This window comes from Camellia sinensis, unplaced genomic scaffold (assembly GCF_055761805.1).
Source record: "Camellia sinensis isolate YWXY unplaced genomic scaffold, ASM5576180v1 Unanchor12, whole genome shotgun sequence".
Lineage (NCBI taxonomy): Eukaryota > Viridiplantae > Streptophyta > Magnoliopsida > Ericales > Theaceae > Camellia > Camellia sinensis.
The window spans coordinates 6364964-6437052 of NW_028128998.1; the positions used below are offsets into that span (position 1 = coordinate 6364964).

Genomic DNA, 72089 nt, shown 5'->3' on the forward strand with positions numbered 1-72089 from the left:
TTGCACTACATATATATACATATATACCTATTTCTGATGAAGCTCTGCTCATTGGCTGCCAATCACGAGATGTCACCGGATTAGCATTTGTCGTTGACATTGAGAAGAGAGTGAATGAACGATTACAGAAGAGGTGAGAACAGAGATGAGTGAGTTGTTGAGCTAAACAGTAATTAAAAATATTTACTTTTTCATCCGTTAATAGTACTCTGTTAGGCAAAATGAGGTATTTTTTCCAAAACGACACCGTTCCATTTAATGCCCTTCCTTCTAGAATGAATGGATGGCAATTTAAAACCGGCCCGACGGGGATCCCCGACCCCGACCCCGATTTGAGCAGTTTTTCCACGAAAAATACCCCCGACGAGACGGGGATGGTATTTAAAAATGAATCCCCGATGACTTTCGGGCCGGGGACGGGGATACGTTTCCCAGGCCCGTCCCCGGCCCCGATCCCCCGTCCCGATCCTCTCCAAAATAAAATTACAATTTAGCCCCTGTATATATATATAATATATGCGTGTCTTTATGTTGCTCACAGTCACTTTGCTCCTGTTGGCAGAAAAATTGAGAGAGAGGGAGGGAGGCTGTTGGCGTGAGAAAAATGGAGAGAGGGAGGGAGGGTCCTCCGCCGCCCGAGGGAGGGAGAGAAAGCCGATCCTCCGCCGTCGTCTCCTCCTCCTCGTTCTCCTCTTTTGATCGTCTTCCTCCGTCGTCACACTCACAGCCACCCATCGCCTGCGAATCTCCGATCGTCCTCCGTCGTCCATCGCCACTGTCGGCGACGCCGACCGTCCTCCTTCATCCACCATCGCCTCCTCCGTTGTCCATTTCCGTCGATAGTCCACTCTCTCTCTCTCTGTGACAGATCTCAGATCTGTTTGTATTTATTTATTTTTTTTTTATGATCTGTTGATGAATCTGAGATGTTGTTGATAGGGGATGATGATAAATGATGTTATTGTTGATTGTGTTGTTGTTGAAACAGATGGAGGGCGGGGAATCTTCGGGGTCGGGGAAACCCGATCCCCGTTGGGGCCGGGGATGGGGATGGTGGTAGGTTCCCCGTCGGGGATCAGGGCCGGGGCCGGGAAGATTTTCCAAATCGGGGATCGGGGACGGGGAGTGCGATCCCCGGCCTCGCCCTGCCCCGTTGCCATTCCTAAGAATGATATGGACTCATTCATGCACTTAGGCCTCATTTGGGAACCCTCATTTTTAGTCAAAAAGTCAAAAAGTTACTAAATTAGCCAAAAAGCCAACAACCCATACCAAAAAGTTAAAGATTATCTTTTCTCTCTACTTTTTGCACATCTTTTCGTAAAAAGCCAAAAAAATTATCCCAAACATACTAGTTTTTTTTAACTCATATTTTAGCCAAATAGTTAAAAAGTTACTAAATTAGCTTGTTCCCAACCGAGACCTTAGATTGTCTTGCCTACCATGTGCCTCAATCTCCTTCATATTGTTGGATAAAAGCTGGACAGGAGAAAGCTGGAGAGGAGCTTGATCCAAAACCGCCAAGAGGGTACAATGTAATTTTTAAAAGGGTAAGGGGCATCTATATTAAAACCAAACCTCAAGTCGTATCAGTGTAATTTACCATTTAAACTATTTTTATTAAATTGAATCTTAAAATTAATTTCTCACTTTTATTGTGGTTGATTTTTTTATTTTATTTTTTGTTTGTTTGTTTGTTTATTTATAAAAGTTCAAAAATTTGTTGTGGAAAAAAATGGAGTCAAGAAATTGCATTTGTATTTTGAAAAAGTTATGCAAAATAAATAATAATTTCATATATATATATATATATATATATTTAATATAGTAAATTAAATTTAATGTATTTAAGGTTAAGACACTATAACATTTTCTTAGTTTAGTGACATTTGAAAGTGCCACAAAACTATTCTTCTAATGACATTTTTTTAGTCTTGTGGCATTTTAAACAAGTGTCATTTATACCCGTGTTACGGTAGATACTAGTGGCACCTCAATGACACTTGCAAGTGCCACTACACTATCATAGCCAAAGACTTTCAATAACACTTTGATGTCATGATAGACACTATTTGTCACACTATCAAGCGCCATTAAAAAAAGATTTAGTGGCACTTCAATGACACTTGTAAGTGCCATTATACCATCAAGACTAAAGACTTTCAGTGACACTTTAATGTCATGATAGACACTATTCGTGACGCTATCAAGTGCCATTAAATAAGACTTACAATTTAAAAAATGCGACCATATAGATTTTTAATAGCGCTTGTTATGCCACAATTAATATTTTTAACAACTTCATAAATGCCACTAAATCCAATTCATTTGTGCCATTAAATGGATATAAGTATCATTGGAGCTTCTTCTAGTGACACTTTGCAAAGCTACCACCACTATTACGAAATGCCACTTATATTTTCTTTTCATTGACACTTTTAAAAGCCTTATAAAAAATTGAATATTAATTGTCATATCCTATATTAATTTGACATTCATTCATCCTATAATATTTTCATAACAATAAATAAATATTACCACCATAGCATCATCACATCAAAAAATAAATAAATAAATAAAATTCAAACCACAATCATTTTTTTATCTAAAAATATAAATTTATTTATATACAAATCATAATCAAATTATAAAATATTCTACCACACTAACAAAGTTAAAGCAAAAAAAAAAAAAATTAAAAGAAAATTATTCTAACCATAAGTTCAGAAAAGCCATAGTGATATTTATCTTCTGAAGAGACAAATTATCAAAACAAATTTAGTTCCCAAATTCTCAACCTCACTTATATAAATATTCTCGACTAATATCCATAACTTGCGAAATCTGCATCCAAAAGATAGACATATAAAGGTAATTGAAACTATATTAAGTTAATATAAATTTGTTAATGAAATTAGAATTTACGAAAGAAATATACTACAAATAGAGCAGGCAAAGTAACATGAGCTCCAATAGCTTGTCCAATTGTTTTGACAAATTCATATGATCGAATCAAGCTCTTATTAGGTTTGACTGGCACTTGAACATGTACCTCTCAATAGTTATATCTTAGTTCTTCCCCTTCTACTTCTTTAGATAGGTTTGTACTTTTAAGTACTCCGATTGCAACTGTTTCTGTTGGCCTAATGATACTTTTTAAAACAACTATATCTCTCACCTATAAATCAAGATTTAACGATTTAAGTAATTATATATTTACAATTAATAAATAATATTTAAAAAATAAACTAGTACAAAGTGTCAAAGTGAAGATGATCGCAACTAAAAGTGATATGCATTTCTCTAATAGATAAGCAAGCTACATGATTTAATTATTTAATTGAGACTTTTAGAAATACCAATTGTGTTTGGTTTGCTTTTGAGAGAGTAATTTTCAAAAAAAAAAAAAAAAAATTAGGGAGAGAGTTTAGAATTTTTTTTGGTTTGTTTGGTTGTATATTTTGAAAGTAGTTTTGAAGTTTGGGAGTTTGGAATGATTTGATATTTCATTATAATTGAGTAGATGTGTGTGAGAGAAAAAGTGATTGAGAAGGAGAGATGAGAGATAAAAAGTGATTGATTGATGTGTAAAAGAGAGTGATTTTGGAAATTTTTTGAGAAAAACTACAAACCAAACAAAATTTTGAAAAAAAAATAAAAAACAACTCTCCCAAAAGCAAACCAAACAAGCCCACCATATTTATGAATGCACAAAAAAAAAAAAAAAAAAAAAAAAAAAAAAAAAAAAAAAACATAGATGGGGCTTTGGAATCTTTATTGAAGTGATGATTTGAAAAGAGATTAGTATTATTTTGTCATCTTATTCATCCTTACAAATAGAAAAAAAGGTTAAAAAAAAATTAAAATAAAAATAGAGCAAAATAATGTAAAATCCCACTGAAGCATTTAAACAAACATTTGCAAGACATTATATAAAATCACAACATAAATACAATAATAGTAAATCACAACTAACCTTTTATATTAAAAGATGAAAATTAATAAATTCATGAGTTAAAAGATTAGATTTTCCAGATTGTATCAAGTTTTATGCCTAAAACAAGAAGATCATAAATAAGTGACAAAGATAGAGGTATTTTGTGTGTTTGATGAGAGTGAGAAAGAGAGAAAGAATACTGTCACGACCCAAACCCGTCCCTATGGGTTTAGCATCGCAACCGGCCAGTAATCCGTGATTACCGAAGGCCTGCTTAACAGTTATGACAGTAATATAGAGTAAAGGGGCTGGCGGAAGCCAAAACAGTAAATAAAGAGATGTCCAATGAGCTGTGAAAACCTGAATGCAAAAAGACTTTATGCACAAGCCACATTAATAAACAAAACATATATACAAACATCCAAGTTAGGGACCAAATCCCTAACTATAACTGTACAGTCAAGTCTTATTCAGCTATTACAAAACAGAGACAAAAGGGTGATCCTGAACACTCTAAAACAGCCTTGGCTTGAACGTACTCGGAACCTCGAAGTGAGGCACAATGGTTGGCCTGACAAAACGAGAGCTTAACTTGACGCATCTAGCATTGGTCCGGTGCTTGGACACCTGCATATAAATATAAGCAGTGAGCTAAAGCCCAGTAAATAACATATGTGTAAAGGGGTTAAGAATGAATGTCCTTTCATTAATTAAAACAGTCATTTGCATCAGTAAATCAGTTATTCAATCAGTGGCTCATATTTCATACCATATCAGTCATTTAGAATTCATAACAGTCATACGTGGTACGTCCAATAGCAAAACAGTACAGTAGGTCTTAACAGACCGAACAGTCAGTTGATGCCATCATAATAGTAAACAGTAGTAGTTCCAAACATGGGAACTGACAGAGATCTCTGTGACAGTAGCAGGAACAGTACAATAACAGTAAATTGCTATGGATGCCACGAATACAGTTTACAAATAGGACAAACATTCATTCAGTAAGTAATGTCATTTCAGAAAGCAGTATAATCAGTCGTTCAGAAATAGTTGTAATTGAACATTTCTTTACAACATTGTTACTCAGAGAGTACTGGGCTAAAGACAGGTTAGTCAGCGTCCTCGGGTGTCAACCCTACACAGTTGCAGAACGAACACACACTAAGTTACACACTTGGGATTAATGACTTAGCCCCTTAACTTGACTTGGTGTGGTTCTATAACATTATCCTCATTAAGATGCCTTAAACTTGGTCTAGGAATGCCTAGGATGGAATGAGGATGCAAAAATGCACTTTAAAACACTTTTCAAAATTTGCTGAAAACAGAGGTCTCGCTCGAGTGTGGCTTTCTACGCTCGAGTGAGCTTACCAAAACAGAGGGGTCGCTCGAGCGTGGACTTTCTCGCTCGAGCGGTCTGTAAAAATATAAAAAGTGCTAGATGTTGAAAATCCCCGCTCGATGCTCGCTCGAGCGTGAGACACAGCTCTTCGTTCAAGCGTGGGTCTCGTTGCTCGAGCGTGCGTCTGCGTGTACAAAAACCTGAGAGCTTGCAATCTACGCTCGAGCCAGTATTCCGTCGCTCGAGTGAAGCTCTGAACAAAACGATGGTCGCTCGAGCGTGAAATCCTTTGCTCGAGCGTGAAAACCAAAATTTGGAATTTTCAGATTTGCCTCCAAAGCTCAAACCAATTATTCAACACATCAAAACTCAATCTTTTGGGCTAATTTTCTGGAAAACACTTGAAAACTCTTAACACAACATGTTTTGAAGATCAATTTTATAAAATTAAGCCCACAGGTGAGACACTTGAACGCAATTTCAAAGAAACCTCCGTGAACAATACAAGAGCATCACATGCATGAGTTTATGAACTCTAATGCTCTAAAACATGATCAAATGTAAGATTGAGTTCAAAATCAAGGTGAATTCATGGGCTACAACCAAAACATGGACATGCATGTAAGGATTTCATGAAAAACAACTTCAAAATACTAGAATATGTACATGCATGCATGAATTAGCTCTCAATTCAACTCTTCAAATTAATTCTTGACTTTAAACTCCAAATTTCTATGAACTAAGCATGAAACAACTCAAATTCATAATCAAGAGGGTGAATTCCCTACCTTAGGTCTTGAACTCCAAGTATGTTAGCTCAAATTTTGCAATCTTCTTTAATTCCTCTAATTTTCCTAGCCAAATTCTTGTTGAATCAATTTTCTCCTATCTCCCTCTCTCTCTCACGGTTTTGGTCTTCAAAAGTGATGAAGAATGATAATGTTAACATATATGAATCAAATAAATGGCCTAGCATTAACCACTTAATGGCAATAAGGTAATAAATGCAAACTAATGTAATTTAACTTTATTTAATCTAATTTAATCATTCCAGATCAAATTTTAATTAAACCTATCATAAAATCGCATAAAATCCTAATTAGCATAAAATACTAATCAATTTCTGAATCGATCACCGATAAGGCTTTCGATTTGCAATTCGAAGTCAAAATATGATCAGATCATTAAATGGCAAACAGATAGAAATGAAACTAAGGCGACACACTCGTACAAACAGATCAGGATTTCATTCTAATCAGTTACTTATCATGCTCAATCCCAGTTTAGCACTAATCAGAGGTGAGGGTTGTCACAAATACCTAATGAACTCTGATCGTAGAAAATGAAAATACAGCAAATTTGTTGAATCGTTCAATCAAACAACCCTAGTTCTCTTCACTTTTCTCTTCTCAGATGCACGACTTTTGGAATTGAAACTGGTAAGCAAGTTTCGATATATATATATATATATATATATATATGGGCAAATTGGTCTTTTTATGTCTGTCATTCACGGTGTTGACGGTGCACATTACTCCAATCACAGCGGGATTATGTAATGATATTTAAAAGTCAAAGAGATAAACCGCACATAATCTAAACCATCTATACTATATATTAAGCAAAAGGGGATTTTTAACCCCAAGCCTTGTGAGAGCTCCAATCTTTCAATCTAAATTTTTTGATTTTTTGATTTAAAAAAAAAAAAAAACCTTAGCATTTATTAACTTCTCCCAACCCCCAAGTCTTACCCTCATAATAACACTTTAATGCATCAAGAACAAGCATAAAAAAAATTCTTTGAAGTTCAACACATATGAATTCCTTGAAAAATCTCAACACATATGATTATTATCTCTCATAATAACATTTTAATGTATTAAGAACAAGCATAAAAAAAATTCTTGAAAAATCAATCACATATGATTATTATCAAAATATTAAACTTTAATATAATATAATAAAAAAGAAGACATTTAATTTCTTGAAAAGTCCAACACATATAATTATTATCAAAATATTAAATTTTAATATAATATAAAAAAGGAAAAAAAAGACATTTAAAAAAAAAGACATTTTAAAAAAAAAGACATTTAAAAATCGCAATTCATATATATTGATAATTGTAAATATATTAAGTAAAATGAGGTTTCTAAACCTCAAACCTTGTCGGAGCTCCAATCTTTCAATCTTAATTTTCTAAATTTTTGATTTAAAAAAAAAAATCTTGGCATTTATTGATTTGGTCAAAATCTCCTGATCAGTATTTATTAACTTTTTCTAATCCATATGCCTGCATTTATTGATTTGGTCAAAATCCCTAATTAGCATTTAAAATCCCTTCATATAAATGATTATAGATACAATTCGCGCATAATTACTACAGTAACCTTTTTAATTTTTCCTGTATATTATGATTAATGATAAAATTATTAAATTATTTTTATAAAAAATCTTAAAAAATATAATTTATATATTAAAAACAATTAAAATAAATATAAATATTTATAATTATTCTGTAGATACCACGGCTGATAGACTGATCGGAGGTAAAGTGAAATTTGCCTCGAATAAAAAAATAAAACCTGACGGTGGAGATTATAATAGACCAGGAAAATAATGAGGAATTCTAGAATCTTCTTCTGTCGATATCTTCGCAAACTAAACTAATCTCCACCGTCCAAATTCTTGTACGATAAAACCCACTTCTGACTCCAAAAGCAAGCAACCTCTGTTCGAGCACGAATTCGTCTCCACGCACCCTTTCTCTGACCCGTTCTCGCTCTCTAGGGTTCCATCGTTGGTGCGTTTTGTCTCTCTAAAATCTCTCTATATTCGTATATCTATGTGTATCGATCTCTATGGATCTTGATTTTTGAGGGTATGATCGATCCTTTTTGTGCTTTGTTTTGTGTTTTGTGTAGATCGATTGATCATCGAAGATGTTTGGGAGAGCACCGAAGAAGAGCGACAACACAAAGTACTATGAAGTTCTTGGTGTTTCGAAGACCGCATCGCAGGATGATCTGAAGAAGGCGTATCGAAAAGCTGCTATCAAGAACCACCCTGATAAGGGTGGGGATCCTGAGAAGGTACGATTACCTTTCTTATATGTCATTTCAATGAATCAATATGTATGTAGATCTATCTATATCTGTTTATTGAAGAAAAGGTACCTTATTTTGTAGATTAATGATGTTAAAATTGGTTCTTTAGATGTTTTGTGGACTATCGATGTTAAAAGATAGATCTATAGATGATGATCTGTGGATCTGGGTTTTGGTTTGTGAGTTGTCTTTTTTTTTTTTTCACCTGAAAATCTCGTTGCTGTGAATGTTACTATTACTGGGTGGGTAATTATGTCTCTGTGATGCTTGCGAATTATATGAGTCTCTATTTGGTGGTTGATTTGGCCAACTTAAACAAAGAAAAATTTAATTTTTTGTTTTGCACTTTGAATTCTTTTTCTTCAATGGAAGGGAATTTATAATGTCCTGTTTATTTCTGCTTATGCCCAATTGTTTTTCCTTTAAATTCTCAAACTACTACAGCTACAAGTTAGTATAGAATGAGTATGCATCTTTCTAGTCTAGAAAGAGGTTTAAAAATTTCAATGCATAATTTGTTGTACTCATTTCTAAAGTTATTTGGTTTTTTTTTTTTTTTTTGTGGCAAACTAGTACTTATTATTTACCTAAGTAGTTTAGAAATTCTAACTCTGAATAGTTTCTCCAGCCCTAGTTGGTTATTTGTATTTTTTACACTGTTTGGATTGAGTGATTTGGAGAGAAAAGAAAAGAAATGAAGAGAGATGGATTTCTCCTACTTGTTTGGACAACTTAAGGGGAGAGAAATGGTAAGAAACAGAGAGAAATCCATTTCTCTTATAACCCTCAGAGTGGAGAGAGTGGAGAGATTGAGAGAAAAGAAATCAACAAATTCTTATATTTTTAAAATACTAATTTTGTCCCTGTAAAAATTAAAGAAATAAAATGTTTGACAAAATATAAAAAGGTTATTTTGGTAATATAACATAAAATAAATTTTTTTCTTATGAAATTTAACTAAACAAGAAGGAAAGAAATTACAATCATTTCTTTTCTTTTATTTTTTATCCGAAAAAGAAAAATCAGAATCATTTATTTTATTTTATTTTCTCTTATATAACTTAAGTAATATTTTTTTTATTTTCTCTGTTAGGTTCCCAAACATAGTGTTAAACTTTCAATGTAATTTTGGTTTATTGTGTTGCCTAGCATGATAAACATGGTGCATTTGTTTGGCATTGGCTTTTGACGTATGTAATGTATTGTCTATCGTAAGAGAGGAAGTATTCTGTGTGTTAAATTGTGAACTTTGTTTTTGTTTTTGTTTTTGTTTTAGTTTAAAGAGCTGGCCCAGGCTTATGAGGTTCTGAGTGACCCAGAGAAGCGTGAGATTTATGATCAATATGGTGAAGATGCTCTCAAGGAAGGAATGGGTGGAGGAGGAGGTGGACATGACCCGTTTGATATCTTCCAATCCTTCTTTGGGGGCAGCCCATTTGGTGGTGGTAAGGGTGTCTCACTATATACACTTTTGAAATTGAAACTGCCATCAATGTAAAAGAGAGAACATTTTTTATACATTTGGGTGTAATTCTTAATTTTTTTTTTCCCAGGTGGTGGAAGCAGCAGAGGCCGTAGGCAAAGAAGGGGAGAGGATGTGATTCATCCCCTCAAGGTTTCCCTGGAGGATCTGTACAATGGAACAGCCAAGAAGCTATCCCTGTCACGCAATGTAATATGCTCTAAGTGCAAGGGGTGAGTACTTGAATGGGCCTAGTTTAATATTCCATCTTCATTCATCCTATATTTTGTTGGTCTAACATGGTTACCTATTGATCATTTGCAGTAAAGGATCCAAGTCAGGTGCTTCCATGAAATGTGCTGGGTGTCAAGGGTCTGGAATGAAAGTTTCTATTAGACATCTTGGCCCATCTATGATTCAGCAGATGCAGCATCCTTGTAATGAGTGTAAAGGTACTGGTGAAACCATCAATGACAAGGATCGTTGCCCACAGTGCAAGGGTGACAAGGTTGTTGGAGAGAAGAAAGTGTTGGAAGTAGTTGTGGAGAAGGGAATGCAAAATGGACAGAGAATCACATTCCCGGGAGAAGCTGATGAAGCGGTAAGCTGAAGCACTTACATATATACATAGATTTTTCCCCCTGCGTAATGTACCCTTCCCTGTCTCCATTCAATGTCGTCTAGTCTGGGATTTTTTTATTTGTTGCACGTGAAAGAATGTTTCATCACCGGTTATACCCAATTTGTGTTTTTTGCAGCCTGACACGGTTACAGGGGATATAGTCTTTGTTCTACAACAGAAAGAGCACCCTAAGTTCAAGCGCAAGGGTGATGATATATTTGTTGAACACACCTTGACACTAACCGAGGCACTCTGTGGCTTCCAGTTTATTATAACCCATCTTGATAACAGGCAGCTCCTAATTAAATCCCAACCTGGAGAAGTAGTCAAGCCTGGTAAGTTCAACAATTTTGTTTCCTCCTACACACAGACATAATTCTCTAAAATGTACAAGACATGATTTCACTTGTGCACTGCCTAGGAAGCATAGATACGGATACGAGATACGGATATGACATGATACGGATACGGCGATACGACAAAATTTAAAAAAATAGGATATCGGTACGGTTAGGATACGTTTGTGAAAAATATATTTTTTAAAATTATTAATAGTGAGTCACACTTAAGCTAAAGAACCTTGAGAAATCACAATGTAATTTTATAATGCAGAATATTAATTTTTAAGAATTTTGTATTAATTTAAGCTAGTAACTTGTTTACTTCTTAAATTTTTAATAGGTCTTGCAAATATTTCATTTCAATATCAAGTTTAATATATTTATATTACAATAATAGAACAATTCACAACTTGTCCCTATACTTTTTCCTTTGACACTAGTGAAAAATATTGTATTCAAGTTTACTTACTTATTTATTTATTGATGTTTAATTTTACCATTGTTATATTATCTTGTTAATTCTTACTTTCTATGTAGTTATAGGGGACATGCATGAAATAACTAGGATACATCCATTTGATAAATTTTATTATTTAACTCACTATGTTCTTCTTATCGAAGAACTTAACAAAGTATTAGAAAAATATTATTATATTTATACTTGCAATTATATTATATTATTTTATTATGCAAGAAATGCTACAATTCTAGTTTTCATAAAACAAAGAAACATGACTTGGAGTATCCGATATTTCAAAATTAATGAAAAAATAATTAAGAAGTATCCGATACGTATCCGCGAGTATCCAAGGAGTATCGGTATCCGATACGGATATGTCACCCTATTTGAAGTATCCGTGTTTCATAGCGCACTGCAAAGTTTGAATTTTAAGTAATTGCTTATGCTAGAAATCATCACCTTGTAACTTGTTAGGGTATAGAAATTTCACCCTATTTGAAGTATCCGTGCTTCATAGCGCACTGCAAAGTTTGAATTTTAAGTAATTGCTTATGCTAGAAATCATCACCTTGTAACTTGTTAGGGTATAGAAATTTCCCGCTGATCCGTGCTCCATATTTATTTGACTCTGTCTTTTTCAATATGCCCCCTTCCCCTGTTTTGTCTGCCAGCTCTACTCCTTTTCGTTTCTGTTTTTCATTTTCCCCCTAGTGGTCTATGCCATTAATTTTATGTTATGGGTTTTGCATTACTAATGATTTTTGAATTTTGAGTTTGCTGACACTTGTCTTCTTGTCGGTAAAACTTGCAGACCAATTCAAGGCAATAAATGATGAGGGAATGCCAATTTACCAGAGGCCCTTCATGAAAGGGAAGTTCTATATTCACTTCACTGTGGATTTCCCAGAGTCCCTCGCACCGGAGCAGTGCAAGGCTCTTGAAGCTGTGCTGCCCCCAAGGCCTTCAATGCAGGTGAGTGAGATGGAGTTGGATGAATGTGAGGAGACTACACTGCATGATGTTAACATTGAGGATGAGATGCGTCGGAAGCAGCAACAGGCCCAAGAGGCGTACGATGAGGATGATGATATGCATGGTGGTGGTGCCCAGAGGGTGCAGTGTGCGCAGCAATGATTGCTTCATGACAAATGATTGTTTGGGGATTAGTGGTCCTTCATTATTACATATCAAAAATGAAAAAAAGAAAGAAAACCTGCATCAGGGAAGAGGTTGGAGGTCAGAGTTCTGCTTGTTTCATACGTTTCTCATGACAGTAACATTATTTGGAATTGTCTGTTATAGGTTTTAGAATGTTTAGTTATTGTTTTTGAAAATTTTCTTATGTGACAACTAGATCAGTTGCAGTACAACATTGAAAAAATTATTGTTATTGGCTGCGGGTAGCGCTGTTGTGCGTTCACATGAATTATATATCAGTCCCTTTCTTCACTTTTGAGGCTGCCGCACAAATCCCTTGTGATTTTAGCCAAAACGGCATATCACAGTTACTATCTTATCATTTTTGTGATTGGCAATTTCATTCCAAGATTGAGTTTGTACTAGTTAAATGTAGTTGTGTCCCATTGGTATTTCAAGTTTCTGACATTCTTGCAAGACTTACTGAAGCACACTCTTGAGGATGAAATTGAAAATCAACACACACAATAGGTAAAATATATTCATGCATTGCATGTACACTCGATAGGGTTGAGGGTTATAACTGTCTAATGTTCAAGGAGGTGGAGTGTTTTTTTCTTGGATTATGTACCTTAGTTTGGTTGGCTAATAGGTTAAAATTGTATTGAGATTTTAATTATTTTGACATTAAGCAGTGGTCCATAGGGCTATTAGAGAAATTTTATTTTGACAGACTTAATTCTGTGTATATATTTAATGAAATAGTATATATTTAATGAAATATTATTTTAATAAAATCTATACTATATATTAAGTAAAATTAAATATATATATATAGAATTAAACAAAAGGGAGTTTTTAAGCCTTGTGGGAGTTCTAATCTCTTAATTTAAATTTTTTGATTTTTTGATTTTAAAAAAAAAAAAAATCTTAGCATTTATTAATTTATCCTAATTTTCAAGTCTTATCTTCATAATAACATTTTAATGTATTAATAACAAGTATAAAAAAAATTCTTTAAAGTATAACACATGAATTTCTTAAAAAGTTCCAACACATATGATTATTATCCTTCATAATAACACTTTAATGTATTAAAAACAAGCAAAAAAAAAATTTCTTGAAAAGGCTAACACATATAATTATTATCAAAATATTAAATTTTAATATAATATAATAAAAAAAAGAAGACATTTAATTATTTAAAAAGTCTAACATATATGATTATTATCAAAATATTAAATTTTAATATAATATAAAAAAAGAAAAAAATAGACATTTAAAAAAAAAAGATATTTAAAAATTACAATTCACATATATAGATAATTGTAAATATATTAAAAAAAAAGGGGTTTCTAAACCCACGATTTGTGGGAGCTCCAATATCTCAATTTTAATTTTTTAAATTTTTTATTTAAAAAAAAAACTCAGCATTTATTAATTTGGTCAAAATTTCCTAATCAGTATTTATTAATATTAACTTTTTCCAATTCACATTTATTGATTTGGTCAAAATCCCTGATTAGCATTTAAAATCCTCTCATACAAATAATTATAGATACAGTCCGTGTATAGTTACTACAATAATCTTTTTAATTTCTCTTGTACACTATGATTAGTGATAAGATTATTAAATTATTTTTATAAAAAACTTAAAGAATATAATTTATATATTAAAAAATATTAAAACAAATATAAATATATATAATTATCCTGTGCATAGCACCTTAACTAAAATGGCTATAATGAACATATCAGTACCCATATCAAACAATAGCACCACATTGCAGAATACACTGTTCTTGCTCTGACTATGCACTACTACCCAATGCACAGCTCCATTGACAAAAGCTTTAAAACTCAACCATGTTATGCAAAACATTGGAAGCATTCACAGTTTTCCATTTCCCAGTACTGAGAGCATAAACCTCCACTTTAGGAGGAACAATGTAATTCTCTCTCCCAGTCCCGGACAAATACATAGCCCTCACTACCTTGGGGTCATAAGTCTGAGGATTGACACCGAACCCAAGAGCGAACATGTAAGGACTGTAAGGACCATATTGATAGCAACATAACTTGGGTTTTGGAAGGGTTAGAGACTCGCGAATCACAGGGTTTCAGAGGATGATAGATTAGGTGTAGCCAAAGCAATCGTCGTAGAGACAAATTAAGCTGTGAAAGCCGTTAAGCCGTGAAAGCTATCGACGACTCTAAAGTGGTTCTTCGAATGAGGCTTGAAAGGGCAATAGAGGTCAATGAGCTCGGTGAATGGTTCGTCATCGAGACAGAAAGCGTAGTACTTCCATGATGGTTTGGGAACCACTATATCATCGCAATCGATTTCATCATTGGCACTTCCTCTCCAATTTCTTTATCAAATTCTTCTTCAATAGAGTTGTCTTTAATGGAGAGGGTTGAGGTTTAATGGAGAGGGTTGAGGTGGTGAGTCTTCACTTTGTGGAACCGAAATAAGGGTCAACCGTTGGTCTACAATTTTGAACGTGTGTGGAAAGATGATTGAAATAGTGTGTGTACCTGGATATGAGTCAAGGGTATGATTTGGATATGAGTTAAAAAGTATGATTGGAATATTTAATAACTAATAATCAAATTATTGAGTGTGTGGACTTCAAGGGTATGATTTGGATATGAGTCAAAGAGTATGATTGGAATATTTAATAACTAATAATCAAATTATTGAGTGTGTGGACTGAGAAATATTGTATATAGGTAAGTAGGTGTGGAAATAAAATTTCCACTATTATTACCACGATCCATAGTGAGAGGGAGATATGTTGAGAAGTTAAATTTGAAACTTTTTATGAGGGTGTTTGGGAAGAGAGTTAGGATAAAATAGCCTACTAAAAGATAAAATAGGCTAATATGAGGATGTTTGGAAAGAGGATTATTAAAATTGTCTGCTAAAAGATAAAATAGATTAAAATAGTTAATTAGACAAAATGTTGCATGCAGTCCACAATCATATCACTTTTTTCTCTTACAATTATCAAATTAACTAAAAAAAAAAGTCAATTAACTTTTCAAATATAATTATTTTAATCAAGTTAAAATAATAAAAAAATTAAATACCTAACTAAAATCGTCAACTTTCCAAACAAGGCTCGTGTGGTCTCATAAAATTCTTGGTGATATTTGTGAAAGAGTTTTTGGTGATCAGAAATTGGTCATCAACCTGTTGGCGTTGACAAGTAAGACGGTAAGTATAGTGAAATTCTAGTATCTGCAATTATTTATTTGTTATTATTAATTTTTCAAATTTGGGTTTTCTATGTAAATCATTGTCTCTATGGTTATGTTTGTTTGGCAGATTAGGTTGAATCAGATTATGAGTGTGGTAGAAATGAATGAGGAGATTAATAATGTAGTGATATTAATTTGGAGATAGAGGATAAAAAATATTTATTTGTATGTAATGTTATGATATGGAATTAATATATGAAATTACATAAATGCCTTCGAATTAGCCAATGTTAGAATAATTATAAAAAATATATATATAATAAAAAAATAAATATGAGAGACAATCCGCGTGGGGGTGCTTACATAAAGGCCCTCAAACTTTTTTTTTTTTTTTTTTTTTGGGGCCATTTCATGCTGACAAAGGATTAAGAGGGGGGGCATTTATGTAATTTCATACCCTCTCCATCAACCATCCGTGGATTAATCCGGGAGCTTCTGTTTACACACACTAAACCCCTTTTATATACACATTTAATGAAGGAAGTGTGTAAAAAATGTAGTGAGGGGAAATGTGTAGTGAGGGGAAATGTGTAGAAAGTGTATATTGTGTGTGTAAATAGAAGCTCCTGACTAATCCTTCAATCCCATACCCTGTGCAGATATTGTAATCCTGTGCAGATATTGTAATCCGACTGTCGTACAGGATTATGCATCCTTCAATCAAGACTATTAATCCGGCCCATTATTTGCCATTCAAACATCTTTTTATGGGTATACTTCACTAACAGTCCAATCCTGTCCCATAGTTAGCGAAACAAATATGCCCTATATGCTTGTGCTTGATTGATTGATTTATTCTTGCGTAGTTATCTTCTAACTAATATTTTGGAAACACAGTTTTTAGTTAGTTTATTAATTTTTTTAATTTTTTTAAGTCATATTATTTCTTTATTTTTTTTAAAAAGTTAAAAAAAAAATCAAAAAATTAACTTTTAACTTTCTTCTCAAAATAAGCCTAAGGTACTATTTGGCATTCCTTACAAAAATGTACTTTTTTTTTATTTTTTATTTTTTTATCTTTTTTAGGTGATATAATTTTTTTAACTTTCTTTTTTTTAGGTGATTTTTGAGTAATGTCTAATTTCTTTATTTTTTTTGAGTAATGTCTAAATCTTATATAACACCTCATCTCTTTTCTTTATAGGAGACATATTATACCATTACCATTAAGATCCCTTCGATGTCATTGACCAGTTGAACTAAAGTTTCCCTACACGCTTTTTTGATCCACCACTAGTAACACGGATACAAATGTGTGATTTTTATTTATTTATTTATTTATTTTAAGAATCTACTGATTTTCTTATGATAGAAAAAAATATACAACCTACTTTACAGTTTTGACATAATTACATTGACTTTTTTTTTTATTTACTCTTTAACTTTTTTTTTGGATAGCTACTAATTTTCTTATGATAAAAGAAAGAATATATAACATGCTTTATAGTTTTAACATAATCACACTAACTTCTCTTCTATTAAGTCTAAAAAGACTAGAACTAAATTAGACAACGTGAAGACATAGAGCATGACAAGTTATAAGATATTTTGGTATAAAACATATGATATTGTGGGTGTTGATTTTTGACAACACAACCAAACAGGGAACTGAGCTGGAGAGCACGTGACAGAATAGATTAAGCCAACAATCTGCCAACAAGAAGATGAGAATACCGCGGTGGCTTGTCCACCTAGGGGCAATTTGACGATCAAGTCAGTCAAACAATCTCTCAAAGATACCAAATAAGTACTAAACTCATAGAATAAAGCGTATCTTAGACACATAAGGGTGCCTCATTTCTATAGCCAGCAATGCCCTAGTCCCCTAGAAGTCTCACTTCATACGACTTAAGCACAATGCTTATCTCGGAGCCTTAGCTAGACAGGGATAAACTCCCCAAGAGCCTTGTCCTTATCTAGACTAATGTCTTCTCTTATCTAGGATTCTTGTCCCTTATCAAATTATCTCGGATTCTAGCATTACCACACCGAACCTCAGCAACATTACGATTACCTTGGCAAACATGACCTGCCCACGTGGCACATCGGCCGACATTTTGAAGGCACCTTGTAATGCTCTCCAAATAGTACAATAAATATAACCCCAAGCATGCATAATTGATAACATAAATTAGAGTAAATAGTCTTTTCATTTCATGAAGTTGATGATAGAAAAAACTTTAACAAAATACATGCCCTATTGGCTTACATTTTTCCAAGCCTTGACTTGATTACAACAAAAGAGAGACTAGTTCTTACAAATAAGCCCTTGACTATATAAAAAGAATATATAATCAAAACAAGAAGCTCGTGCTTCCAAAAGTTCCTCCCAGCTATTGCCTTGGTAGAGGCATGCCCTCAATACCCGAAAATGTTATCTCCAAATAGGGTGTGCCACATCCCAGTAGGAATCATCTATAGCAGAGATATAAGTGTACTATGCATACACAACGTTAGTGATAGAACATCCACACTTTATATAATCATAAGATACAAAATTCAATTCTTAATTAATTTCCATTCAATTCATTTCATTACATGAACCTATGTCATCATTTCTTTAACAATCCAAATGAGACTACAACTCATTAGTTCTACAATCACATCATCAACATATAAACACATCAAATTTTCCTTTCACGGATATTTCGTCCGTGGGAAACCATCAAACGGGACCCATGTAAACGTAGGCTATACAAGCACAACAATTGCCATTTTATGGATATTTCATCCGCGGGTTCGGTATCCATGTATAATTTCGGGACTTTCATCCAGGACACTCCAACTAACTTAATTATAATGGAGTACATCCCCTTTCTCCTCCCAAATATCATTCATACATATGCAATGTATTTAAACACATAATCATACGTGGAGCACATTCCCTTTCCACTCCCAAATAACCATATATATACAATGTATATAAACATAATCATGTTCAATGACAACCACAAATGATTAGTTTCAATTCACCCAATTCGCGTGTAATTTCTACAACAATCATAGCTATCTTCCTCCGATAGCCCAATATAGATATTTGTAGACAGATATACAATCTCATGATAGATAATTTGTCCACAATTTCCAAAGATGTGAAGTATTACATACTCGATTCCACTATCCATTCCAACACTTGCTCAATTTCATGTTTTTTCCACCAATTTCAATTGTTTATATGAAATAATTATGATAGTCATTTTAATGCAAAAATGCCCCCTTTCCAAATATCAACCCAAGTATCAAACCCAACCATATTGACCCAACATATTCTCATTTTCACAACCCACATTCATTTATTTCATATTCAACACAATCCCTCTTTCCATGACATACCCAAACCCTAAGTTTGCTTGAAATACCCTTAAATCACATCATTGTTATACAAGAGACAAATAACTGAGCTAAATATCATATGAAGGCATAGAAAAGATCCTTATTTCAAAGGAAGAAGATGAGCCACACAAGAGAGAAACTCCAAGGACATCGAAACCCACTTCTATTCGGATCAAAATGTAGATCTTGAGATGCTCTAGCTTTTTCTCAAAGGCACTAGGGTGATGAAATCTAAGAGAGAATGTGAGTTTTAGAGAGAGGATGTGTAGATCTAGGTTTTTGGAAGGTTAGAGAGAGAGAGAGATGAAAAAGTAATTCAAAACATCATCTTCACAGACTGTTATACACGCAGTCCGCTCGAGCGTGGAAAGTGACGCTCGAGCGTCAGACACAAATATTCGCTCGAGCGTAAAAAGTGGCGCTCAAGCGTGGAATACACATTTTCAGAAGTTTTGCAGACGAAGAGCCCCGCTCGAACATAAGATTGGACGCTTGAGCATCCAATGCACTCTTCCAGCATTTGCAAATCTGCAAAAATACTAAGAGTTGAAAAATCCTGCTTGAGTGCAAGAATGACCGCTCGAGCGGAGGAGCAAAATTTGTGAAGCCCGCTCGAGCGCAAGAATTCCTGCTTCAGCGGAGGAGCCAAAATCTAGGCATCACATGTTTGGAAAAATAAGTAACCAACTTGTTCCAAACACATAACTACAACTTGATAACCAAGATAAGGGGAGACAAGGGAACAAGACATGAATAACCGTTCTAAGCCATACCAACCCGAGTCCGGAATGCAAAAGGTAATGGGTCAAAACCGGAATCGCTATACACCTTGGCCAGGTGGCTTCATTTCCAAAATATTTCCCTACATATATTATCTTTTGTCTGCGTGTATGACTAACAAGTTATTGACAAAAAGATGGGTTACGTGTTATATGAATTAAAATTTTGAGAGAATTTAATATAATTATGTCAAACATGTAATGTTTATTGTATATTTTACAAATTTTAAAGAGGTTAGTATGGTAAGCAATATTAAGGATTTGCAATCTTAGTCTTGATTCAAATTGAGTTAATAACAAAAGAGTGAATAATTGTAAAAGGTATAGGCTTTGGTTTTTTGTCAAAAAATAAATTTTAGCCACCCTTGGAGTGATAATATTGTAATATATGTTGGTACACTAATTGATATATTAATTGGTGCATGTAACACTATTGTAAATCGGTAGTGCTACACGCACCAATTGATATACCAATTAGTGTATCAACATATACTATGATATTATCACTTCAAAATTATGACACAATCTACTATACAAATTACAAAAATCCAAAATCTCTAATATTATGCCACATAATCTATTAATATACTAATAGGTATACCAGTTGATACATATAATTGTTAGTAATGGGCGCCCATGTGGCATGACCATTTGAATTTAAATTTGAATCTTATCCAAATAGGTTTTGAAATTGAATTCAAATCTATTTAGGATAACCACTCAGGATACAGATATTATCTCCATTAACTGATATGGATAGATAACAACAACATATTATATATCTGCTATATGGGTTATGGATGAAAAAAGAAAAACAACGTATGATCTGAGTTTTACCTATATACTGACTCTCTCCCAAAAACAACGATCAAGTCATTTGCACTGTGATTTGTGTGGGTGATATTCATTCTGTAATATCACTTCACTGCTGTGTTGGTTTATCAGATTTTGGAAGCACGTGATTTACCCACGAAATTCTATCATCTAAAAGTATGATCTAAATATTTTTTTCGCTGTATTCTTTATACTTTGATTTACAATAATATTATTCTATAACTTATTATTAAACAAATGAATGATAAATATATTCCAAAACAATTATGATGAAATTTAAAACTATCGCATTGTACTATTTTACATAAGAAAAACAATATATTAATAAGATCAAAAGAAAAGTTTAAACGCTTTCTTCGCATAGCATGGACTCTTAAATGCTTCATGTGGAGTTTTGTACTATCTTTGTATAGTTTGCATTTTGGGGTTATAGACCTCCATGAGAAATGTAGTCACTTACGGTGGTATTATATATATTAATTAATATATTAATTAGTATATCAATATTAATTATGATATTATTATTGACCATACTCATTATATAAATTATAAATATTAAAAATTAAAATTTTTTAAAATTATGTTACATCATCAATTGATACATTAATTAGTATATTAATTGATGCATATAGTATCATTTAGCCACTTATTAGGCAAAGCAATTTCTCCACATTTAAATTGAATTTTTCACATGAAATTGGTACACAAAATCATGCAATTAACGGGATGATCTCAATTCTCCTTTTGTTTTTAGGGAAACCACAAAATTACACAACCTATTATAAGTAATTAAGTGATGGTTGAAGGCAATAATAGAGATAACTAGAGAGTGAATAAGGAGAGAGAATTTAACAGGAGAAGTGTTCTTGTGATTTTTCTAGTGAGGTTAATTTGGTAAATTTGTGGCCTTATGATAAGAATAATTTTAGAGTGCTGCTATTAGCATCCCATGAATTATTTTGGACTCCCCAAATTTTAGTTTTTTTTTTTAATTACAATAATAACCTCAAATAAAATTACACAAAGGACATTATTAATTTTGGGACACCCCACTCACAATTAAACCTATACACCCACTACATGATGAATTAGGGTTTATGAGAGCACCCACCTCCATCACCACCCATCAATTTTCTCCAAATCTCACGTTCAAAACTTACCCACCCTCAAAATCTTGAAAATCCTTTTGCGGCAATATTCCAGTTGTAATGGTGGCAACCATTTAATTACCTAAACTTCTCTGGCAATGACAATGAGTGCAAGTTTTTCTGGCAACCACAACTCTATAAAACGAGAGGAGTACAACTATAAAAACTTAGAGAAAGTTCATAATTTTGATGTTGTTATTAGCTTAGAGGAGATTGACCTTGTAAAGCTAAGTTTCTTGAAAAAAATGGCAGAAATATTCCGGCAGTAATAGTTTAGTTCCGTCATTTTTTTGTGACTGAACTCCCCGAACATATTATCAAAATTCGGGAACACAGGCCCAAACATTATTTATTTGTTCGAGAACCGATAACCGAACATTTATTATTCGGACCTCCTAGAAGTTTTCATTTTTTCAAGTTCGGGAATATAGGCCTGAACATTATTGATTTGTTCGGGAACACATTTCCAAACATAGCTTATTTGTTCGGAAATGCAGGTCTGAACATGGTAATTTGTTAACAATTTGAATGGTTAAAATTTTCAAAACTTCATAAGTACCAACCACAAAATAACAACAGTAGGCATGAGAGAGATAAAGGAAAAGGCAGATAAATACACTAGAGATCTATCTTTCTGGCCATAACCAGATGAGAGGGAGAGACAGAGACAGAGATAGAGCATACCAGTCACAGAGTTACACTTCTTCTTGTTCTTCTTGTTCGTGGGTTTGAAAATGATGAGATTTTGTTAGAGTTTTTTTGGAACAGAGGTTTTTTTTTTTTTTTTTTTTTTTTTTTTTGGTGTGGGGGTGTGCATTCAATTGGGTGAAATGTTTAAGGATAATTTTGGTATTATTTGGAGGCTCCAAAGAAATTTTAGGATTTCAAAAATTATAATTAGGGATCAAAAGAAATAAGGGGTCCAAATTAATTCTTAAGGTACTAATAGCATCACTCTAATTTTATCTTTTTACATTTATATTAGATTTGATAAAAATAAAATAAAACCAATCATTTAAAGGTAAGATTGGAATTTCATTATCTCCCTCAATACCGTCATGTATCACCGAAAGGGTTAGTCTTGGACCAGTAAAATCTAATAAATTTAGAAGCCTCAAATAATTTATGCCTTTGTATTATAAGTAGGCCCCAAAATAAGGGTCCAGTCCAACTTATCTAATTTCACAATCAAACTAAAAAGGTTTTGCAAATTTAATTAATAATTTTGCATTAAAAAATGTGAAAAGAGTAATATTTAAATAACATTTTCTGTAGTTGATTCAATATTTATTTTATATTACAACTTTAGAATTTTTTTATTTTTTTTGTTCTTATAAATTAAATTTTGCTCAATTATGTAGCAACAAAATCTAAAGTTATCATAATATTTTTTTGGTTCCATGTATAATCTAATACACCCCCAACAAATTGAATGAACTTGTTTATGAAAGTATAAATTACAAATAACTGCCTGAGATTTGTTTAAAAAATGAATTACTTTCTGTGGTTTTTTAAATTACAAAAAATTCTTACAAAAAATTCTTGTCAGAATTTTTTATTTAACAAAATTAACAGAAAAAAATAAAATTCCTAAACAATAATAAAATAATCTAAATTATTAATTAAAATATATTTCTAACATCGTTTAAAACTATTAGTTGACTTGATTATTTATTAATAAAATAAATTATTTGTTATGCGATTAGAAACTTGAAGAGGCGAAATGTAATTTTTATAATCATAAGGGGTAATTTGTATTTTAAATAAATTTTAAAGGATGTATTTGTAATTTATCTTTTATTAAATTAGCCCATGTGTTGGGCCTAATGGTACAGTCGAGCTGCATCCAAATATGAATATATTGACTTGAAAAAGATGAAGACAATATAAATGAAATATAACATACATTTCTTCTTTATTTCTCTTTTTCTTTCTAAATTGCTATTCAGATTTATAATGAAAATACATCATAAATATGTATGTGGAAGTACAAACCATATGTGCGTAGTTTACACTACAGGTTATAGGCCTCCATGAGAAATGCAGACACTTATTTGGCAAGCTATTCCCCCAGCTTTACATTGAAGTTTGCACAAATTAGTACACAAGATCATGCAATTGATCATGTGATCTCGGTTTCTAATTTTTTATTTTATTTTTATTTTTTAAAATCACAAAACAACAAAAATTATTAGATATTTTGGATGGCACGATAGAGGGTGTGAGAGCTTGTTTGGGGAGATATTTTGGACTATAATAGTTATATAAAACAAAATAAGTTATTTTAATTAAATAAGATAAAATATCACATCTAACTCATAATTATTTAATTTTTTCTCTTACCAAAGTTTAAAAAAATTAAAAAATTTATCCGAAACGAGACTTTTTAGTCATAGATTAAAAATAATCAAAAAGTTATGAAGTCAAAATACTAACCTATATCTCAAACGAAGATCTGAAGATGGTGGTGGCGTGTGGTAAGACTAAGAAGTGAAATGGGTAAGGAGAAGAGAGTGAGAGAAGAGAGAGAATTTAACAGGAGAGGTTTTCTTGTGATTTTGTTTAGGGGTAAACAACAATACAAACCGATCGAATCGAATCGATCCGTCACATTTTATTAATAAGTGAATGATTAAGTAAATTAATAATTTTTAATGATATGAAAAATATTTTTTAGTTAATCATTTTGTTAATAAATAAATCATTGAGTCAACTAACGATTTTTAATGATATCAGAAATATTTTTCAATAAACAATTTTGATAATTTATTATTACATATGAGAATACTTTTTCCCCCTGAGTATTGTGCTAAATTAAAATTTATAACAAACGATAGTTATAATTTCTAATATTATATGATTGATTCATATTTTAAAAAAATCTTATGGGTGTATTGTAATTTCCTAAAAAATAAAAGATTTATGTTTTATAATTGACTAAGAATGTTTGCGTAATTACAGAAAAACCTATTTCATATTTGACCAAGAATATTCGCGTAATTATGAAAAAATCTATTACATAATTGACTAAGAATATTTACGTAATTATGAAAAAAAACCTTCACTTAATATATAGGCCATTATTAGTAAATTATTCAAAATAAAAGGGGAAAATCAGAAAGAAAAGACGAACATCAAACCGCTCAAAGCATAGGCTATTATTATAATATATTTAAGTTTTGCATTTTGATAATTTTTTAAAAATTAAAATATTATTATATGAAATCGAATAGAATAAATCATTAGATACATAATAGAATTATGTGGTATGATATGTATCTTTTTTTGATTTGTTATACACTCAATGATGTAGACTCCAATTCTATTACCATATCATTTTCGGTGAATTTACGAGTTTTTAACATTTTTTTCCGAATTTATTAAAAAAAAAATTATGGTGTGTAGTTTTTCTCAACAAATAAATATAAAACAAATAATAAGATAATTCTCCCCATCTAAAAAAAATTACTAAGATAATTCACTGAACTAATAAAGAAGCAATATATATATATATATATATATACATATACAAATGACTAATTTTATTAATACATAAATCATACTCACATAACAAATGACCAATTTTATTAATAACTAAATCATCATAAAAAATATTTTTAAGTTACCTATTTTATTAATAAATAAATAAATCAGTAAGTCAATTAATAACTTTTAATGATATGAGAAATATTTTTGAATAAATAATTTTGATAATTTATTATTGCTTAGAAAAATTCGTTTTCCCCCCTCCCCCTCTTGAGTATTGTGTTAAATGAAAATTTATAATAAATTGTAGTTATAATTTCTAATATTATAGGACCGATTTAGATTTTAAACAAACTTTATGGGTGTGTTTGTAATTTGTTAAAAAATAAAAGACTTATGTTTAATAATTGACTATGAATGTTTGCGTAATTAAGAAAAAACCGTTTCATGATTGATCAAGAATGTTCACGCAATTACGAAAAAATCTATTGCATAATTGATTAAGAATATTTGTGTAATTGCGAAAAAACCTTCACTCAACATATAGGCCATCATTAGTAAATTATTCAAAATGAAATGGCAAAATCGAAAAGAAAAGACAAACCTCAAGTAGTTAAGCGGTTCTTATATACTAGTTAAAAAGGTCCGTGCAAGACACGAACTATTATTACAGTATGTTTAAATTTTGTATTTTGATAGTTTTTTTATTTTATTTTAATTATAATATTATTTTATGAAATTGAATAGAATCAATCATTAAATATATAATAGAATTATGTGGTATGATAAATATCATTTTTTATTTATTTATTATACATCTAATGATGTAAATTTCAATTCTATTACCATATCGTTTTGGGTGAATTTATGAGTCTTTAACATTTCTTCTGAATTTATTATTATTTTTTTTTTGGTGTATGACTTTTCTGAATAGATAAATATAAAAAAACTACTAAGATAATTCACTAAACTAACGAAGAAGCAGAAGAAAATACATACATACATATATATATATATATATATGTACGGGGTGCAAATATTCAGGCAAGCCCATATTCCTTTCTTTCAAGTTCCTGTCTGTCCGATCGACCTGCGAGCACAACGGCGGTGAGCTACCCGGCGGTGTGTGGCCGGAAAACCCCTCCGACGGTCAACTTAGCACACACCTTAGGATAAAGAGAAAGAGAGAGAGGAGTGTTAAGAGTGTAGGAGTCCCTTACAAAGTGTCCATCTCCCCGCATGGGGGCCGCAGACATGCTTATATACCCTTCTGCGCCCCAAACCTGCTCCCAATGGTCTCTCGACACGTGGCTCTGCTATCCCATCTGTCAGCACAAATCCTGCTGAGCGTCACCTAATCTTAACTGCCCGCTCACTCTATTGGGAGCTCGGCAGCCGAGCTGCACCATCTTATCCTCCAACGGTCGTGCTGTGCTTCATGTCCAAGCACTCCACTAGCTAAGCTTAATGAGGACCGGGCTAGGCGACATCTCGGCAAAGCCGAGCAAACAGGTACCTCGGCTGACCACGCCTTTCCGGACGCCGGTCACTTAACTTGACTGGCTTCGCCTCCGCCAAACATGTAGCTCGGTCCAACCAAGCGTTGCCTGAACCGAGCAACTTCTTTCCAAACTGGGCCACACATCCTCGGCCCGACACTTGCCCGACCCAAATCTGTCCGGCAAAACTCTGTCTGGCCCAGTACCAGATCATTAATCTCCCTCTCAATTGCCCCTTAATTCCGTCCGCGCGAGCGTGACTGGGATTACCTATACTGACCGGGATAATCTTTTCCTCGGTCCGCAGTTTGCAGAATGGCGATCAGGCCGATTATTATTCCTGGCTTCAGAACTTGCCCGGTTCAACTTCTCGGTTTTTCATTCCTGTCTTCAAGACCAGCCCGGTTGACTCCTCAGTCGTTGTCTCGCCTGACCTTCCTGTCGCTTCAACTCTGACGCTGCATTAATAGGAACACGTGTCGTCCTTCTATTTGCCCTCGAGCGGCTAACCCAGCCGTCTTTGCAAATTTGAATTTGGGCGGTTTCTTACCCTTTATATACATGCCCTTGCCATTTTCCTTCCGTTCTTACTGCCTCTCTTGCTTATCAAGCTTCACAGAGCTCCTGCCCCTTGTTCCTTGCCAACGCTGAGTTTGTGCTTGAAGAAGAGGACTCTGCCCTACGCTCGTAAGTCCTCAAACTTCTTTTTTGTTGTCGTTTTCTTTGATATTTCACATATTAGGGCATGAAATCGTAGCTTTTAGGCCTTGGGCACCTAAAACCATCCTAAACCCTCCATTGTTAACGGTGTTCTTCATTTTTCCCGAAGAACACTGAAGAACTGGGGCGGACTGGGCTCCTGGTCTTCATTTGATCCAAAAAACCAATCTAACCGAGCAAATAACCTGTTAGATATAACCATAGCAAGAACCGGGATAACAAAGGTCTTGGTCGCTCAACCGGGCTAAAATCTGGCCTACTTGGGCGACCGAGCTCCATGTCAGCCTCTACGACCGAGGTGGTTTGGCACTCTGGACGACCGAGCTAAAGTCAAGCTCGCTTTGCGCGACCGCGCTCCCTCTTACACTTGCCCTCCTTTTCCTGCAGAGTCTAAGGGGACCACTGTCCAATCCTGAGGCTCCCAAAGACCAAGCAGCCACAAATCACCTGACAGTGCCAAACCAAAGCCGAGCTAATTTAGCCGGTCGTCAATGGGGAAATTTCGCTTCCTCGTTGATACTCCGGCTGCCCTAGCTGCGTTCAGGGAGGAGTACGGCATCCCGGCTGATGTCCACCTGGAGCTCGCAGAGGAAGAGACCACGCCTTGGGGTAGAACAGAACAATGCCCCTTCACCGTGCTGTCAATCGTCGAAGGAGGCCTTCGCTTCCCACTAAACCCACTTATCACCGAGTTCCTTCGCCGCACCGGGCTGGCACCCACACAAGTGTCCACCAACACTTATCGAATTATCAACGGCGTCCATGAACTGAACAATCGGCTAGGCACCAACTTAGGTCTAGCTGAGATATTGAGGCAATACACGATGGGTCACACCGGTGACGGCCTAGCCTATTACTTGAAAATCAGACCGGGCAAGGAGAAAATTGTAACCGGCACCCCGGATAAAGATTTGCACAACGACGATTTTTTTTGGGTGTCGAGCAATTACGAAACAGCCGAGGTACCGGGCTGGTTTATAAGCAAGAACTTCGGTTCCTCATGTAAGCTGCTCAAACTTGCTCGGTCAGCTTACCTCTTTATTCTGTAATTAACCAGTTTTCCTGTTTCTTTTGCAGCAATCCAAGCCTTGCAAGCCAACTATCAATTTCCCAACGTAGAGGCAATACGGACCGTGCTCCGCCATCGCCACCGTGATTGCAATGAGCTGCTAGGCTACAATACAACCTACAGGTACTCTGCTCCGCGCCGGAGTAAAGTAACAGACTTCCTCCGTGCTCCATCGCCACCTCTGGACCCTACCCTTCCTGACGTCCCCTTAATCCGGTTGACAGACGAACAAGAAATTGCCAAAAGAAGCCGAATAAAAAACCTTCTCACTGCAACCTCGGCCGAGATACCGAGCGTCGTCGCCCGCTCCCCGGCTGCCAGTCAATCAAGTGCCGCCGTGGTTGCCTTAGCTTCTCCAGCCGCCGGGCAGTCTAGCAAAGAAACACGCCGGGCTGGCAAAAGACCACGGGCAGATCCCTCTGCCGAGCTCGTCGCCGAACTAACAACCGAGCAACCTGCTGCCACGGTCAGCCCCATCCCTGCATGGCGGCCGCAGCTGAAGCACCGGGGCAAAGAGATCCCGGCAAATGCTTCGGTCAAAGGCGACAAGGAGCACTTTCTTGCCTTCGACCTCTCAAAGGCTCTACTGCTGCCCAACGACGTGGTTGGCAGCGACCACGTTCCTGACACCCGGCTGGTCAAATCCGCCGTGAAGTCCATGACTAGGGTAAGAATTTCAATCTTCTGCTTCAATTTTCACAAGTGTTTGCACAGTTTCTTCTCTGATCGAATTCTCATTTTGCAGGCCATCCAAAAGCAGCACTTGGTCATGGAGCGCATCCACAGACTTCGGCAGAAGGCGAGTGATACCGCCAGCCAAGTCGAAAGCCTCCAAATCTAGCTTGGCCGAGCAAAGTCATCGCTCGAAGCCGCCAATTCCGACAACAACAGGCTGCTCAGCCAACTTGAAGCAGCCGAGAAAGAGAAGGACGGGCTCCAGGCCGAGCTTGACGAGCTGAAGAAGTCCAGGAAAAAAGACTGCGAGGACGCCAATAACGCCGGCTTCAACGAAGCCGAGGAAAACTACAAGAAACAAGTCTTTGCTACCCAAGACATTTACTTCAAGGCTGGATGGAAGGCTGCCTGTCAACAGCTCGGTCAGGGTCCTGACACTGATGTGTTTGCCTCTCCACCGGCTGTCTTCTTACCGACCTACCTCATTCCATATGCCAATGACACCTTCAGCGCGCTGCAAGCTGAGGCCGAGGAAGGACTTGAAGAAGAGGGCGAGGCAGACGCTGAAGGAGAGGACCAAACCGAACAGGAGCAGGCCGGCCAGACTGGGACCGGTGTCCAGGACCCAACTGCCACGGTCAACCTGGAGGCTGATGAGGAATTCCCTGATCTCTCCCCCCTGGCTTAGGTTTCTTTTTTCTGTTTCTGCAAATGTAACCGGGCTAAGTTCCCCACCTTTTGTATTAACTTTTTATCAATGAAAAGCTTTGATTTCATCAAATGTTTGGACGGTCGTCATCAATTCCTTTTTCAGCAAAATATCTCGGTATAAATTGTAAAATTGAACATAACACCCAAGTTGAACTCACCAACTTTTTCAACCGGAATACCCATCTCGGTTGAAAATAACTATGTTGGACAAAACATCAACGTTTTCAGCCGGGGTAAAGCATCTCGGCTGGAAATAACAGTTGAACCGATCACCAACTTCTTCAGCCGGAATAAATCAACTCGGTTGGGGATCCTAAGTTGGGCAAAACACCAACTCTTCCAACCGGATTAAATCATCTCGGCTGGAAATCCGAAGTTGGACAAAACACCAACTCTTCCAACCGGAGTAAATCATCTCGGTTGGAAATTCAAAGTTGGACAAAACACCAACTCTTCCAACTGGAGTAAATCATCTCGGTTGGGAATCCGAAGTTGGACAAAACACCAACTCTTCCAACCGGAGTAAATCATCTCGGTTGGGAATCCGAAGTTGGACAAAACACCAACTCTTCCAACCGGAGTAAATCATCTCGGTTGGGAATCCTAAGTTGGCCAAAACACCAACTCTTCCAACCGGAGTAAATCATCTCGGTTGGGAATCCTAAGTTGGGCAAAACACCAACTCTTCCAACCGGAGTAAATCATCTCGGTTGGGAATCCGAAGTTGGGCAAAACACCAAACTCTTCCAACCGGAGTAAATCATCTTGGTTGGGAATCCGAAGTTGGACAAAACACCAACTCTTCCAACCGGAGTAAATTATCTCGGTTGGGAATCCTAAGTTGGACAAAACACCAACTCTTCCAACCGGAGTAAATCATCTCGGTTGGGAATCCTAAGTTGGGCAAAACACCAACTCTTCAAACCGGAATAAATCATCTCGGTCGGGAATAACTAAGTTGAACAAATCACCAACTCTTCCAACCGGAGTAAATCATCTCGGTTTTTACATTAAAACAACAGTCCAAGTGCTAAAGCAAAATTACTTCTATATATTGACAAAAAGAATTACATTTTGAAGTGGAAGCCAAAAAATTCCTTTGCACGTGAAAAGAAAGCAAAAGCTTAGAAATAATACAGTTTCAGGTTGGCCGCATTCCATGGCCGGGTATTGCTCTTCCCTCTAGATCCTCCAAGTGGTAAGCCCCCTTGCCCGCTAGACAGGTGATCTTGTAGGGTCCTTCCCAATTTGCCCCTAGTTTGCCTTCACCTGGCACCAGGGTGTTGCCTATAACTTTCCTCAAAACCCAATCACCAACTTTGAACGGTCTGGGGTGCACCGTCTTGTTGTACTTCTTTGAGAGCTCTTGTTGGTAGGCGGCCACATGGATGAGGGCCTTCTCCCGACGCTCTTCCACTAGGTCCAGCTCCAAGGCAATAGCCTCGGCATTCAGTTCGGGCTCAAAACTCTTGCTTCTTAGGGTGGGCATGCCAACTTCCAAAGGTATGACCGCCTCCATGCCATAAGCCAAAGCAAATGGAGTTTCCCCAGTAGATCGCCGTGGGGTTGTTCGGTATGCCCAAAGGACGCTGGGTAATTCCTCAGCCCATTTTCCCTTTGCCTTCTCCAGCCATTTCTTTAATCCATCCAGTATAGTCTTGTTCGATGCCTCGGCTTGACCATTGGACTGCGGGTAAGCCGGAGTGGAGTTGTAGAATTCAATATTCAAATCTTCACAAAATCCTCTGAATAGGCGACCGTCAAACTGGGTGCCGTTGTCAGAGATCAAGATCTTGGGGACGCCAAACCGCGTGACCACATTCTGCTAGACAAACCGCTTCACGTCTTTCTCTTTGATTGTTGCCAAGGGCTCAGTTTCAACCAATTTCATGAAGTAATCTGTGGCCGCAATGAAGAATTTTCGGTTGCCCGATGCTGTTGGCAGTGGCCCCACTATATCTAGCCCCCACATGGCGAAGGGCCAAGGACTGGTGAGGGGAAGAAGTTCCCTAGCAGGCTGATGGATCTGATGGGCGAATTTCTGGCATTTTTCACACTTGCGGACGTACTTTTCTGCGTCGGCCTGCATGCACGGCCACCAGTATCCCTGCGAAATAGCTCGGTAGGCCAAGGACTTGCCCCCTATGTGGCTACCACAAATGCCTTCGTGAATTTCGTACAAAAAGGCCTTCACACTACTCGGGTGCACGCACTTTAGATAAGGACCAGTGAAGGAATTTTTATACAACGCACCAGATGGAGAGAGCCAAAACCGCTCTGACTTCACTCGGACTTTGTGTGCTTCTTTCTTGTCAGTTGGTAGAGTCCGGTCTCTGAGGAACAAGATTAAGGGGTCCATCCAGGAAGGACCTAGCGCGGCGCAGAGTACATCCGTCTGCCCGTCGTCTTCAATGCTTGGCCGTGGAAGAAAGTCAATTAACAGGGGGTTTGGAGACGTACTATCTACCATCGAAGCGAGGCCGGCCAGTTCATCAGCTCGGCTGTTTTCTTCACGGCCAATCTGTTGGACTCTGATTGCCTGAAACTGCTTGATGTGTTCCCTGACCAGAGCTTGGTACTTCGCCATTCTGTCATCCTTTGCTTCGTAAATCCCAGAGACTTGGTTAACCACAAGCTGGGAATCACTATACACCAGTAGCTCGGCAGCTTTCATTTGAATAGCGCTCTTGAGCCCAGCGAGAAGGGCCTCGTACTCAGCCTCGTTGTTAGATGCTGGGAAGCCAAGCGTGATAGAATGTTCAATGGTTAGGCCATCCGGGGAGAAAAGAACGATACCTAGGCCGGCACCATGATGGTTAGACGCTCCATCAACAAAAAGCTTCTACATTTCTCCCACAAAAAGCTTCCAGCAGTCTGATGGGTCCTGAGAGTTGCGAAGGGTAATGGGATCACGGTTTCTTGGCTGTCTGGTTTCAAGTTCCATGTTGATTAGTTCCACTCCAGCCTCCCTTGGTGATTCGGCATCGGATTCAACAAGTCGGTCTATAATGCTTAAGTCCGTAGGCGAATCACCAGGTTGTGGTATTATGTCGGCCGCAGGCTCTGTGCTGAGTAGTTCCATTACTTCACCCTCTGACGACGCGGTACTGGACAGAGTGGGTGGGACAACAATACCCGACTCCGTCATCGCGTCACCGGTTGGTTGAATTGTACAAGTTGAGGGTACTACGGTGGGGCGCGCAAATTCCGCGTCGGCAACTCCACCCAGTTGTGGTATCTCGGTCAGGCTTGCAGTCCCTTCTTCTTCGGCCGCGGTAATATCGACCGGGCATACCGGATGAGTTCCTGGCGAGAATTCAGCAACGAAATCGGCCAAAGTTTGGGCCTTTATGGCTGTACGCGGTTGGAACTTTACATCAAACCGTCCCAATTCGACCGCCCACTTGAGAATTCGGCCTGAAAAGTCTGCCCGTTGAAACAAGGCCTTAAGGGGAAACTCGGTCAGTACGATGATGGTATGGGCGTGAAAATAATGCGCCAACTTCCTTGAAGCCATCATCAATGTCAACGCAAGCTTTTCCAGCGGCAAGTACCTCGTCTCAGCCGGCAGCAAGGTCTTACTGACATAGAAAATTGGGAGGTGCTTGATTCCTTCAACGCGGACTAGCACCGCACTGACTGCGTGCTGGGAGACGACAAGGTAAAGGTAGAGTTCCTCACCCGGCTTTGGTGTAACCAACAGTGGCGGAGAAGGCAGATATTCCTTGAGCTCGGCCAAAGCTCGGTCACACTCTTTGTCCCACGAGAACTTTGACTTCAAAGCTTGAAAGAAAGGGCGACAGCGATCTGATGACCGACTTATAAACCGATAAAGCGCGGCGGCCATCCCGGCCAGATGCTGCACGTCCTTAGCCGAGCTGGGCTACTTCAACTCTTGCACGGCTCTGATCTGAGTAGGGTCTGCTTCGATGCCTCGGTTCGTGACTAGGAACCCCAAAAATTTTCCAGATCCCACGTCAAAGGCACACTTTGATGCATTCAAGCGCAGCTTATGCTTCTTTAGAATGGCAAACATCTCGGCTAAGTCGGACAAATGGTTTGCCTCATGTCGGCTCTTTACCACCATATCATCGATGTAAGCCTCCACTGTCCGGCCAAGCAAAGGAGCAAACATTTTGGTCACCATTCTCTGAAAGGTTGCCCCGGTGTTCTTCAAACCAAAAGGCATGACTCGGTAGCAGAAGAGTCCCCTTGGAGTCGTGAAAGAGGTGATCTCTCGGTCAGGCCCATGCATGGCGATCTGATGGTAGCCGCGGTAGGCATCCAAGAAACTGAGCCTATTATGTCCAGCCGTCAAGTCCACAAGCTGGTCAATTCGCGGCAAAGGGAAGCTATCTTTAGGACAAGCTCGGTTGACTGTCTTATAGTCGACACAAACTCGCCACTTTCCATTCTTCTTGGGCACCACTACTGTGTTGGAAATCCACCGAGGGTAGTGCACTTCCTGAATTGCTCGTGCCTCAAGCAGGTTCTTCACCTCCTCTACAACTACCTCGGCATGATGCAGTGCCGATCGCCTTGTTCGCTGGATGACTGGCTTTGCTCCAGGGAAGACGTTGAGGTGATGGCAGATAAAACTTGGATCGAGGCCCGGCATGTCGTAAGGCGACCATGCGAAGACTTCGATGTTGGCCATCAAAAACTCGACCATCTCGGTCCTCTCTTGGGCAGTAAGGCTAGAACCGAGCTGGAAGAACTTATCCGGCCGCTCTGTATCGAGTCGCACCTCAACCAGGTCCTCCACAGCTTTGTCCTCTACCTTAGTGCCCACATCCTCCAGAACTCTGCGGTGTTCCGGTCCTTCTATCATTTGCACGAACCCTTTGGCAGCCCGGCTGCCGTTCACCGCCACGAAGCACTGTTTGGACATGACTTGATCCCCCCAGATCTCCTCGATTGCCCCCATAGCGAGGGGAATCTCATCACCTGGTGGTAGGTCGACGCTACAGCTTGTATAGCGTGAAGCCATCCCCTTCCAAGGATAAGGTTGTACGTCGAAGGCACTTGTAGCACCCAAAACTCCACTTGCTTGACCACGGATCCCGCTTTGACCGGGAGGATAATCTTTCCCAAGGGCCACTCCGGTTGCGAGTTGAAACCAACCAGTGGCGAAGTTGCCGGAGCCAAGTCTGTCTCTCGGAGTTTGAGCTGCTTGAACGCATCAAAATACATGATCTTGACCGAGCTTCCCTGATCGATCAAGATCCGTTTAACATCAAATTCCTTGACGCATAGTGTTACTATTAGGACATCGTTGTGCGGCGTCTGGATACGCTCTAGATCCCTTGAGGTGAAACTAATCGCGTCTTTTTTTTCAGTCTTCCCCCTTTTGATGGCAGGCTGTACCGACAAAACTTTCCTCATATGCTCTGCCTTTTTATCATGCCCCGGAGTTCGCAAACACACTCCGGTTCCACGATGCCGTGGATGACATTAATAACTCCTTGTGGTGGTGCGTCTCGGTCATCCTATCCCTTGGGATCGACCGGAGCCTGATTCGGCTTTACGCCGCCATCAATGTAAAGGTCTAGGTGCCCGGCCGCGACCAGCTCTTCTAAGTGTTGCCTCAAAGGCAAACAATCCTCAGTCTGATGGCCTCTCTCCTGGTGGAATGTGCAACGATACCGCGGATTGTAACTTTTCTGTCCATCGCCCAACTTAGCAGGAAACCGGACATACTCCTCGTCTCGGATTTCACTAAGTATGCGATAAATTGGAATCTTGAAGACCGTGGTGATGCCAGTCCTTGCCTTCAATCTTCTGTTGGCATCCGCAACATCATCTCGGGTGTAGTCATTCCGGTCGTTCCGACGTCCTCTACCCCGGTTCTTACGATTCGAGCCACGGTCTGATTCCTCTGCTCTGTCACTTGAGCGGCTGGACTCTCGCCCAGCTGCGTGCACTTTGCCTACCGTCTTCTTGTCTGTTGCTACCGGAGTTGACTTCACGATAGATGCTGACGCATCATCCTCGACTCGGGTGTGCTCATTGATGCGTTGCATGAGCTGGCCCATGGACGTCGGTTGGTGCATGGTGAGCGAGTCCCGCAGTCTATATCCGACCGGGAGATCACGCTTGTATTGAGTGATTGCAAGGTTGACCGGGCAATCCAAGATCTCGTTGAAGGTCTCCCAATACCTGGAGTTATATGCCTTCAGTGTGTCGCTCAGTTCCATCTTGACACTTAGTAAGTGATCGACTTCCTTTGGTGTTTTTGTGTTGGTTTTGAAGCGTGTCACAAAGGCTTCGGCCAACTGGTGCCACCTTTGTATGCTCGCTTCCGGTAACCTCTCGAACCACTTCAAGCCTAGCTCGCCTAAACTTGACGGGAAGATGAGGCACATAAGCCCGTCATTTCGCCGATGTCCGGCCATAACCTGTCGGAAGTGGCTCACGTGCATGTAAGGATCAGTTTTTCCATCGTAGAGTGTGAACTTAGGCTGGTGGAGGCCTGCCGGAAGCGGTGTTGTTTCTACTTCCAGGGAAAAAGGGGTGGCGCTCAGCCTGGCCAGGTCCGTATCTACGAAGAGTGGCGCTGCTTGGCGGGGTGGAGGCATTCCGACCTCCTCCCTGGCGTGAACCCCATAGGATAGCCGTTGAAACGCCGGCACCCTTTGAGCCTCCCGACGGCGAGCTCGTTCCTTCAAGACTGCCCGCAAATCCTCTGAGTGAGCAGAATATGAGTACCTCAATGTCGTCACCGGACGCGAGGGCTGGTATATGCTATCCTGCATGCTGGAATTTTCTGCGCGGACGCCTGAATCATTAACTTTGTAGCTTCTGGTAATGGAAATGGATGGAGTGTGTCACTGACTCCGACTGCCTGAACGGCGGGATGGGGTGTGCTCACTGTGGTCTATCACTCCATCTACTCCCTTCCCCTTGACATGCCGCTTCAGTTTCTCCATCTCCGCCGCCATTCGCCGGATGACGGCGTCCTGGTCCTTCAACTTATTTTCCAGACGTCTGGCGTGTGAGTCTCTTCTCCACCGGTGACCGTCTGGACTGCGTGAATGACCATGACTTCTTCCGCACTTATCCCGCGCGTCTCCCGACTGTCCTCCGGTGGGTGTCTCCAAGTCCGCCATTGGATGGATGACGGGAGGTCCTTCTTTCCTTCGGATGAACTCCGGCGTGGCTCCGTCTATGGCAGACAACGGAAACTCCTCGTTGTTCGCCATGGACGGCGATCAGACGAGCCTGGAAGACAAGGTTTTGTCTGTCAAGCTTCCCATAGATGGCGCCAATTGTACGGGGTGCAAATATTCAGGCAAGCCCGTATTCGTTTCTTCTAAGTTCCTGTCTGTCCGATCGACCTGCGAGCACAACGGCGGTGAGCTACCCGGCGGTGTGTGGCCGGAAAACCCCTCCGACGGTCAACTTAGCACACACCTTAGGATAAAGAGAAAGAGAGAGAGGAGTGTTAAGAGTGTAGGCGTCCCTTACAAAGTGTCCATCTCCCCGCATGGGGGGCGCAGACATGCTTATATACCCTTCTGCGCCCCAAACCTGCTCCTAATGGTCTCTCGACACGTGGCTCTGCTATCCCATCTGTCAGCACAAATCCTGCTGAGCGTCACCTAATCTCAACTGCCCGCTCACTCTATTGGGAGCTCGGCAGCCGAGCTACACCATCTTATCCTCCAACGGTCGTGCTGTGCTTCATGTCCAAGCACTCCACTAGTTAAGCTTAATGAGGACCGGGCTAGGCGACATCTCGGCAAAGCCGAGCAAACAGGTACCTCGGCTGACCACGCCTTTCTGGACGCCGGTCACTTAACTTGACTGGCTTCGCCTCCGCCAAACATGTAGCTTGGTCCAACCAGGCGTTGCCTGAACCCAGTAACTTCTTTCCAAACTGGGCCACACATCCTCGACCCGACACTTGCCCGACCCAAAGCTATCCGGCAAAACTCTGTCTGGCCCAGATCTGTCCGGCCCAGTACCAGATCATTAATCTCCCTCTCAATATATATATACAAATGACTAATTTTATTAATACATAAATCATACTCACATAAAAAATCACTAGTTTTATTAATAAGTAAATCATTAAGTAAATTAACAATTTTTAATGATATGAAAAATATTTTTTAGTTAATCATTTTGTTAACAAATAAATCATTAAATCAATTAACAGTTTTTAATGATATGATAAATATTTTTCAATAAATAATTTTGATAATTTATTATTACATAGGAGAAATTTTTTTTTTGAGTACTGTGTTAAATTAAAATTTATTACAAACGATAGTTGTAATTTCTAGTATTATAGAACCGATTCATATTTTAAACAAACCTTATAGGTGTATATGTAATTTGTTAAAAAATAAAAAATTTATGTTTCATAATTAACCAAGAATATTTGCATAATTACGAAAAAATCTGTCTGATAATTGACTAAGAATATTTGTGCAATTATGAAAAAACTAGAATAAATTACATATATGATAGAATATTATTATAGTATATTTAAGTTTTGTATTTTGATAATTTTTTAAAAATTAGAATATTAATCTATGAAATTGAATGGAATAAATTATTAGATATATGATAGATTATGTGGTACGAAATGTATTATTTTTTTATTTGTTATACACCTAATGATATAGACTCTAATTCTATTACCATATCATTTTGGGTGAATTGCTGAGTCTTTAATATTTCTTCTGAATTTATAAAAAAAAAAATTATGGTGTATAGTTTTTCTCAATAGATAAATATAAAATAAATACAAAGATAATTCTCTCATCTAAAAAATATATTAAGATAATTCACAAAACTAATAAATAAGCAGAAGAAAATACATATATATATATATATATATACAAATGACTAATTTTATTAATACATAAATCATAGTCACATAACAAATGACCAATTTTATTAATAAGTAAATCATTAAATAAATTAACAATTTTTTAATGATATCAAAAATAATTTTCATTTGACCATTTTGTTAATAAATAAATCATTAAGTCAATTAAATTTTTTTAATGATATGAAAAATATTTTTCAATAAATAATTTTGATAATTTATTATTGCATAGAAGAATAGTTTTTTTTTTTTTCCTTTGAGTATTGTGTTAAATTAAAATTTATAACCAACGATAATTGTAATTTTTAGTATTATAGGACTGATTCATATTTTAAACAAATCTTATGGGTGTATTTGTAATTTGTTAAAAACTAAAAGATTTATGTTTCATAATTGATTAAGAATGTTTGCGTAATTACGGAAAAACTTGTTTCATAATTGATCAAGAATGTTTGCATAATTATGAAAAAATTATTGCATAATTGACCAAGAATATTTGCATAATTACGGAAAAATCTTTACTCAACATGTAGGTCACTATTAGTAAATTATCCAAAATGAAAGGGTAAAATCAAAAAGAAAAGATGAACTTCAAGCAGCTAAGCGATTCTTATATATATAGATATACATTAGGGATGGCAACGAGCCCGGGCCGAGGCAGGGTCGGGGATCACACTCTCCGTCCTTGATCCTCGATGGTGAAAATTCCCCTGTCTCCAGCCTCGATCCCTGATGGGAAATCTATCACCGTCGCCGCCTCCGTCCTTTAACGGGGATCAGGTTTCCCCAACCCCGAACATTCCTCGGCCCAAAAAAAATAAAAAAATAAAAAATGCAGGTGACAATGAAGAGAGACACCTGAAATTGAGAGACTGGAAAGTAAAAAAATGGGAGGATAATAAAGAGAGGCCCATGTGTGTTTGTGTTTATGTTTGTGTGTGTGTATGTATATAGCATAGAAACACAATTCTATAAATGCAGGTGTTCATGTTTGTGTGTGTGTATGTGTTGGTTTGATTGAAGCATTTTATCAAACACTTGCAATGTAAAAAATACATTCATTGCTAATGTGTTTTGGTAAACAAAGAAGAAATATGTTTTCTCCAAAGACCTCAATCAAACTAACACAAAACCTTATTGAAATCAAAGAACAAGTTTATTCCATAAAAAATAAATTCTAACCTTTTCTTTCTTTGTTTATTCCACCGTTGAGATACGTTGATCGAGAGGGGACCCAAATTTTATGGGTGTATAGAGAGAGTGTGAGAAAGAGAGAAGTCAAGTGTTGAAGTTAAAAACCCTAAACATATATATCTATATAGGGATGGTTCGGGGCAGGGCCGGGAAGGAGGAACCTATCATCGTCCCCGGTCTGAAAATCGTCGGAGATCCATTTTTCAATGTTAGCCCCGGCCCTATGGGGGTAATTTTTGGGGAAAACCGGGTTTATCGAGGCAGGCGGTCCGAGTCCCCGTTGGGCCGGGTTCAAATTGCCATTCCTAATATACATGGGTAGTTTGGTCATTTCATAGAAATTTATCTTATGGACAAAATATTTTAAAGGGTAAACTTTTAGACAGAAAATAAAAAATTATGGAGTGAGTGCCCAAAATATTAAGGTTTCAATTTTGAGATTTGAATGTGTTTGAAAATTTTAAATAGGAAGAAAATTGTAATAAAAAAAATAAAAATTCAGAATATAACCAACTATTTTTATTGTGTAAATAGAATTACTTATAACTTAAAAAAGTTCAAAAATTCAGTATAACTGGCCCATAACTATTACAATACTTGCCTTCTCCACTCTATAAGAAACAAAGTGGGAGAAGAAACCGTCGGATCTATCTCTTTCTTTGCACAAAGGGTGCTTCTAACCTTCTTTTCCACTATGTTTCTTCTCCCACGATTTCTCATTTTTTTCTTTTTTGTTCATCACAATATTAGCTACTACCGCTTCTCTCGTTTTTATTATTGGTTTGTCATTGAGAAAATTTTCAAATCTAGACTCAGATTTAATTCATGATCAAGATCCGACGCTGTTAAATGTAATTTTGTACGTTAGGCAACTTCAGATTTGAAATATTTTATTTTGTACCATAAAAATAGAAATTAAAATATCATAGTTACTGATTGCAACAATGAGCGGATCATAAAAGTGATAATGTTTATTTGGTGGATATTTTTTTTAATATTTTTTTTATTCGTTTTTTATGTGTTTTTTGTTGCAATGCATTTCTCCTCCTTGCATGGAAGTTTATTTTTCACTCTATGTAGATATTTGTATCCTACCTATATAGAGATTCTCTTTTTTTTTACAATTTATTTTGTACCCTAATGTATTTTATTTAAATGACTTATTATAGGATGCAAAATACATTAAATCTAATAAATAAATAAATAAACTTTCCCATAATTATGTGGGACAATTGTGGACCAAAGCGAAGTGCATGAGTTTTGTCGGTTGTTAGGGTTTTGTTTTCTTGAAACAAACAAACAAAAAGTCTCCACGCATTACTACCCCGTGACCAACCCCTCTTTTTCAACCCCATGCGGTACAGTGTCTTTTTGTTCTCCAATTATTAAGAAACACAAAAATTAATATTGTATCCAAAATTATAAAAATAATATAAAATTAATATTGTATCCAAAACTATAAAAATTGTATCCAAAACTATAAAAATAATATAAAATTAATATTGTATCCAAAACTATAAAAATAATATAATAAAGAAAATAGTAACCTAATTCAATAGTGACATCTCGTTTAATCTGTTTTACTTGATGACGAATGCTCAACATCCGCATGTCTTAAAGAAATAGGTTTTTATTTTATTTTATTTTATTTTTTTTGATCTTCTAGAACTGTAATGCAGGGTCATATACTAGAGTGATGTATCCGTGACATGTTTGATATTAAGACAAAGTGATAGGTCCATAATTTTATCTTTCCACTCGATCTATAAATTCAATTATCAATTTTGTTTGGCTAAATATTCAGGTCTTAGAATACTTTATTCAAAATGACAAGTTTAGACAAAATAATCAAGAAATTCTATACATATACATACATATATATATATATATATCACATATACACGGCCAGAACCCCTCTCTGTCTCATTTCTTTGTCTGTCTGTCTGTCTGTCCGTCTCTCTCTCCGTCTCTCTCTCCTCTCTCGGTGCTCCATCGCCGCTCTCCTTTGTGGTCGCTGCTAGTCTTCCTTCTTCGCTACTGTTGCGTCATCGTCATCGGCCACCCTCGGTGGTTTCAAGATCCAAATCGTCTCTCTCTCATCTCTATCTGTCTTGTCCCCCCGTTCCCAACACCACCATCCTCTGCCGTCTCCTCTTATCCTCGCTGTTACCACTATTCTCCATCGCTTTCTCCCTAAGACTGATGATGAATACGAAGCATGTCGAGATCTCCAAGATCAGAGATCGATTTACTAATGACGAGACCAAAGATCGATCCATCCATGGCTGCGAGATCTAGTGGCGGCTCTTTCGTAGATCTAGCTTGTTTCTTCTTCAATCTGACCATCTATGGCTTCGAAATCTGATACAACGACTCTCTCTCTCTCTTTGGTTTTGAGATCTGAGACTTTTTTCTCCATCTATCGACTTTGTTCAGAGCTTTGAGCACTCAAGGTACGTTTCATTTTTGTTTTCTCAGTGTTTAGATCAATTCTTTGAGTTCTTTTTCATCTAATTTGACGCTGTTTCTATTTGAGTTGTGTGGGGATGTATTTAAGGTCGTGCCACGTGGCCGAGGTGTTAGCCGATTTGCCACATGGACGAGCCAATTTGCTGAGGACGTTGCGGTAAAATTCGAGATATTTTGATAGATGACAAAAGTCCTAGATAAGTGATGCGCTTAGTTCGGATAAGGATGAGGCTTTTGAGGAGTTCATCCATATCTAACTAAGAGTTCGAGATAAGCATTGTATTTGAGTCCTATGAAGTGAAACTTCTAGGGGACGAGGGTATTGTTGGCTATAAAAGTAAGGCATTCCCGTTAGTTGTGCATTGTTCACTTGTTTGATATCTTTGAGAGATTGTTTGACTAACTTGATCGTCGGAGTGCACCTGGGTGGACAAGCCACCACGATATTTCTCAATGTCTTGTGTGCAGGTGTTTGGCTTAATCTATTCTGCTAAGTGCTCTTCAGCTAAGTTCCCTAGATCTCGGCAAAGGGGTCTATTTGGTTGTGAGGTTAGAAATCAACACCTACAAGTTGCATTTTATATATGTATATATGTGTGTGTTTGTGTGTATGCGTGGTTATAGCTTAATCTATATATACGTATATATGATTGTATGTATGTATGTATAGATCGGTCTAATTTAATGTGCAACTTGAGATCGATTGATATATCATGTTTTTATGTGGAAATTATCTGTTTTGTGGTAATTTTCTTGGATGTAAAATTTTAATTTTAGTTTGGAAGATTTGTTTTTGATTTTTTGTGTTTTTGTAACGTATGAAGATTTGTTTTATAGGATGAAAAGAAAGAAAAAGAAATGTTTGATACAACAGTGGTAGTAGGTTTCGCAATGGTGATGGAGATGGAGTTGGAATCTTTTTTTAGTAGTTGTTGATGAACTCCTTTTTTGTTGTTGTTGTTGTTGTTGTTGTTGTTGTTGATCTTTTGTTGTTGTTATTGATGATGAATTTTGTTGTTGTTGATAAAACAAATATGTAAATAGCATTGAAACATATCTGTTATTATTGGATCTGGATTGTTGAACTTCAGATAATAGGATAGATTTATTCAAAATTTGAACATTTGAACAAAAAATATGATAGATAAGGATTTGGTATTGCAACAGATAGGGTATGTCAACAAATAGAATTTTGATTGGCTTGGTATTTCAATAGATAAAAAAATATATAAAAAAAAATTTGAATAGATAATAAAATTTGGACAGATATTTGAGATAGGGGAAAAAATTTGAATAGATAGAAAAAAACTTAAACAGATAGATATAAATTTGAACAGATAGTCAATGAAAAGTCAACAAATAAAAAAAAAATTGGTAGATAAATTAAAAGGTAAAATTGGAAAACAAAATGTCCTTTTGAACTTTTCATCAAACTATTTCACAAAAGGTAGATCTCTCACTAATAAAAAATATTTACCGGATCTAATGTCTTATACACTCCTTAGATTAGATTTATCATCATTTTTTTTAATTAACTTATCATTTTGTATATAATTTCTTATTTGTATGTCATTATTTTTTTTAAGGTTTCAATTTCTCTCTAGTTAGAAGAAGAGACTGAACTATGCTATTGGATTCTTATGAATCCATCACGGGACCCATTTTGTCTATATGTTTTATTTATTTTTTAAGTCTTTATATACATATCTGTTGGCTATATATTTTGTATAGGCCAATCGCAACTTAACACGTGGCTTGTAGAGGGTAATTTGGGGAGTTAATGCAAGTCTTCAATCAGCAACAGACACGTGGTAGTTCATATTGGTAATAATGGATTTGTGCAACATTGGAATAGTTAGAAGGCGCAAGATGACGTGGCTTAACGGTTATTCACAATTCAATTCAAATTCAGAAGAGAGGTCTAACTGCAAAGATGGCGTAGTGGGAGCTAACTGTGCAAGACCATGATCAGTGATTGTAGAAGGACATTTCGATGGTTAGAAGCCCACTTCGACTGTTATCTTCATAAAGTATAAATAGAAGAGAACGTCATCAGAAGGAGGACCCAGACTCAGATCCAGAAACCAATCATTTACTTCATATTTTATTTCCAGTTTTACATTCCCAGTTCTTTACATTTCCAGTTCTTCAATTCCTGTACTGCACTTCATTTTCTAGGAGTAGTTTCAAGTAGTTGCTGCTATAACCCTTTTCAAGGCTGAGTCATTTCATTGTAAGTTCTTATTTACTTAATGAAATTTAGTTTTTGAACTATTTTGTACCTGTGATCATTTATAAGTTTCTCTTAAACAAGCCACCAGTAAAAGTCCTCTTTATTAAGGCTGAAAGAATTTCAACACAATCGTTTGATAATTGGTTGGCAATTAAAATTTTGTAAGGACTTATTGATCCTTGTTGACATGCTTAAAATTACATAATTAACCTTCGAAAACCAAAAAATGCCAACATATATTTTTTAGCATGTCCAGTGGGACCATTAAAAATGGCTAGACGTAGAGCAAGATGAGAAAATGAATGCTTGGAAGAAAGTGTGGAAGGAGAGGTAGAAGTACCTAACCTAGAGAATAATGTAATATTGCATCCTATGGATGCAACTATCCCATAAGATCCTCCACAAATGGTCGAACAGACCAGCACTTTAGAATATGCAACACATGTCCAACATACTGGACAGGGCCATGAAACTGGACATTCAAGTGTCCCTTCTACCCAACCAATGAATCCATGGGGAGGTTTAGTAGATGCTATGGGGCAACAACTAATGTATACAATGGAAGCCTTTTTGGATCGAATGAACTCTCAACCAACTGTCGTAAGACTGACTGAAGAAAACGTGAATTCCCTTTAGTATAGATTGACTGGAGATAAACAACTTATGCAAAATAATGAACAAATTAATGGTCAGACTAGTAATCAAAATATTGAGAGGTCGTCACTTATGCCGAGGTCATGGCATGAATCTCTTTCGAGGCCACTAGCAAATCAAAATGTCCCATTGCCCACTAGCGAAACCATACAAATTGGTAGACCTGGGTTAGTACAAGGGAATGGCATGAGGATGTTTTCAAATCCTATGTTTGAAGCCATACCTGGCACACGGGGTTTCACTAATCATGTGTTTGAATTTACACCTAGGGGGTTAGGGGGGTTTCATGCGGTTGGAAGAGAAACAACACATGTTCCTCCTTTTGTAGCACTATTTGCAGGGCCTTTCCCAGGACAGGTTCTAAGAGGTCAGCCATACCCTCAACAGTAACCAGTATAACAAGGATAGCCAGTCCTAAATGTACCTATATATGGACCAAGAGGCCCTCTCCAAATCCTGTGTTTGTTCCTTCGATAATGGCCCAATCAGCACAAAATATGGTTCATAGGGACCAAATTGCTAATATTGTTAGAGAGATGAGTGGACCTATAGCTCGGGGGGTACAGACTCCAGTGTACAAAAAACCTTATCCAAAATGGGTGGATAGGGTACATGAATATCCAATGGGATTTAGAATACCAGATTTTGCCCATTTTTTATGAAAATGGAAACCAGTTAATGGTAGAACACATTGCTAGATTTACAGGCTAGTGTAGTGAGTTCGCCAATAATGATTACATGAAACTGAGAATTTTTCCAAACTCTCTAACTGGGGCAGCTTTCGTATGGTATATAAACCTTACACCTAGCTCTATCCAAACTTGGCAACAAATTGAGGAAGTGTTTCATGCCTAATTTTTCCAAACAGAACCTGAGGTTTCCATGGCAGACTTGGCAAGATTGAGCCAAAAGCCTGATAAGAAGGCTGCTCAATTTATTGCCAGATTTAAAAGGGCACGAAACAAATGTAGGATCATATTACCTGAACCTGAATTTGTAAGATTGGCTCAAAATAGGTTGGAATTTAGGCTTCGAAAGGAGTTTGATTTAACTGAGTTTCAAGACTTAGTAGACTTAACTTATAAAGTGTCTAGATATGAAACTTTACTTGAAGAAGAACAAGATCGAAGCAATGCATCATATAAGACCTATTATAGGGACCCTAACTATAAAATTGATGTAGCGGAGATCATTGGAAAAAAGCCTATGACTTGTGAAGTATTGATTCAGAAAGACACTACAATTGACCAGCAGTTTAAAAAAAAAGACCTTCATAAGAAATATTCTTTTGACATAACAAAAGCAGCTGACATTTTTGATCATTTGCTTACTGTACATTTCTTGAAGTTACCAAAGGGAATTAAGATCCGAACTTTTGAAGAACTTAAAGGGAAATTATACTGCAAATGCCATAACTCTTGGTCCTACTCAACTAAAAACTGTATTATTTTTCGAGACAAGATCCAAGAACAAATTCAGAAGGGAAGGTTAAAGTTTCCAACTAAGACTGAGAAAGCCATGGGAATTGACACCAACCCATTTCTAGAAATTGGAGAGGCAACAGCCAATGTTGGCCTTCTAGATTTCTAGAATCTCTCTTTGAAGGAATTGGAGGATGTCAATGTGCAGATGTATGTTGCTAGCCAGGTTGCCTTCAAGAAGAACACAAGAAGTTCACCAGCTGGTGGACAAAGCTTTGCAAGACAAAGGGATGGCTCCAGTGAAGAAACATTGGATGATGACTCCCTCGAAGCAGCTATAGTGCAGAGGATGTGTCCCAGATGCAGGATGAGTTACAAATGGCTGAAGGGGCTCCTAATTGATGGGAAACAATATTAGAAAGATATGCAGAAAGACCGAAAACTAGCTAGCACCTACAACAGAAGGCCATATCCAACTAGTCCTAGACATCATTTATCTTTGGTTGGCCCACCAGACACCAGGACACAAAGGAAAGAGACCCCTGCATGAAACCAGGCCACCTAACTATTATAGAATGGACAATCCCCCTGAAGGAAAGCCTAAATTTGGCTCAAGACAAGGAACCGGGTCTAGTGATGGGCCTCCAAGAACTGCTTCGAAGCCAGTTTTTAAGACAGGAGTAGCAAGCCCAGCAGCTAGAGCATTGGGTTCATGGGTTCCTAGGATTCTAGATTGGTTTGTCATGCAGAACAAACCTAAAGTAATACCTACAAAATCAGGACTTTTAGGGACAAGGGAAGGATGATCAAGCCTCCTTTGGTGGCTCCGAATAATTGGGTTCTGCTAAAAAACCCCAAAACAAGGGGGCCAAATATGGTTCCTGTAATTTCCAGGTCCTAAAGGAGGAAGATCCAATGAAGGTACACCTAGTACCAGAGGGACCTGAAAGAAAGTGGAGAAAGTACTTCTTTAGCACAGTCAAAAGGGTAGATAGAAGAAGGAGAAGGTTCAAAGCTTGCTCCTAAGATCAAAGAGAATGCTAGTAGAGAACAATTGGCCAAAGTTCATGCTGAACTAAAAGACAAAGAAAGATCCAGCCTAGCAGGTCTTGAAAAGGCCTTGATGGAGAGTGATCATGAGACAGATGGAGAGGTTGAACTAGGCCAAGAGAAGGAATTGGCTAAAGATGAAATGTTTGAAGCTTTCATAGCTGAACAGACCTTCCTGGTTGAAAAGCCAACATGAGTAGATCATAAACAAATTTCTTCGAAAGAATCCACTAGCACTGAGGTACTAGAGTGCAATATGCAGGATGTCTTCCAAGCATCATAGCAAACCAAAATAGAAGGAGAGTAATCACAGCCAGTGGAACAGTTTGGCTCATTTCCTCCAGTACTAGTTGATATGGTTTATGTGTTTCCTTAGGAGTTCCAAGTTGAGGAGGAAAACTAAGAAGGACAGGAAGATGACCCTATTCCAGTTTCTAGTGAGGATTCACAAGCTAGCATGGTTTAAGATGAATTTGAGGTGGCCAAGCCCATGGAAACTGATGAAGAAAGTGAGGAGGTGAGCATTAACTTCTCATACCCCTTCAAATACCCTATAATATCCATGACCTAACATGTTATGCCCCTGTACATCAAGGCTTACTTCAATGGGATACAAATAAACAGAGTGTTAGTGGACAATGGGGCAGTAGTGAACCTGTTTCCGAGGTCCTCTTTGAAGAAATTAGGGAAAATAAACCCTACGTTGATTCCAACAAGCACAACCATTGCTGGTTTTGCTGGGGATAAATAGATGGCTCAAGGCATGCTGCCAATTAACCTGAGTGTGGGAACCAGAGATTACATGGCAACATTCTTTGTTATAGACAGTAATGCCAAGTATAATGCTTTACTTGGCAGGGATTGGATCCACACAAACAAATGTGTGCCTTCCTCTCTACATCAGAAGATAATGATAGCACTGTGTTATGGGGAAACAGAGGAGATCAATGCAGATCCACACCCCTTTATTGCTTGTGTGGATTTTGTAGAGGCCAAGCTATACATTGAAAGGGTGATACCACTCAGTGTGCTGATGAAGTCTGATAGAACAGCCAAAGTGACGGTTGATGAGAAAGTAGTACACCTGAAGCATCTAGTACAGGATAGTGCTGATAAAGAGTTCATCACCAAAGAGGACAATGATGCCTGGTTGTAGGTAGAAGGATCAAGACCAAGAAGCCAGACCATTGGCTTTAATCAAATTTTCAGTATTGGACGTAGAGTCAATAGTCTAGAAGGTGCAGGAAAAAGAGAGAGAAGCCATGATGATTGGTTATAGTCAGGAGCAACAGAAGGCCAGACCTTTGGCTCTTGGTAAATATTGTGGATTGGACATTGAAATGAAAGTTCAGGAAGTACAGGAAGAAGAAGCTTTGTAGACAAATTTTGTCTATGAAGAAGAGAGTAGGGATATTGAATTAGAAAGGATAGAGATAGAACCAGATGGAAGGGTTGCTTCAAAAATAGAAGAAGTCAAAGGGGAAGTATCAGTGGGTGCCAAGTGTAAGATCCTTTGGAAGAAGTCAACTTAGGAGAAGGTTCAACATAACAACCCACCTACATCAGTGCTTGGTTGAATCCTATTGACAGGAACCAGTTGTTGGTTATCCTAAAACAATATAGTGATTCCTTTGCTTGGTCTTATAATGAACTGCATGGGTTGGACTAGTCATTAGTGGAACATAGGCCCCTAATGAAGCCTAATTTCAGGCCACATAAGCAGAAACCAAGATGGATGAGTCCTGAAGTGGTTCAAAAGGTGAAAGAGGAGATTATTAGGCTTCTTAAAGCAGGCTTCATTAGAACAGCCAGGTATGTTGAATGGCTATCTAATATTGTGCCTGTGGTAAAAAAGAATGGCAAAATGAGAATATACATTGATTTCAGGAATTTAAATTTAGTAACTCCAAAAGATGAGTACCTCATGCCTGTAGTTGATTTATTGGTGGATAGTTCAGCAGGACACAAGATTTTTTCTATGATGGATAGGCACTCTGGTTACAAACAGATCTGCATAACAAATGAGGATGCCCACAAAACAACTTTCAAGTGTCCTGGAAACATTGGCACCTTCGAATGGGTCAAGATGCCATTGAAAAATGCTGGAGCAACATATCAGAGGGCAATGAACACTATCTTCTATGACCTCATTGGAGGATACTTAGAGTGTTACATTGATGATATTGTTGTGAAATCCCAATCCATAGAGGAGCACCTAGTTCATTTGATAGCAACCGTTGAAAGAATGAGAGAGTTCAAGTTGAAACTCAACCCTCTCAAGTGTGTTTTTGGTGTATTAGCTGGGAAGTTCTTAGGGTATGCAGTGCACAAGAAGGGAATACTGTCACGATCCAAACCCGTCCCTATAAGTTTAGCGTCGTAACTAGCCAGTAATCTTGGGATTACCAAAGGCCTTTGACCTGAATATCATAATATAAGGGGTTGTGGAAGCAAATATATAAAATACAATGTCCATAGAGCTATGCAGACATACATAGGACAGTAATAGTAAAACTTATATATAGACATATGATGCCAAAATTACATAAGTCATGCGCTACCATACAGATATTATCAAAAGGAACTTAGCCCAGTGTACATATAAACAAAACAAAAAGAATAAAAACTTCCTTAACATGATTCACAAAAACTAGACTTCTTCCGACAGAACCTCCTCGGGAGGCATTAAGGCTGGTTGACAAAACGGAACTCTAGGCCTGGTCACCTACATATATAATATAAATAGTGAGCGGAAGCCCAGTGAATAATAATAGAGTAAAGAGTTTAATGAATGATGTCCCATATCAGATTCAAAAAGCAGAAACAGATTAATATTCTTATTTAGAGTTCAGAAGCATATACTTATTCAATTTCATAGAGGATCATACGTGGTACACCAATTAGCGCTAATAGATCAGATACAGAGCATTAAGGGTCAGACTCGACCAGTTCCATAAAGGAACCTTCAGTACTGGGAATAGATAACATACTTAAGCCCCGATATTGTTATTCCCGGGTGAGGGCCATGAGGCCACGTCATTATTACCCCTGGGCAAGGGCCTTGTGCTCATAGACCACGGTATTGTTAACCCCGGGCAAACGCCTTATGCTAAGGATGCCACGAGTACTTGTCAGAAATTGGATAATCATTCATTGATACAGAACATAGCATTTCAGAAAACAGATCATTTCATGTCATATCATACGGGAAAAATACTTAAATGTGAACATAGCTTTACAAAGTTATTACTCATTGATGGCTCTAGAAGCAGACAGATAAAGTAGACAAATCAAATAGCTTATGGCGCGTGACCTACACAAACATAATAAATACACATATTGAAACACACACTCAGATAGTACTTAACTTATTTCATTTCTTTCTTAGTGTGTTTCTAGTCTTTATCCTCATTATTATGTCTTAATCATGGCCTAGGAATGCCTAGGATGCAATGAGAATGCCAAAACATGCTATTCAACACTTGATCAATTTTGCTGAAAATAGGGTCGTCGCTCGAGCATAGCTTCATTCGCTCGAACGGAAGGTCAAAAATAAGGATGGTTGCTTGAGTGCAACTTCCATCGCTCGAGCGGTCTGTAAACTCTGCAAAAGTATTGATTGCTTGATTTTTTCGCTCAAAGCACAATCGATAGTCACTCGAGCTTGAGATTGAGGTCTTCACTCGAGTGCAGCTTTGGTCACTCGAGTAGTTTGCAAAACTTGTAAACTTTTGGGAGCATGCCATTTATGCGCGAGCTAACTTTTGGTCGCTCTAGCAGAAGTGCAACACAAAGAGTGGTCGCTTGAGCGCAGGCTCTGTCGCTTGAGCGGAGAAACAGAATTTTGAAATTTTCAGATTTGCTTCCAAGCTTCAAAACTCAAATTCAAACCAATAAATCATGTTCTTTTGGGCCAAAAACTTAAGGAAACATTTGTAAGCTTGGAAAATATTGGGAATTCAAAATCATTTTGCAAAAATCAAATCCCAAAAGCATGCCAATTGTGCAAACTCAAGCTTGAAATGTTGAAAACATCACATGCATGAAATTCTTGACTTCAAAGCTTTCAAAACATGATCAATTAAGGTAAAATGATACGAAACTTGATGAATTTCCAAACCCCAAGTGAACTAAGGGCATGCATGAGAGAATTACTTGAAACTCACACTCAAAATTGTGATGAAAGTGCATGCATTCATGGTATGGCTTCAATTCATCAATTCTAACTCAATTCTTGCATTACACAACTAATTCTCTAGAGTTCATGTCCTTAATATCATAATTATACAATCTAAGGGTTGAATTCTTACCTTGGCTTTCCAAAGTGAGAGCTAGAGGTTGAATCCTTGAGTCTCTAAGTCCAAACCCTTCAATACATTACAATTCTTCTTTCCTTGCTTGAAGACAATTCCTTCAAGGCTTCTCCCCCCCCCTCTCTCTCTCTCTCTCTCTCTCTCTCTCTCTCTCTCTCTCTCTCTCTCTCTCTCATGTTTTGAGTTCAAGAAGAGGATAATGTTAATGTCTAACATAATGTAGAGTCAAATGTGACTTATATAGGCTTTATTAGATTGTCTTAATTAATGTAAGTTAAGGTTAATGAATTAGAATTATTTTATTCGAATTAATGGAGTCCGAATCGAATTCCAATTAAACATATAACCTAAGTCAATTTCAAATAACATATAACCTAAGTCAATTTCGTGATCGGATGCCGATAAGGCCTTCAATTCGCAGAACAAAACGGATACACAAATAGATATTTCTATGATAATCAGATAGAAACACAAATAATGCAACACATATGCAATTAATTCAAAATATAATCTTAATTACTTATTAGGCATTCTTAATCATATGTTTTAAGCTAATTACGGGTCGGGGTTGTTACAGTCTTCCCTCATTTAAGAGTTTGGTCCTCCAAACTCGAATTACCTTCGTTTTGATAGAATATCGAATCTAACAGAAACAAGTGAGGGTGTCTCTTCATCATATGCTCTTCCATCTCCCAAGTAGCATATGTCCTTTTGTGGTTTTGCCAATCAACTTTCACCAAGGGTATTTTTTTGTTCCTTAACCTTTTGATTCTGTGATTCACAATATGAATTGGCCTCTGTTCGTATGTATAATCATCATTCAGAAGGACATGGGTCAGCTCAATCACATGGAGTGGATCTCGTAAATATTCTTGAAGTATCGAAACATGAAAAACATTATGCATATGTTCCACGACCGGCGGTAAAGCTACCCGATACGTCACTGGATTGATCTTTTTAAAGATTTCATATGGCCCAACATATCTCGGTGCCAGTTTCCCTTTCATACCAAACCGTGTTTTCCCTTTCATTGGAGTCACTTTGATAAACACGTGATCCCTGACTTCATATTCTCTGTCTCTTCTTCGGACATCTGCATAACTCTTTTGGCGACTTTGTGCAGTTTTCAATCTTTGTTGAATCAATTTCACATTTTTCGTTGTTTCTTTCACAAGTTCCGGTCCTAACAAAGGCCTATCACCTACCTCGGCCCAATAGATCGGAGAATGACATTTTCTACCATACAAAGCTTTATAAGGAGCCATTCCAATGCTTGAATAATAGTTATTGTTATACACAAATTCGGCCAAGGGTAGATGAGTCTCTGTAGACACCCCATTTTTGACCGTCCTCAAGACTTGGACGTCACTGTTGGAACACTCGGTGATCATCCGTGCTTGTGTTCGTCTCGAGTTCCCGGAGGTCTCGACTGCGTGCCTCGCCTCAGGATCTCTCGACTCGGCTTTTCGGTGTCTGGTTTTGCACCAAACACTTGTGTTTTCGCTTTGAAAGGCAGGGAATGGCTTGTTGGCCATTCCCACACCCCACCGGCTGTCCCCTCACATCACCGGCCGTTTATTGGTGCCATCGGCAGTGGTTTCTTAAAACCAATGGCCGATCGGCACTATATTTTGCCGACCGGCACTTTGTTTTGGGCCGGTGACCTATTTTGTTGGCCGGTGTGCCCCTTTTGCACCCTTGAGACTTGGTGCATGCCAGCTGTGCCAGCTGGAATGCACCAACACTCCTCCCCGTGCATGAAGTGGCTGTTTTTCCCCTTTTGCCCCCTTTTGGTCAAAGCTTCTTGAGGAAGCTTGACCCTTTGTCAAAGCTTCCTCAAGAAGCTTGGCCAGCTGTCCTAGCTTCCTCAAGAAGCCTTGACTCCCCTTGCACCCTTTGCCCCTTTTTACTTAGCTTCTTTGAGAAGCTTAAGCCTTTGCCTTTGCCTTTGCCTTTGCCTATATAAAGAGCTCTCCTCCACCATGTTTAGGGTTGGAGTTTTGAACATAAAAACCAGAGTTTATATACATATACATCTGTTATACACACACACTCTCTCTCTCTATATTTCCCTCTCTCTCCTCCCTTGTGTGTGTTTTCTTGGCTTAAAAGTGCATTTTGACCTTACTTTTGCACTAATACACACACCATTACACCTTGCTCCGAGATTGAGAGGCATTGAGGGTTGTTTTTTGAGATTTTGGACTGATTTTGCTCAGTAGAGTGTGGCTGGACCAACTGTTTTTGAAGTGTTCTTCAAGGGTAAGACTTTCACTTTATTATCCCCAATCTTGCATTGGCTTTTGAACTATCTTGCATATTGATTTGAGCTTTGTGTATAACTAAAAAAAGTTTTATATTTTTATGCTTAAGAACTGTCATTAAGGGTGTTTTGGCATTGGGGGTCGAAATCCCCCTCTTAGGTCTCTTTTGGCCCCTTTTGGTGTCTTTTTCTTTAAGCCTTATTTGCTTTGTTGTATTAGCCTTCTCACCACTGAAATCTAGTGATTTTTAGTGGTGAAGAAGATGGTTTGAAGTCTTGTATAGGGGAGGGACACCCTTCTCCCTTTGTGTCTCATTTGTGCATGTTTTGGGCTCATAAGGGTAGCATATATTCTTGGTTGTTTTTGGCTCCATATCAGATGTTTTTGGTGCTATTTAGGTCACATGTTATCTCTGTTTTTGGTCGGATTTGTGGCCCTTTGCATGCTTAGCATACTTGCTTTGTATTCCCTTGTTTGTGCCTAGGAATGCATCATGACTTTTGACTACCATGCTCTCATATTTTGGCTTCACTTTGTGAAGTTCTTGACCATGTTTTGTCATGTATGAGGTCTGTTGGCCACTGATTTGGTCTTGTTTAGCATGCTTGATATAGTTGCTTTGCATTTTGGATCATGAGCCTTGAGTGTATGGACCATTAACATGCCTAGCTTGGCCTATTATCATCATTTGACATTAGTTGAGATCATATTCCAGTCCATATAATGTGGTCTTACATTGTCCTTTGTGTCTCTTTCAATGCCTTGAAGTGTTGTGTTTTCATGCCTTGACATGTGCATTGTGTATGCCTATGTGTTTGGGCCACTTTAGGGCTGCCATACCAGCGGGTTTTGGAGCTATTTTGCATACTAAAATTCTGCTTTTGGGTTGTATAGTTCATGCCATGCTTGTTTGGGTTAGTGGTGGTAGAATGCCCTTTGTTATGCCTTAGCTTTGGCCCCTCCTTTTGGCTTGCATGTTTGTAGTGCATTTTGTCCATCACTTGAGGTACTTTTAGCCACTGTTTTTGGGGGTGTTTGAGGCCTCCCATTTCAGTCTAAGTCCCTTCTCGGACATGGTTGTATGCGTGACTTGTTGCCTCTAATCGCATGCTTGCATTGTACCATATTAGCATTGCATGATGAGTTGCATTGTAGCATTGCATGTTGGGAACATTGCATGCTTGCCATGATATGTTGCATTGCATTTGGCATGCTTTGCATTTTAGTGATATGTTGCATTTTCGGGCCATGTTTGCATAACATGCATTGCATTGCTTGGTTTGGGGTGTCAAACCAAGTGTGAGGGGTGGAGAAGTGTTCATACTACAAGTGATGTAACGCGTCTCAAGGTCACCGAGGCCCTTGACTTTGGCATGATAGGGTTTTGGTATTCATTTATATGTTGCATGCATTCCCATTGAATTGCAACCTTGGCTCTTTAGGCCATCACGCATCAAAATGCATGATTGATGGCCCGAGGGTCGAGGGTCATGCTCCCTTGAGTCCCTTGCATGATAAGGAGTGTGCCCGCGCATACATTTGCTTGAAATTCCATGCCATACATTGTCTGTCCTTGTTGCTGTCAAAAACCAGTTTCTGCAGGGAGTTTCTGCCGACCGGCACTGTAGAGTGCCGACCGGCCATGGATTGGTGGCCGATAATATGAAACCCCAGCCGATGGATAAGTTACATGGCTGGTGGGTATCCCCTTTAGCCGATGGTGTCCTACAGGGTTCAGGGAACCTGTCCCAGGATTTTGGCAGTTTTCAGAGAAGCAGGGTAGTGTAAACAGAGGCAGCAGTGGTATGGTACGGGCTTTCGGAGCAAGACAAATCGGAGCATGCATCATTCACGCATCCTGAGGCGGGGGCTGCGGCCATCTTCTCTTTGCATTTAATTTGATTAATTAGATTAGAAATTTTGTAATAATTAATTTAGTATTATTTATTCGGGCTGTAATATTTATTTAGACCCTCCGAGCGAGGGCAGTTGTGTAATAAGTGTGCGTGAGTGTGTGTATGTCTTCCAACCCCACGTCTTTCTTCCCTTTTATTTACTCGCTTATGATGGTAGACTAGGGCATATTTAAATTAGCATACCTTATGCTATGCATGCGTGCGTTCATACATTTGTCTTGCATGCACCGGGCTCGGCGCATCATTCTAACTGCATTTGTATTTCAATTCCAAATTGAATACGTGTTAGTTGTAGCATTTCGCATTTCATTATAGATTAGCCGAGCCTACCTTAGTTGCATCTTGCATGTGTTGCATTAGCCATCTTAACATGAACTAGGATCATGCATATGATTACTAACTAGTTTTTGTTTTGGCTCGGAGTACTCGGTAAACATTTATGCTTTAGCATACTGCATGCGTGTGAGTGTTGCCATAACAGCATGATTACCATGAGGCTAGCTGCTTATGTGATATAACTGTTTGAATGCCTGTGGATGGAGGTTGAATTACCTAAATTGGGGTATCGCATCAAAACTGTGAGTTTTAAGCCCACTAGATAGTGGCAAAACCATCTTTTCTAAAAACCCACTCGAGGGTGGCAAAACCTGCATTTTAGCCTACTTGCGAGTAGCAAACCATTTTCAAAACAAGCATGAAATGTTTTGTTCAAATTTGGGCAATTTGGTCTATACTTGTTTACTGTGCGCATAACATAGTAATTCTAGGCTAATAACCGGAATAAGAACACATAACGTTTTCAAAGCGGATATCACGGTTAGTAGAGGCCGATCTTCGGATCGGGCGAGAGGGGGTGCTCATAGCTGACCTTCCCCAATCGTACCCAAGTTCCCGAGCCGAGGCAACTTTGGTGATGACGGACATGTGGCCTTTGGCACCGAGTCAAGGTTTCCTAAATTCCCCCAAAATAAAATATTTAGGTGGCGACTCTGTATCTGGCAAAGCAGTTCATGTTTGGCACTTCTTTCAAAAAAATCTATTTTCTCAAAATGATTTGCCAGACTTGGACTCTTTGGTTTAGATTAAGAACCGTGACACAAATTGAGTCCGAACTGTAGTGAGGCCCACGGGCGCGTCTACAGTCTTCCAATTTCCTTGGAAGTCTAACATGCACATCCCCAATATATCTTCCAATGTTTGAGTGGTCCGTTCGGATTGGCCATCTGTTTGTGGGTGATATGCACTGCTCAATCTTAACTCAGTTTCCAAAGCTTACTGTAGACTCTGCCAGAATCTTGAAGTGAACTTAGGATCTCTGTTAGGCACAATAAATATTGGCACGCCGTGCAATCTCACAATCTCATTCATATAGATGTTAGCCAATTTATCCGCATTATAAAGAGTCTTAACAGATAGAGAGTGAGCAGACTTAGTTAAATGATCGACAATGACCCAAATGGAATCCATACCTTGAGAGGAGCAAGGCACAATGAAGTCCATCGTGATATGCTCTCATTTCTATTCCGGTATTGGAAGCGGCTGAAGTAATCCAGCGGGCCGTTGGTGTTCAGCTTTAACTTGTTGACAACGCAAGCATTTAGCCAAAAAATTAGTAATGCTCTTCTTCATTCCCGACCACTAGAAATTTTGTTTTAAGTCATGGTACATCTTTGTATTTCCTGGATGCATAGTAAATCTGGAATTGTGAGCTTCAGTCATAACTTGTTTCCTCAGGTCAAAACAATCCGGTACACAAAGTCTATTATGAAATTTCAACACATTATTATCAAGCATAAATCCCGGCCTCGGTTTTGAGTCAATTTCATCCACAATCTTCTTCAAATATTCATCTTGCAACTGTGTCTCTCTAATTTCTTCAATGATTTCAGGATGGGCAAAATGGTGGTTAGGAGTCCACTTCGTTCACATAACACAATTTGAATCTCATTCTTCACCAAGTCACTCAATAATTCTTTCTGGCTAGTGAGCAAACAAGACAAATTCCTAATTGATTTCTGACTCAAAGCATCTGCAACGGTATTGGCTTTCCCTGGATGGTACATAATTTGCAAGTCATAATCTTTGTTTAACTAAAGCCATCGTCTCTGTCTCATGTTTAACTACTTTTGAGTAAAGAAGTATTTGAGGCTTTTGTGGTCAGTATACACCTCAGAAGTTGTACCATACAAATAATGACACCATATTTTCAAAGCAAAAACCATAGTTGCAAGTTCAAGGTCGTGGGTCAAATAGTTTTTTTTTTTTTTGGTATGGGCGGAGTTGCTGAGAAGCATAAGCAATCACCTTCCTATTTTGCATTAATACACATCCTAAACCTTTATACAAAACATTACTGTAAATTTGAAACCCATCAGTACCATTAGGCGAAGTCAAAATGGGTGCAATTACTAACCTGGTCTGGTCCTTAACTCTTGGAAGACAGACTTCCTTTGATCATTCCAATCAAACGATGCATTTTTCTGAGTCAGTTGTGTTAATGGTAAGGCAAGTTTTGAGAAATCTCTCACAAATCTGTGGTAGTAGCTAGCAAGTCCCAGAAAGCTTCTTATTTATGTCACATTGGTTGGTCTTGGCCAGTCCACAATGGCTACAATTTTCTGTGGGTCTACTGATATACCATCCTTATTAATCACATGTCTCAGAAATGCTACACTGTTGAGCCAAAATTCACATTTAGAAAATTTTGCATGTAACTTCTTTTCTCTCAAGATCTGTAAGGCAGTTCTTAGATGATTTTCATGTTCTTCCCTACTTTTGGAGTAAATCAGTATATCATCAATAAATACAATGATAAATTCATCAAGAAATTGTTTAAACACCATGTTTATTAAGTCCATGAATGCTGCAGGTGCATTAGTTACTCCACACAACATTACTAAAACTCATAGTGTCCGTATCTAGTTCGGAAAATGGTTTTCTCAATGTCTTTTGCCTTAACTTTCAATTGATGATAACCCGATCTAAGATCAATTTTAGAAAACACTTGGGCTCCCTGGAGTTGGTCAAATAAATCGTCTATTCGGGGTAATGGATATTTATTCTTGATAGTTACTCTATTCAATTCTTGGTAATCTATACATAACCTTAAGGACCCATCTTTCTTTTTAACAAACAAAACTGGAGCACCCTAAGGTGAAGTACTCGGTCGGATGAACTTCTTATTTAACAGTTCTTGAAGTTGGATTTTTAATTTTTTCAGTTTTGAGGTTGACATTCTGTAAGGGGTTTTAGAAATAGGTTGTGTTCCAGGTACAACATCAATAAAAAACTCAATTTCCCTATCAATTAGATCCCTGGGCAGTTTATATGGGAAGACATTAGGAAATTCATTAACCACAGGAATAGTTTCCACATTAGCACTAACCAAAGACACAGTCAATACACAACACAAGTAGCCTCGATAACCTTTTCTCAACAACTTCCTGGCTTTTATAAATGAAATCAAGTACAGCGGAGGAACTACCCTATTCCCAGTAAAGACAAACTCAGGCACACTAGGTGGTCAAAACACGATAGATTTACTTAGACAGTCAATGGTGGCATAGTATTTCGTCAACCAATCCATACCCAGAATATAATCAAAATGAGTAATATCTAGTGGTAGCAAATTAGCATATAATAACATATCCCCAACCATGATGTCACACGCAGGATACACGTAAGCACATAACATAGAGCCTCCAGATGGTGCATATACAGATAACAAATAATTCAAAGGTTTTAAGGGTTTAGTTAATTTTCGAGAAAAGTCATGCAACACAAAAGAGTGCGTAGAACCAGAATCTATCAATACATAGGCACGTTGAGCACAAATAGAGATCATACCTGACACCACTGACTCGGTGTTCTGTACATCACCAAGTACTAATACAAACACTCGGCCTTGCCCAAGAGTTTCTCTCCTGGTATTAGTTTTCATATTTGTTCTTGGTGCAGGAGTGGATTCGGCTGAACTTGTCGCAGGACAGTTAGCATCGTCGGATCTCATCGGACAATCTCTAATCATGTGGCTAGTCTTGCCACACCGAAAACAAGCACCAAATGCACGGTAACACGTGCCTTTATGCTTCCTTCTATATTTAGAACAAACTGGCATAGAGCCATTGCTTTGGCTTGAACTGCTTGAAGATCCCGTATTTTGCTTTTTGTATGAGAAAGATGAACGACCCTTCTGAAAATTGGATCCAGATCTTTTACTTCACCATTTTGTTATTGGTGTTTTAGCTTGTTTCATTGTTGCCAGGGTGGCCTTTACCATCAACGCTCTGTCAAGTACATCCACATATATAGGTAACTTTAAAATGCCTACTCCATCAAACACATCCAGATCTAAGTCCCCCTTCAAATTTCTGAGCCTTTTTGTAATCTGTGTCGACCATATAAGGAGCAAATTTGGCTAACTCAGTGAATTTAGCCTCATACTTGGCTACGGACATCTTGCCTTGCTTGAGTTCTTGGAATTCAGACATTTTAGGGTCTCTGAAACATTGGGGAAAATATTTCTCGTAGAATATTACTTTAAACCAGAGTATAGGTGGCTAAAAGAACTTCTTGCGTTTTCGAGCACAGGAACACCTCAAATATCTTTTCAGTCTCTAGCAGCCATGTTTTGGCTTTCAATGACTCAATACCACCCAGAAAGATTAATGGCTTCATTTTGTTGAACTTCTGGGTCAATGAAATAATGTTAGTGTTTTCCAACTCAACTGGCACTGGAGGTGGTGGAGGGAGCACAGGTTGTTGTCTAATTGTTTCTGTCAAAGCTTCTAACATTTGTTTCATTTGGCTCATTCGAGCCTCAAAAGATCCAGTTGTGTCATCACTTCTTGTATTTTCCACTACTATAGGTAAATAGGACAATAATAAACATAGGAATAATCCTGTTCAGAGTGTTCGGAGTATTCAGTTTCAGTTCATTCTTTTTACTTTCATACGTTCATGTTCAGATTCAGTTTTCTTATTTACAGAAATTAGCGCACACACTCACATATGCAGATGTAATGTCCCTAATTCTTTTCTAAGACATTTTATAGCTCATATGGACTCGTGTGTGCGGTATAACACGTGTTTTGATACCTGTAGACGCCCCCGCGTGGGGCCCTCGCTACAGTTCGGACTCGATTTGTGTCATGGTTCTTAATCTGAACCAAAGAGTCCAAATCTGACAAATCGTTTTGAGAAACAGATTTTTTGAAAAGAAGTGCCAAACATGGACTGCTTTGCCAGATACAGAGTCACCACCTAAATATTTTAAAATGGGGGAATTTAGGAAACCCTGACGCGGTGCCAAAGGCCACGTGTCCGTCATCACCAGAATTGCCTTGGCTCGGGAGCTTTGGTACGATCGGGGAAGGTCAGCTATGAGCACCCCCTCTCGCCCGATCTGAAGATCGGCCTCTACTAACCGTGATGTCCAGTTTTGAAAACGTTATGTGTTCTTATTCCAGTTATTAGCCTAGAATTACTATGTTATGCGCACAGCAAACAAGTATAGACCAAATCACCTAAATTGGAACAAAACATTACATGTTCATTTTGAAGATGGTTTGCTACTCGCAAGTAGGCTAAAATGCAGGTTTTGCCACCCTCGAGTGGGTTTTTAGAAAAGATGGTTTTGTCACTATCTGGTGGGCTTAAAATTCACAGTTTTAATGCGTTATCCCAATGTAAGCAATTCGACCTCCATCCACAGGCATTCAAGCAGTTATATCACATAAGCAACTAGCCTCATGGTAAGCATGCTGTCATGGCAACACTCACACACATGCGGTATGCTAAAGCATAAATGCTTACCTAGTACTCCAAGCCAAAACAGAAACCAGTTAGTAATCACATGCATGATCCTAGTTCATGTTAAAATGGCTAATGCAACACATGCAAAATGCAACTAAGATAGGCTCGGCTAATCTACAATGATATGTGAAATGTTACAACTAACACGTATTCAATTTGGAATTGAAATACAAGTGCAGTTAGAATGATGCGCCGAGCCTGGTGCATGCAAGACAAATGCATGAATGCACGTATGCATAGCATAAGGTATGCTAATTTAAACATGCCCTAGTCTACCATCGTAAGCGGGTAAATAAAAGGGAAGAAAAACGTGGGGTTGGAAGACATACACACACTCACGCACACTTATTACACAATTGCCCTCGCTCGGAGGGTCCAAATAAATATTACAGTCCGAATAATAAACACATTAATTATTACAAAATTTCTAATTAATTAACAGAATGAATGCAAAAAGAAAGGTGGCCACAGCCCCCGCCTCGGGATGTGCAAATGATGCATGCTCGAACCCGTCTTGCCCGGAAAGTCCGTACCATACTACTGCCGCCTCTGTTTACAATGCCCTGCTTCCCTGAAAATTGCCAAAGTTCTGGGACAGGTCCCCTGAACACTGTGGAACACCATCGGCTGAAGGAAACGTCCACCGGCCATTGAAAATATCCATCGGCTGTTTACGAAGCTATCGGCCCAAGAAGGATTGCTGGTCGGCATTGAACACTGCCAGTCGGCCGAAAGTTCCTGCAGAATCTGGTTTTTGACAGCAACAAGGACAGACAGTATATGGCATGGGATTTCAGGCACATATGAGCATGGTCATGTTTCCCATCATGTATTGAACTCGGCTCGATCCTTGAGCCATCAATTGTGCATGATAGCCTAAGAGATCAAGCTTGCCATTTGATGTAAAAATGCATGCAACACACAAATGAGGACCAAGACCCCATCATGTCGAAGTCAAGGGCCCCGGTGACCGAGAGTTAAGACGCGTTACATCATTTATAGTATGAACGCTCCTTAACCCTCACACTTGGTTTGACACCCCAAACCAAGTAATGCAATGCATGTTATGCAAACATGACTCAAAGATACAACATGAGATTAAGATGCAAGGCATGCCAAATGCCATGCAACTACCATGGCAAGTATGCAATGCTAGGCATGCAAGATGCGAATGCAATGCAAACATGGACGATTTAAGCAATAGGATCATTATGTTGCAACACCTAATGAAGCAATCGTGCAACAAACATGAGACAAGCATGCAATGGTGGACTTAAACCATAAAGGGGCAGACCTCAATCCACCCCAAAACAGTGGCCAAAAGTGCCCAAAATGGTAGACAAACACTCATGCCAACACGCAAGCCAAAGGACCTAAGGCTAAGGCACAAAAAGGGGGCACTTTACTTCCCCTAACATGACCATTCGTGGCATGAATTAGACAAGCAAAAAAAAAAAAAAGAATCCTAGCATGCAAAAATGGACTCCAAAACCCCCTGATATGGCAGCTTAAGTGGCTCCAATGAGATGCATGCACCAAAACTCATTTCTAGGCATAAAAGGGCACATCCTCAAAGCATGAAAGAGGGCACATATGCAAACATACAAACATGATTTATGGATTGAAATACGATCCTAAATGATGCCAAATCATGGGGATGGTCTAAGCAACGCATGCTAGAGGCCAATATACTCAAGGCTTACAAGCCAAAACACAAAGAGATGACACCAAACATGGCAAGCATGACTGAAACAGATGGCCAACAGGCCTTAAACATGGTAAAGTAATGCCAATACCTTCATGAAATTAGGCTAACACATGCAAGAATCATGACTTAAACACAAGATGCATTTCTAGGCCAAATAGAGGAATGTAAAGCAAGTATGTTAAGCATGCAAAAGGGCACAAATCCGACCAAAAACAGAGATAACATGTGACCTAGAGACACCCAAAAACCTCTGAAATAGGGCCAAAATCAGTCAAGCATGCATGTTCCCCTTTAAGCCAAAAGGCAAGGAAATGAGGCAATGAAGGGAGAGGGATCCCCTATACAAGACTTCAAACCACCTTTCTCACCACTGAAAATCCACTAGTTTTCAGTGGTGCGAAGACTAAGACACTCAAGCAAACAAAGCCTCACAAAGGAAGCACCAAAAAGGCCAAATAAGGCCTAAGAGGGTGAGTTTGAACTCAAACCATAAAACACCCTTAATGAAAGTTCTTAAGCATGAAAATATAAGCTCTTTTTATGTTATGAACAAAGCCTAAATCAGCAAGCAAGATAGGTAAAAAACTAGTGCAAGTTTGGGGAAACTAAAGCAAAGTGATTACCCTTGAAGACCCTTTGAAGAACAGCCAATGCAGCCCTCTTCTTTTGATCAAAATCAGTCCAAAAGGTCAAGAATCAACCCTCAAAGCCTCTCAATCTCGGAGCAAGGTGTAATGGTGTGTGTTTTAGTGCAAAACTAAGGTAAAAATGCACTTTTAGGCCACAAAACACACACAAGGGAGGAGAGAGAGGGAAATATATAGAGAGAGTGTGTATGTATATGTATAAGCTCTGGTTTTTCTTCCAAAATTGCCAACCTAGAAAAAGGAGGAGAGCTCTCCTCTTATAGAAGTCCCCCTTGCAAAGCTTATCAAACAAGCTTGCATAGAGGGAAATCCCTCCATACACGTGTATGGAGGGGAACAGAGTGGGTGCCAGCTATCACAGCTGGCACAAAATATCTACTAAAAGTAGATGAATAGTAGTCGGCTGCTCAAAATTGCCATTTTGACAAAATGGACTATCGACCGGCAACAAAGAATACCAACCGGCAATGGTAAGTGCCGATGGAAACAAAACACCAGCCGGTGCCTCTGGCCATGGCCGGTGGTGTGTGGGGATGCCTCACAAGGCATTCCCTGCCCCTCCAAGGCAAAACACAAGTGTTTGGTGCAAAACCAGACACTAAACAGTCGAGTCGAGAGATCCTGAGGCAAGGCGCGCAAGCCGAGACCTCTGGGAACTCAAGACGAACACAAACATGGATGATCACCGAGTGTTCAAACGGTGACGTCCAAGTCTTGAGGACGGTCAAAAATGGGGTGTCTACAATACCACTCTGTCATGACCCAAACCCGCCCCTATAGGTTTAGCGTCATAACTGGCTAGTAATCCTGGGATTACCAAAGGCCTCTGACCTGAATATCATAATATAACGGGCTGCAGAAGCAAATATATAAAATACAATGTCCATAGAGCTGTGCAGACATACATGGCACAATAATAGTAAAACTTATACATAGACATATGATGCCAAAATTATATAAGTCATGCGCCACCATACAGATATTATCAAAAGGGACTTAGCCCAGTGTACATATAAACAAAATAAAATGAATAAAAACATCCTTAACATGATTCACAAAAATTAGACTTCTTTCGACGGAACCTCCTTGGGAGGCATTAAGGCTGGTTGACAAAATGGAACTCTAAGCCATGGTATTGTTACCCCTGGGCGAGAGCCATGAGACCACGGTATTATTACCCCGGCAAGGGCCTTGTGCTCATAGACCACGGTATTGTTACCCCCGGGCAAGGGCCTTGTGCTAAGGATGCCACGAGTATTTGTTAGAAATTGGATAATCATTCATTGATACAGAACATAGCATTTCAGAAAACATATCATTTCTTGTCATATCATATAGGGAAAATACTTAAATGTGAACATAGCTATACAAAGTTATTACTAACTGATGGCTCCAGAAGTAGACAAACAGAGCAGACAAATCAAATAGCTTATGGCGCGTGACATACACAAGAATAACAAATACACATATTGAAACACACACTCAGTTAGTACTTAACTTATGGCATTTCGTTCTTAATGTGTTTCTAGTCCTTATCCTCATTATTATGTCTTAATCATGGCCTAGGAATGCCTATGATGTAATGAGGATGCCAAAACATGCTGTTCAACACTTGGTCAATTTTGCTAAAAACAGGGTCGTCGCTCGAGCGTATCTTCCTTCGCTTGAGCGGAGGTTCAAAAATAATGATGGTTGCGCAAGCACAACTTCCGTCACTCGAGCGGTCTGTAAACTCTGAAAAAGTACTGGTTGCTTGATTTTTCCGCTCAACGCATGCTCAACGGTCGCTCGAGTGTGAGACTGAGGTCTTCGCTAGAGCACAGCTTCGGTTGCTCGAGCGGTCTACAAAACTTGTAAACTTCTAGGAGTATGCAATTTACACTCAAGCCAACTTTTGGTCGCTCGAGCGGAAGTGCAAAACAAAGACTGGTCGATCAAGCGCTGGTTCTGTCGCTCGAGCAGAGAAGCAGAATTCTAGAATTTCCAGATTTACTTTCAAGCTTCAAAACTCGAATTCAAACCAATAAATCATGTTCTTTTGGGCCAAAATCTTAAGGAAACATTTGTAAACTTGGAAAACATTGGGAATTCAAAATCATTTTGTAAAAATCAAATCCCAAAAGCATGCCAATTGTGCAAACTCAAGCTTGAAATGTTGAAAACATCACATGCATGAAATTCTTAACTTCAAAGCTTTCAAAACATGATCAATTAAGGTAAAATGATACGAAACTTGATGACTTTCCAAACCCAAAGTGAACGAAGGACATGCATGAGAGAATTACTTGAAACTCAAACTCAAAATTGTGATGAAAGTGCATGCATTCATGGTATGGCTTCAATTCATCAATTCTAACTCAATTCTTACATTACACAACTAATTCTCTAGAGTTCATGTCCTTGATATCATAATTATACAATCTAAGGGTTGAATTCTTACCTAGGCCTTCCAAAGTGAGAGCTAGAGGCTGAATCCTTGAGTCTCTAAGTCTAAACCCTTCAATACATTACAATTCTTCTTTCCTTGCTTGAAGACAATTCCTTCAAGGCTTCTCTCTCTCTCTCTCTCACGTTTTGAGTTCAAGAAGAGGATGAAATGTTAATGTCTAACATAATGTAGAGTCAAATGTGCCTTATATAGGCTCCATTAGATTGTCTTAATTAATTTAAGTTAAGGTTAATGAAATAGGATTATTTTATTCAAATTAATGGGGTTCGAATTGAATTCTAATTAAACCTATTATAAAATTCTAAAAACTTCAAATAACACATAACCTAAGTCAATTTCGTGATCAGATGTTGATAAGGCCTTCAATTCGCAGAACAAAACAGAAACACAAACAAATATTTCTACTATAATCAGATAGAAACACAAATAATGTAACACACATGCAATTAATTTAGAATTTCATCTTAATTACTTATTAGGCATTCTTAATCATATGTTTTAAGTTAATCACGGGTCAGGGTTATTACAAATACAGATTGATCAGAATAAAGCCAAAGCCATTATTGAGGCCAAACCTTCATCAAGTAAGAAAGAATTACAAAAATTTCTTGGTCAGGTTAATTTCCTTCGAAGGTTTATTTCTAACACTACAGGAAAACTAAAGTATTTTCTTCTTTGTTAAAGCTAAAAAATGAAAAAGAATTTGTGTGGACAACTAAGCATCAAGCTGCTTTCGAATGAATCAAAGCCTACTTGGCCAAACCTCCAGTGTTGATGCCACCAAGGAGAGATAAACCCTTGAAGCTATACATTGCTGCAGCAGAAGATTTATTAAAATTTTTTCTAGCTCAGGATAATGAAGAAGGCAAGGAACAAGCAGTTTATTACCTTAGTAGGTTTTTAAATTCTTGTGAATGTAAATACTCAGTTGTAGAAAAGTTGTGCCTTGCATTGTACTTTGCAGTAATGAAATTAAGATATTACCTTTTGTTTACTGTTGTCTTGGTAATTGCAGTCACAGATTTGGTTAAATACATGTTATCTAGACCTATGCTAAGAAGAAGAATTGGCAAATGGATATTAGCTCTATCAGAGTTTCATCTAGAATTTGTTCCCCAAAAGGCAGTGAAATGACAGGTTCTGGCTAATTTTTTGCCAGACCATCCATGTCAAATAGAAAGCCAAGAGATAATAGATCTTGGCATGGTTAATGTTGAGCTATGGCAAATGTGGTTTGATGGATCAAAAGCCAATAGTCTAATTGGAATTGGTGTTATGATTAAGTCACCACAGGGGATAGAAACCACACATGGTTTTAGAGTTGATGAAGCTACTTGTTCAAACAACCAAGCAAAGTATGAAGCTTTGGTGATAGGGCTTAAGATACTTATTGGATTACAGGCTCATGCAGTTGATATATTTGGAGATTCCCAATTGGTAATCAACCAAGTAAAAGGAATTTTTAAATGTCAAAGTGGAAGCATGTTACCATATTATATTATTTCATTACATTTTCTTTCTCAGTTTCAAATAGCAAATGTGACTTATATTCCAAGATTCATGAATCACAAAGCCAATGATGTAGCTCAGAGAGTTTTGAATTTCAGAAAAAGGGGTGTCACTCAAATAGACATAAGCCAAGCAACATATTAAAAGTTAATACCACCTTTGGTTAAAAGGGGTATCATGGTAGAAGTTAACTAGAATAACTTAGAAGAGTATGATTCGAGACATCCAATCATCCAACATTTAACTGGTCCTTCTTCGAAGGCCAGCAAAAAGATTAAATTGTAGTCAATGCAATTTATAATATATGGGAATGCTCTTTACAAAAGGGGGGGCAGATGGGCTGCTGTTGGAATGACTAGGGCCAAAAGAGGCATTGATTACCATGGCTGAGGTACATGAAGGTATTTGTGGTGCCCATAAACCTAGTGTGAAAATGAGATGGTTGCTTCGAAGGCATTCCTATTATTGGCTAACCATCCTTAAAGATTGTATATATTATGCAAAGGGATGTTAGGCATATCAGAAGCATGGCATGATAAGACATGTGCCAATAACTGATTTGCATGCAGTCGTAAAGCCTTGGCCAGTTAGAGGATGAGCAATGGATATGATAGGAAAAATATATCCACCATCTTCGAAGCAATATTGTTTCATTCTAGTGGCCACAGATTACTTCGCTAAATGGGTCGAAGCTAAGCCTTATAAAGCTGTGGATCAGACTGAAGTTATTGGATTTGTCAAAGAATTAATCCATAGGTTTGGTATCCCATAGACTATAACTATGGATAATGGGACTGTGTTTGATGGGAAAATGGTAAGATCTTTCGCAGCAGAATTTGAAATTATTTCTAATTAATTCCACCCCTTATTATGCACAAGCAAATGGTCAAGCGGAATCATCTAACTAATCCTTGAAAAAAGGAATACAAAGAGTTGTGGAAGACAATACTAGGGATTGGCACAACTTGTTTTTAGATGTGTTATGGGCTTATAGGACTCCTCCAAGGTCAAGTACATGAATCACTTTTTATGCATTAGTGTATGGGCATGATGCAGTGTTGCTTGTAGAATTAATATCAAATCCTTGAGAGTAAAATGCCAATACCAGTTAACTTCTGAGCAATATCATCAGAGTATGTTCTTGGAGCTAGAGAATGTAGATGAAGCTAGAGTTTTGGCATTAAATAATATTCTTTTCCAAAAGAAAAGAGCAGCCAAAACCTATAACAAGAAAGTCAAGCACATAGGCTTTAATGAACGAGATTTGGTATGGAAGACAATACCGCCAATAGGAATTAAGAGCCATAAATTTGGCAAATGGTCACCTAATTAGAAAGGACCATACCAAATTCATAGAGTCTTGCCCGGGAGAGTCTACCATCTAAGAAATGTAAGTGGTTATGTGCATCCCAAGAAGATCAATGGTAGATATTTGAAGCCTTATTATCCAACTATGTGGGAAACACAAGGAGTATAAGAAGTGCTAAGTAGGAGTGATAAAAGAAGCATTGAACACTGAGGAACATGTATAATAAGAATTTTCATTTCACAAAGATTTAAGTACATGAAGCCATAAATTGGCCCAACAATTAGTACAATGTTTTAGCTATTCCCTTATAAATGACTCTATACTCCTAAGGGATGGAAACAACTGTATGGTTGTAGCCATCTCTTGCCTTATGTCACCTAGCCCTTGATTGGGGGTCTGCAATCTTTCAGCATTTCGACCCAAGGCCAGGTTGATTGTTGCCAGTTCTTCTTCCAGTTGAGCTTTCCTCTGCAAGAGTTGGGTTTGAAGCTCAGAGGCATAGAAGTGTTGTCCCTTCAGCATGTATTTTGGAGACAAACTCCTTATTCTTCAATAGCTCCTCTTTTACAGCCTTAGTCATGTGGTAGATATTGATGTAAAAATCAATGGTAGCTGCTACCTGGGATAAGTGGCTGGCAAAGGCCATGTTGGATTGCCTTCGAAGACTTTACAGCATTTGAGGAAACCATTTTTTATAATAAGCTTGTGTAGGGCTTCAAATAGAATCCTTGAGAATGATTTCAGCAAGTCCAAGCAGGTGTCTAGGTCCACCTAAGGTAAAGAGGGTTCTCTAGCAGTGAAAGAGCTCTTAATAATCTCCAAAAGGGAGTCAGCAAGGGTCAATGGCTCAGTCCCACTAATGGCTGCTTGAGTTGGTGAAGACATATCGAATAAGCTAGCCAGGTGGGCCTTGAAGATGTCCATCTTTTCCTCTAACATTAACAGTACAGAGAAATCACTAGCTGACAGAAGAGATGACAGCATGGGAATAGGAGAGGAGGTAGAGCATTCCCCAACAGTGTCTATTGTCCTGGCTACTAGTAAATCAAAATAAAAGGGACTGGAGCTAAATGGTAGGGAGGAAATTGGTGAGCTTGAGCTGCCAGTGTCATCCTTGGAACTACCAGCTGCAACTAAAGAAGAAACAACAACTGGGGCTTCCTCAGGTGATAGTGGGGTAACCAGGACTCTAGGAGAGGTCTGCAAAGGTGAAGTAGTTGAGAGTAGAGGCAAGTTCGAATGGTTGAAAAGGCCAGGAGAGAGAGAAGATGTAATGCTTGGCCTTAAGGAAAAAAGGAAAGAAGGTAGGTGAAGTGTAGAGCCAGGAAGTGGAAGCATTATCTAGAGAGGTTCTACACTCATTGGCACTCCAAGGTCAACCTTTCTTTTTTTCATTTCAAAGTTGCCTTTAGTTCTGAGGAGGTCAAGAAGGGTCCCTTATCCCTAGTCAAGGAAGAAGAAGGCAGTATCGAAGGAGGATGGACTGAAATAACTGCTATTGTTGCATTTCAGAAAACAAAGAGAAAATGTTAAATCTATGCTAAGTCTTGGAGAAGGGAATTGATAGATGGGACTGAGAGAAATTACCAGCTTCAGTGGTTATAATGGTAATGGTTGGAGAGCTGCGAAGGGTATAATATTCAGCAGTTTTGCTCCTCCTCGCAGTCTCCCTTTTCATTGCATTAGCAGCAACAACTTATTCACTTAGTATTTGTTGTTGCCTTCTCTTTTCTAACCTCTGAAAGACAACAATCTTTTTGGATTGTTCTTTCTCCACTGCTTGGGCAGCTGCCTCATGAGTGGAGTCCACATTAAGTTCAACATGAGAGAATGTCTTGTTCTTCTTTCTTGTTAATGATGTTTCTCTTACTGTTTCTTCCTCTTCCTCTTCCTCTTCTAAGTGAGCCTCAGGTACCTCCTCTTTAGGGTCAAGCAGAAGTTTTCTTTTCTTCTGTTGTTGCTGCTTGCCTTTGAGAATGTTCAAGGCCTGAGTCCTTTGAGGAGAAACCTCATGTGAAGTGCCTGTATTAAGGATTAAAGCTATAAGTAAACAAACAAAGCATCATAAAAGGGAAGAGGTAAAGGAGACAGGGTGGAGACAGGGTGAATACTTTTCTTCGGAGTGGCCTTGGTGACTCTGGGAGGAGAAAACAAAGTAGCAGAAGCGGGAATTGGGATAGCAGGAGTAGTGGAGGAGATGATAGTGACCCCCAGTCTCCTTGGGCTTGGTTTGCACATTTAGCCCTACCAGTAGATCCTTGGGGGAAATGGCCAAGTGTACATCGATGTCAGCTGGCCACCAATTTTGATATCTCTTTAGTGCATTGCCTTGTGGGATAAAGGGAGAAAATTCAAATTCAACCAAATCTTG

The 72089-nt window shown here is 38.1% G+C and overlaps 1 protein-coding gene across 1 annotated transcript; it reads left to right on the plus strand.

The window, feature by feature from the left end:
- Positions 1-7823: 7823 nt before the first annotated feature.
- Positions 7824-12723, plus strand: LOC114258630 (dnaJ protein homolog). Its single transcript, XM_028198618.2, has 7 exons — positions 7824-8085; positions 8207-8374; positions 9666-9834; positions 9943-10084; positions 10176-10452; positions 10610-10808; positions 12086-12723. Exons 2-7 carry the CDS (start codon positions 8225-8227, stop codon positions 12406-12408), a joined length of 1260 nt encoding a protein of 419 aa, XP_028054419.1. The 5' UTR covers positions 7824-8085; positions 8207-8224; the 3' UTR covers positions 12409-12723.
- Positions 12724-72089: the final 59366 nt, after the last annotated feature.

Bases quoted from the DNA above. Each gene is read 5' to 3' on its own strand.
- LOC114258630 (XM_028198618.2), top strand. From the start codon at position 8,225: ATGTTTGGGAGAGCACCGAAGAAGAGCGACAACACAAAGTACTATGAA. The intron at 10,085-10,175 runs GTGAGTACTTGA...GATCATTTGCAG, and splicing joins ATATGCTCTAAGTGCAAGGG to TAAAGGATCCAAGTCAGGTG. The intron at 10,809-12,085 runs GTAAGTTCAACA...TAAAACTTGCAG, and splicing joins TGGAGAAGTAGTCAAGCCTG to ACCAATTCAAGGCAATAAAT.